We start from the raw sequence: 72089 nt of genomic DNA, 5'->3' as shown, positions 1-72089 counted from the left end.
ACCTGACTGCTTTTTGTCACTTTAGCCTCACAACATGCCACAACATGATTTAGAGACAGATTCTAGCTTTGTCACCGCCATTACTCTCCAGCGTAGGACCCTGGTAGAAGGAGGGGCTCTTCGTGCTCCACCACAGTGAAGTCCCCCTTTGCCTCACGGAGGGCACCAGCACCTCTGCCTCACTTGGGTTCCCAAACACCATACTCCTGTTTCTCTCCTCTCCAGCGGATTCTCCCCTGTGCATTTCGAATGTTCCCTCACCCTCATCTGCCCACAGCACTCCTCCTCTGACTCAGTTATGCTGACCTCCCCTCATTTAACCTCACCTAGCCCCATCCACCCTGGATTCCCCTTGTCCATCTTTGTCTACTGTCATTTGCCCCCATCCACACTCAACCACACTCATCTGCCCATGAGCCTCACCATCCCCCAACCATCCTCCTCAACCCACACATTGTGATCTCTAGTTTTCATACCTACAATACAGTGACAATGTTGACAATAATGATACCTCTCAGACATGCTGCACATTTTAACAAATGTCTTTGAATTGAAGGATTTACAGAAAGTCCCTGTGCCTCCCACATCCCACGCAGGTGGTGGAGACAGGGTCCCTCTACATGGAGTAGGCTGGTGGGAAAAGACCACATGACATGGAAGTAATTTTTTATAAAGCGGGGGTGGGGGTGGGGGATGGGACAGCTCTTCCACCTTACGCCCGAGCTTCCACACTGGAAAGAGAGCTCAAGAACCCGCATTTCCTTTATTTATACGAAAAGGGCTTCAAAAGAATTTCCATGGAATGTTCTTTTGCCAAATAAGGTAGGAGGTAGGCTGTCCAAGCCCAATGGGTAACGCCCAGGTCCAGAGAAAGCAGACTTCTTTGGCCAAGGGAAGGTAGAAGCCATGTGCATCCATCAATCCATCAAGTGGGAGGGGCACAAATCAGCAGGCAATGCCAGACCAACACCTCCTTGGCTCAAGGCTGAGAGAAGGTGCTTAATAGCTCAGGGGTAGCTCCCCACAACCCTGACTTAGATGGTTCCGCTTACTAATTTTTCGACTTTACTTAGATTCAAAAGCAACACATTGTGTCAACTGAGAACCCAGACAACCATTATGTTTTTCACTTCCAATATCATATTCCCTACGTGAACTATCCAACACCTGATTATAAAATAGACTTTGTGTTAGATAATTTTACCCAACTGTAGGTTAACGTAAGTATTCTTGACATGTTTAAAGTAGGTGAGGCTAACCTAGGATGTTTCTTGGGTTAGGTGCATTAGTATATTTTAGCAAATGGTATTTCCATTTTATGATGGAATTATCAGGATATAACCCCATTGAAAGTTAAGGAGTATCTGTATATAGGAATCATAATCCTTTATGTTACTGACAATATCTTCAACATCATTTTACATCATTAGTATTTTAACCCTCCTAAGAATCTTGTAAAAAACGTGAGTTGTTTCACAATTGAAGAAGTGTCATGGCTTGTGAAGGTGAGGATACTCCTAAGCCCAGGGAAAAGGCCCAGGTACACACTGGGATTCCTGCCTGTAATACGGTAATAGATACCATTTTGTGTCACACTGCAGCCTGTCTGCAGCTGAACTGCCTGTGAGGTTCTTCATACACAAGGTGGATCATCCTCACAGTCCCACAAGAAAGGGGTTTTACAAACAAAGACTCCGCACACAGCTCCAGGGACCTCAAAGACCCATCTAACCCACCCAGGGACTGAGAGCTAAAGTCCCCTAACTCTTGAGTTTTTCTTTCCTATCAGAAATAAATTCATTCCCATTCCCATGTTTTCAAAGTCATTTGCATTTTATTTCCATGAACATTTGCATTTTTAAAAGGAAAAAAAAGTACCATTTCAAGGTAAAGAAAATATTTTCCCTTAGAAGAATTGTCTGCAAAACGGTACCAGAATGATTAAAGTTTCCACAGTTCCTCAAGTTACACTTTGTACTTCTAAAGTCATACCTGTTTCGAACACCAAAAAAGAAAATAGGTCAGATATTGAAGTTATCTTCCTTCTGCTGCATTCCCCTCTATTTTATGCCTCTTTCTCCTGCAGAGCACATTTAGCTCCCTTGAGTTAAGGAGGAAGAAATGTGAGATACTCTGTTATGCAAATCACAGGAGGAAAGAGCGAGCTGGAGAAGAGGCAGAATCAGCTATGGGGAAGGTTTTTGAATTATTGAGTTTTAAGGTAAGCAGAAGGATTAAGCAGTGACCTAGTTTGACCTCACCAGCAGATGGAAGATTCTTAAGGAATTGTGTTAGGAAGAAAAAACAGGTAGGAAATGGAACTAGTGTTGACAGAGCAGAAAGCATAGTGGTTAGTGTGTGCATTCTGACTCAGGCTGCCTGCATTTAATGCCCAGCCCCAAGGTCCAACCTTGCCTCAGTTTCCTCATCCCTAAATAATGGATGCCAATAGAAATAGGACTCATCTCAGCAGAAGGGAAGGAGCCAAGGTGTTGATGTGTGCAACTTCTTTCCAACAGACCTGCTGCACCTACTAAATGCAGTACAAATGATACAGAGCCATCCTTCGTGAACCCCATCTTGGGGCTCCTGGCCCACTTCCTGAGCTGGGTGAAATCAGGTTGCTTTTCCTGCAAGATGCAGTTCTCATTCAGTTTGCAGCAACAAAAAGAGATTCCCATAAACTACCCAGGAGATGAAGAACAGGGAAGAGGTGCACACCATGCCACATGGAGACCAGATAGTGTTCAGTAACAGAAAATACGGAGCTGTCAGGTAATAGCTCGTGGCTAAAGGGCTATCGCACTCTTCCCAATCTTGTGCTCCACTGTTAGGACAACAAATGGACTCTGTAGTTGGGTGCTTTCATCAACTGGAAAGAAGACCTCGCTGGCTCAGTGATCTACATAGCACTTGCCAGGTAAAGCCATTACTGAGTCAAGCAACCACACCGGCTCTTGCCAACTTATATACCAGCTGTCAGTGGGCTGAGTGCCCACTCTGATCCACCAACTGAGATCTGGAGGAAAAGACCCTAGAGTCCACTCTCCCGAGTGGGGACAAGCTAAGAGCAGTAGGTTCCCATCTAATACACACAGTTCATTTGTTATACCTTACACAGCCTGGTGAGGTGGGTATTAAGTCCTGGATTTCCAAAGCATTCTTCTAGCCATGCTCTTTTTTTCAAGGATGATTCTGAGCCGTGGACTTTGGTATTTACTAAGGCCCAAGGTCAGATATTTTGCTGAACTGAAACTTGAGAAAACTTAGAATTCTCTGAGGGATTCTAATTTCAATATGTTTTCATTGCACTAAGCCTTAAATATGCAAAGTAATAAATACTTTGTAGAAATGTTTATGGCATTTTGATTTTTTTATTATGTGTTCTTGATATTATTATCACCTTTCCTAATGAAGGATAAACACATATTCATTTACCAGGGAAGTAGGGTTTAGGAAAAATAGGGGAGGGGAGAGCATTTTATAGTTGGGTTTCCCCAAATTAGGCACACATAATATAACCAGAAACTTGGTTTAAAAAACAGCTTTAGTGAGTTATTATTTGCACATCATGAAATTCACTCATTTTAAGTGGATTTGGTAATTTTTAATAAATTTATACAGTTATGCAGCTGTTACCACCATCCAGTGTGACATTTCTCTTACCCCTTAAATATTCCCTTGTGCCTGGAAAGCTTTCAATTTTGATTTTGATTTTAAATCATTTTATTCTCAAATTAAAGAGAAAACTACTATTAATGAAAATGCCATAAATTATGTGGTTTATAAATGACACTTATTTCTCATAATTCTGGAGGCTGTCCAAAATCAAGGCATGGGCAGGTTTGGTATATGATGAAGGCCTAGTCCTCAGAGATGGCAGCTTCTCACCGTATCCTCGGTGGAAGGTCAAGAAGGCTCTCTGGGATCTCATTTAGGAGGGTGCTAATCCCAGTCGGGGGAGCTCCATCTCAATTATACTCCAAAGGCCCCACCTCCTAAAGCCACCACTTTAACATTAGGATTTGAACATATGAATTTGGGAGACATAAACCTTCAGACCATGCCACATACATAGAAATGAGCACATAAATAAATACAAACTGCTCATAGGTCAGATTATTTTTTAATGAGATCATGGCTGTGTTTTCTTCTCTGACCTCTGCCTTTTTCAGGTAAAAAATGGGTTTCAGAGGCCTTTTCATGTCCATCCACTTTTCTCATTCTCTTATAATGTTTTCCTAGTATTTCAGAACATAAACATAGCATAAATCATTTTGCCATTGTTCTCTCTGTTAATGAAAATAGAGGTTGTTTCTAATTTCTTAATCTTAATGCAGCATTAACGTCTATGGCATTCATCGCTACCTCTGCCCACCCATCCATTTGTGCATTCATTTGTCATTGGCTGGCCTATGAGTAAACAAGTATTGAACACTTCTTATGTGCTGAGCATAATTCTCAGTCAGGGTGGGAGACAGACAAAAATCAAATGAATAGATACAGCAGAGTATCACAGATTCTGCGAAGGGGAGGCTGGTCCCTTGTATGCTCAACAGAGAAGGAAGACTGGGGAAACCTATAAAAATTGCACAAGAAGGAACACTTAGGTTGAACCTTGAATTAAGGGTTTGTTCCTGACAAGTGACCAAAGGCAATCCAGACAGAGGAAAGAGGAAGAGGGATGGCCAGGAGGTGGCACGCGATTATGATTTCACATGGTGCAAAGCACAGCTAGCTAGGAGGTTGGAGAGAGACAGGATTGGGACAGCTTTGCAGGGCGTAACAGAATCCGTTTAATAGGTTGTAGCATGGGGTATGCCACGGCATAATTAGTTAGCACAGCCTTTGGACAAGGTGGGAAGAAAAGAACAAAGGGGCTTGGGCAGGAGGAGCCAGGTCCTGGAGCCAGTTGGCAAGGAGCCTCATCTCCCGAAATCATGCTCCGCTCTGCATTGTCCACATCAGACACTGGGATGAGGATGCATTAAAGAGCCAGGGGGGTGCTCTTTCCTATTGTTAGCTTGCCCAGCTAGTGAGCTGATTGTTCCTGGCCTTGCTCTACCCAACACCAAACCTACCATGGAAAGGTCTTCCTGCAACGGAGCTGTGTCTACTGTAACTTCTAGAACAGAAGCCAAGGATGAAGGTTAATTTCTGTGTCAACTTTACAGGTCACAGTGCTTGGATAACTGGTCAAACACCATTCTAGACGTTTCTGTGATGGGTGAGTGCCATTGAGTGAATTTAACAACTAAATTAACTTAAAGCAGATTGTCCTTTGTAATGTGAGTGGTCCTCAACCAGTAAGGTGAAGGCTAACAAAGGATGACCTTCCCCAAGTAAGCACAGAGAAGGAATTCTGCCAGCAGACGGAGTCCCTCTGGGTCTCTAACCTACCAATGAACCCTGCAAATTTCAAACTTTCTGGCCTCTAATTCCTTAAAGTCTCAGTCTCCCTCTCCACACGTACACTGTGTGTATATGTATATGAATGGATACATATGTGTGTGTGAAAATGCATACACACACATACGCACAATCTTTTGTTTCTTTCTCCAGCCGTGACTAACACACTAGGGAAGACACCGTGAGTCTTAGCAGCTCTCTCTGGGACCTAGAAGTAGTCCCAAGACCCTGGGGGGACTGCTTCTTGTGACAGAAGAACATCCAGAGGGCTTTTCCTCTCAAATTCCAGGAACCCTCAGGTTCCCCAGGCCACCAATCTGGAAGAGGGATGGAGAGGAGCTGCAGATTAGATCCCCAGCCAGGCCCAAGTATCCTGAGGTTGCAAGTGATAGACAACAATCCTGGGACATAATCTCTCTCTCTCTCTCTCTCTCTCTCTCTCTCTCTCTCTCTCTCTCTCTCTCTCTCTCTCTCTCTCCATGCAAAGGTCTCTGCTATTGCAGGTGCCTACAGATGTCTTCTCTGAACTCCCACTTTTCACTCTTTCTCTTTCTCCAACCTCTGACACTGGCCTGACCCTGAACAGAATGCTGCTTTTCCCATTTATGTTTAATTTTGTTTTCTTGTCTTTTCTTCAGTTATTTGAACAAGTCACTCAAATCTTAAAAGATGGAGTCCACGTACTGGAATTCTTCCCTTCTAAAGGAAAGTTCATAGTCACACTGATGCTTTTTTAAAATACTGCTTTATCACTTTACAATTTATTAAATAGCACTGGGTTCAGTTAATCTTTTAACCTCTTGTGAAATCTGTAAAGGGAGGATAGTATTATAATTAAGAACAGTGCTCTAATGCCTTATAGACTGTTAAAGACATTAAATCAGAATACGCACTTCAAGTGCTTGGTGACACACCTGGCATTTCATAAATGCTACGTCTTTCCCCTATGTTGTCTCATATGATTATCTTAATGAGCCTTGGTTTCATAAATGAGGAGGAGAAAGCTCAGAAGTAAAGTTTCTTCCTTGGGACCACACAGCTCACAAGCAAAAAGTCAGAACCTGAATTCAGAAGTTCTGACTTCAATGCTGTTATTGCTGTGCACACTCAGCTCATGAAACAAAAGTTTGGCACACTGAGAAAATACCTACATGCAGAAGTTTATGCAGATCAGTGCATAAAAATTGTGTATTGGAGCAGTTTCTAGATGGTGCCAGATAAATAAGAACTGTTGACTGATGATATGCAAAGGGACAATCTGAATCAACAACTCTTGGTCTTGCTAAACTTCTCGTGTAAACTTGAGCAGGACATTAGTGCATCAAATGCTCAGGCAAGTTGAAGGTCCAGTATGCTGTCTCCTTGGCCCTCAGAATTACATCTGTTCCTGTCTCTTCTTCTATGACGCCTTTGGCTGGTTCCTTGCTGCCCCTCGCTCCAGCTCCACTGCCGTGATTGTGTTCTCTGTCCTTCATCACTTCTCATCACAATTGTGTGCTGTGTCCTTGCTGTGTTCTCTGTCTGAAGTGCCCTTGAATCTTCTCTGCTTGGCAAACTATAGTTGCCACATCATCTCCTGGGTGACGCTTCCCCGATTAATTCCTCGGACTCACATTCTTGCACACCACGTCTACAATTATGATGGTCATATTTTTATTTGACCTTTTCTTAGTAGACAGTGACTACAACAGAGGTACTGTAGGTTGATTTTAAACAAGGTATTCAATTTCTTTATGTCCTTCCCCCATGAATTGGCTCATTTTAAGTATCAGCTTGATGGGATTAAGAGATAGCCAGATAGTTGATAAAGTATTCCAGGGTGTTCCTGGAAGAGATTGGCATTTGAATCAGTGAACTGATTCACTCTCACCAATTTAATGGGCTGATTTCTAGACAGATCAAAAATATCGAGGAAAAACTAACTCTCTCTTTCTCCTGGACCTAGGATATTTTTCTTCCCTTGCTCTCAGACATTAGAACTGCACATTTCCTGGTTTTTGCACTCTTGGACTCACACCAGTACCCCTACCTCTAACCTCCCAAACGGTTTCAGGCCTTTGGCCTCAGCCTGAAAATTACACTCTCAGCCCCCAGGTTCCGAGGCCTTAGGACTTGGACTGAACCACATCCCAGTTTCCCTGGGGATCCAGGTTTCAGAAGCCTATTGGACTTCTCAGCTCTGTTATCCCATGAGCCAACTCCCCTAAAAATCCCCTCATGTATCTAATTATCTATATAACGTATTGGTCCCATTTCTTTGGAGAACTCTAACACACACACACACACACACACACACACACACACACACCATTCCAAGCTTTACAATATGATTTAGCAGCCTCTTCTCCTCGAGAGGTAGAATCTATTTCCCTGAACCTGGTGTGTGGGTTAGCCTTGGGCTTGCTTTGTTCAGCAGGATGTGGCAGAAGAGACAGGGTTCTTGCAGGCTCCCGCTCTCTTGGACCCCTGCATCTGCCGTGACAACAGCATGTCTTGGCTGACTGCCGGGAAGGACGCTTCATGGAGTCAAGTTGGAAGAGACCAACGGTCCCAGCACAACCAGCAAAGGCACTCAGCGAGCTCAAGGATCCCTGAGCAGAATTAAATATTTATTGTTCTATGCCCCCAAGGTTTGTAATTGCCTCTTCCGTAGCATTATTGTGGTCCTAGAACATTAAAGAAATGCTTTAGGGAATCATCAAGTTTTATTATTACATTAAATTAACTTATTTATTTTTGCAATGCCGGGGATTGAACCCAGGCCCTTATGCATGCGAGGCAAGTGCTCTACCATCGAGCTACACCCCCAGTCCTTATTTTTATCTGCCACGTTACTGGCATTATTTGCTCATTCATTCATTTATTCCTTTATTCATTACTCTCAAGCAGGTTCGTGTACTATGTACCAGGTGCTATAACAGGCTCAAAGATTTATATGATATATTTTCTGCTTTATCAATAACTGTTCATGAGATGACTTACATATTTATTTTCTCCTTGCCCAACTCTAGAGACAGGACTTTCCTAACAGCTCATAGAGACAATTCTATGTTTGATCTCCCCACAGGTTAAAGTTCTTCCTTTTGTCCATCTTCCAACCCTCCAGCTTTAGTTTGAGCTTCTGTGCTCCTGCTCAGCTGCCCATGAACCTGGGGAATAAAACTCAGCATCCGCCGCATAAAAACTCTTCATAAATTTAAATTCAGTCATTAAGTCAAGGAAACAGTTAAGCCACTTTACCTGAACTGCAGATTTTATTTTGGGATATCTCTGTGGGGAGGGATGTTAGGGATTAATTGAGCTTTCTGGATATCTGCACATGAGCACCGGAGTTTTATATATAGTACCAGAACACCTGATCCCAGCACCTGGAGAGAGAAATTACTCATTTAACCTCCCGAACTCCAATCAGAGATCGGAGGCAGTGAGGCCCTCATGGAGGGTCTGTGGCAGGGAGTTGGGTGTCTGGTCTTGGTGCTCATCTTCCCCTGGCCCCTTGCCCTTCCTCATGGCCACTCACAGGATGCCTGAAACCGCTTGGGGCTGGGCTCTGAAGCACTCACCACTGCGTGCTCCTCCTATCTCAGTGCACCCTGCACCATCTTCTTCTATATGGAAGGGGTTGGTTTTGCAGAATGCTTTAAGTACCACAAACAAAAACCTATTTTTCTTTTTCATTCTTTCTGCCACCGTAGGGTTTTAAAAACCCATCTTCCCTGCAGAGGATCTGATAGGTTCACTTTCTTCTTGGTGCCCTGAAGTCCATGCAAGTCCGTGTTCTGACGCCTCTCAGGACTTCCCTGGCTGTTCCACGTAAATGGGACCACAGCCCCCTCCTGCTCGATCCCCTGCTATCTCTCCATTGCTCTTCTAGTCCTTAGCATCAACTGACCTGTACGTCATTATGCACGAGAGTTTTTCAATCTGTTTTCCCCCATGAGAGCTAGGAATTTTTTGTTTTATTGGGGCTTTTGCCTACTTTTTTTTATTGAAATGGAACCTACATAACACTACACTAGTATAGAGTTCTGTGAGTTTTGACAAATATATGCAGTCACATTATCACCACTACAATTAAGATACAGGACAATTCCAGCACCCAAAAGGATTCCCTGTACCCCTTTGTAGCTGGCTCTGCCCATCCCATTCCAGGTGACCACTGATCTTTTTTTATTTTATTTTTTTGCATCTCTAGCTTTGCCTTTTCCACAATGTCATAAAAATGGACTCTGACGGTATGTGGTCCTTTTGACTTATTTCAATTGTAATATATTTGAGATTCATCCCTGAGTTGGATTCATCAATGGCTTTATTTTTTCTTCTTTTTAATTTATTTTTATGTATTTATTCATTTATTTTGGTACCAGTGATTGAACTCAGGAACACTTAACCACAGAGCCATATCCCCAGCCCTTTTAATATTTTATTTAGAGACACACTCTCCCCAAGTTGCTTAGGGCCTTGCTGTGTTGCTAAGGCTGGCCTTGAACTTGCTGTCCTCATGCCTCAGCCTCCCAAGCCTTTGGGATTACAGGCATGTGCTCTTCTTTTAATGCTAAATTGCACCATGGTCTTTCATAAGTTAGAGGACATTTGCAGTGTTCTCAATTCTGGCCCTTACAAGTAAAGCTGTAGAAAATATTTGTATACATGTGGTTTTGTAAACATAAGCTTTCATCTCTCTTGGGCAAACACCTAGGAGTGAAACCACTAATGTATAGATTAAGCATATGGTTTATTTTATAAGATAATGCCAACCTGCTTTCCAAAAATTTCAGTTCTGTTGCTCATTGTCAGCAGCAATGGGAGTTCCTGTTACTCCACCTCCTGGCCAGCACTTGACGTTATTAATGATGGTCAGCTGTCAGTTCTTGTCTTGTTTTGTTTTGGTTGCTGGTGCAGCCATCGAGGGGTGGTATTTAAAATTCCATTTTCCTAATAACAAATTAGGCTGAGAATATTTTACTGTTTATTTGCCATTTATTTGTGTTCTTGGGTGAGGTCCCTATAAAATTCTTTTGTCAAAATTTAATTGGGGTGTTTATTTCCTTTTTATTATGAATTCTGAGAGTTCTTTAAATCATCTGGCTGCAACTTTTTAATAAGATACAATTTACTAATATTTCCTTCCAGTCTGCAGTTTGCCTTTTATTCTTAATGATTCTTATTAAAAACATGTTTATGATTTTGACAAAGTCAAAATTATCTACATTTTTTATGGATTAGGTTTTGGGGTTATGTCTAATAAATGTCTGCCAAACCTAGGTTATAGGGATTATCTACCAAGGTTTTCTTAAAAGTTACTATAGATTTAGGATTTAATTTTATGAGTAAGGTCCATTTTTGTATATGATGCAAGGTATAGATTGGGGTCCACTGCATGGATGTCCAATCCTTCCATCATCAATTGTTGTAAAGATCAGGAGTTTGTTTCTATTTATTGCTACATCTTATTGCCTGGTATTGTGTCTACAGGGAGTAAGTATCCAATAAATATTTGAAAAACAACAAATTTCATTAATTTTATTTTACTATATGTTTAATTCTAATTTATCTAGAACTTAACATAGTATAAGAATTATGAATTAAATGGATTTGTCAAATTACTTCTGTTATGTTAGTGTCACATATTACTTTAAATCAAGTATTTTTTTGTTAAACCAGACATTACTTAATCTAATTCTTTTATTTGTCACATATTTTATTTACCAAACTTTGAGCCAGGCACCCAGTTGGACACTAAGACAGGAATTCCTTTGTCAATCTGCTGAAGTCTGTGGATTCCTTTCTAAGACTCATGCATTTAAATGCATAAAACTAAAACATAATATTACAAAGGAAACCAATTATATTGAAATTCAGTTTTCAAAATACTTTTAAAAATTATGACACAATAGTACATGCATTTCTTTATTTAAATATCATAATAGAATCTAGCAGAGAATCTAATGACTGCCATAGTGCCCGGGCAGGGATGAGCTTAAGGTATTTTGAGATGTCTGCAACAAGCTGTAATGTGATATAAGAATATCTGAGATTTCTGTGGGTGGCAGAGTCACAGCTACTTCTGATTCTATTGTGGTTTGTTGTCTGTATTCATGATTGAGGCCATGCTAAATTTCTGTTAGAGGTTAGTAAAAATGATGATGTATTCTTTTTCTATTCGAGCCACAAATTTCAACCTCAATGAGAAACTCTCAAGCTGGAGTGATGAGTAAAATGTGGTTTCTGCTCCCAGAGAAACTGCATTCCAGGGAGAGACAGGTGACAAGTGAGCAAGATAGTCGACCAGAGGCCAGATTGTGTAGAATGGACTGAGAGGTCATGGTGGAGAGTCTGCAAAGAGGGGTTCACCTAAGTCAGTCATGGAGGAACATAGGAAGCCCTGTGATCATATGAGAACAAATAATTAATAATAAGATTGTTGTAAAGATCAGGAGTTTGTTTCTGTTTATTGCTACAGATGGGGGAAAGAGAAGAGAAGGAAAGGTGATTACCTCAATGACCAGCAAGATCTCTTTGCCCAAGCCCACTATGAAAAAAAAAAAAAAACACACACAATTAGCTGTATTTAAAAGCTTGGCATTTAGTAAAACTGAAAACATTACTACACACACACACACACACACACACACACACATACTGTTGTCGTCTAGGGCAGATGGTGAAGAAGATAAATTAATTTTTTCCAAATCACAGAAAAGTCTCTTCTTCCTAAAAGGTAGAGGAAGTGTAGCCTGGAGTTTGGGGCCAAAATTTGGTTGCCAGTTCTATTAATGGAGACTTGTCTGGTAACAAAGTCCACATAATGCAATGCGGCGGGGGGGGGGGGGGGTCATCACCAGACAGATCTGAGACTCAGCTGGTCACTTACCTACGCATTTGGGCCAAGTGACACAATCGGATGTGATCCGTCTTTGCCGAGGAGCATGGATTTTATACCACTGCTTTAACTTCTGAAGAGGCGTGAGATGCTGGGGTGAGAATGTTATTGAGATAAAATTTGAGGATTTGAGAAGATAATCAGTGCACTAGCAGAGAAGCCATTTAACTCACCCATGATATCTCATGAGGAAACTGGGATATGTACTTCTATTTAGTCATGGCTCCCTCTTTCTCTTTGGCATAGAAGATAAACCTGCCCATATGCATACATTCTCCTTCCTCCATGTGGTAAGCTACCTGGGGCAGCCTTGACCCTGGAGTTGGGGAAGAGGAGGAAGTTGTTTTCTGGCCTCCCTGGTATGAGTGTGCATCAGTGAAAGTGCATTCCAGGGACAGAAATCACACCAGTTATTTGAAAACAGAGAGTTTAATATAAAGAATTATAAGGTTGTTACCTAGGTAACTGAAAGGATAAAAGACAACTCCAGAGTATCACAGAGGTAGTAACTGCTAGAAACCGCTACCACCCATTGGCCTGAGGATCAGAGAGGAGAGGCTGGTTTATTCCAGCTCAGAATTTGGAGGAGGTGAATGGAGCTAGATTCAGACCTCTGCAGAGGGGGTGCTTCTGGGATAGGAGGCAGAGGTTGCAGGGGTAAGGGGAGATGATGAGGCTGTTCTGAAAGGGTTAAAAATAGCTGCAAACTCCTTCAGCCCCTGCCATAGGAAGGAGCTACCTCTGTCAGGGGGATGGAGTGAGGTTGGGTGGTGCTCACAGGAACAGGGAGATGGAAGCCAATCAGTGGGTCCCTCCTTTATCTCCAGGCCTCCTACTGTCTCTGTAGTGTCCCTTATTGGCAGGTCCTAAAAGGAAGCAGCTAACAGAAATGCAGCCCCAGCCCCAGCATCACAGAGCTGAGTATAAAAGGTGGATTTGGAACTAAGAAACCATAGTGCAATAATGGATATGAGGTGTGTGTGTGAGCAGGCATGGGTGTGCGTGTCTCCATCCCTGTGGTGCTACTGGAGAGTGTGTATGGGAGGTGGGGCTAAAGGGAGGACATTCACCTCCACTTCCTGTCCAGTATTACCTTAATTGAGGCATTTAGTTCTTATGTGATTACTGTGTGTTTTTTTTTTCTCAAATGGTTACAAATGTGAAAAGATAGTATGATTCATTACCCCCATCACAAACCCCAGCAGATTTTTTTCTGCACACTGTTTGCTGAGAAAATAAAATTTTAATATATAAGTAAAATGCCTAATGTGGTTTCCTGGACATGAAAGAAATCAACAAATGCAAGTTCTCTTTTTGCTTCTCACCTTTCTCCCTGTACAATTGATACACTGGATAGAGAAAGTTCTCTCAACAAAATGCTTATTTATATAAATAGAAATTAAATAGTTGATAGTTAATGTTGGCACAGGTTTTCAATTTTTTTCCATTTAATCCTTATAGAAATCTTACAAAGTATGTATTCCCATTTCACAGAAATCAACAGCTACCAAAAGTTGATAAAGGAGCCCAAAGACAAATAGCTGAACTAAGGTCAACAGCTGAGCTACTGTACTTACCTCCATACCAGCATTTCTGAAGTGCAGTTCTTTGACTTTGGATGGAGAAATGTTCCTGGCATTGAGAAATATGCATATTTCTAAATCTTGCCTTAAATCTATGGATTCAGATTCACTGGGATTCTCTAGCACTTTGTATTTTTCACATGCTCCCCAGATAATTGTTAAACGATGAAGTTTGAGACTCACTGTCCTCACCATATGTCTCTCTAATTGGTAATAAAAATGTATTCTGGCAAAAGCCCTTTAATTGATTCCCTGGCGGTTAAGAGACTATTCCTGACATGATGCTTAGCGATTTCAATATCTTTGTAGGTATTAATTGCAGTACTTCTCAAAGTGTGGTCCTGGAACAACAGCATCAAGGTCCCAGGAGAATATGTTGGGATGCAAATGCTTGGACTGCAACAGACATAGGGAAAGTAATGGAGAACTTCAGGAGATACTGATGCCACCAAAATTTGAGAGCGGCACAGTTGCAGATGAACCTTCCGGTAACTCTCCTCTCAATTCCTTGACCTTCCCTCTTGGATGATACCCCATCCACCTCGGCTGCACATGCCCGCAGTCTTACCCTCTTGGACTCTGCCCTCAACAAGAACTGCACCCACTCCATAATCACTATTTCCCCATCCCAGCCTGGATGCACCATTCTGCATTTCCATATGCCCAATACTCCAAGTCCAGCAGCTCTTAAGCCCTATGAGAAGTTCTAATCTTTCAGTCCCACCTCCTTTTCATTCTCCTTCACCCATGCATCGGCCTCCCTAGTTGGGTACCATGGTCCATAAATGCATCCCCTTGCCTATATCCTCAGTTTCCTTACTTCTGTCTTTTCATTGGGTTGTGCCTGTCCAACCTCCAATGCTGGTTATGGCCAGTACACTGCCTATTCTGAGCTTACACCCCTATAGACAAATATACCCAGAGACAGTTATAGCCAGGTTGACAGGTGTCACATTGAATTAAGTCCTTGGACACAACTCTTCAGTATCTACATTCATTCCTTAGATAAGCTCATTCAAATGTCTGTTTTTTTCATTAATGGCATCAACCATTCCCAAATCTCTGTCTCCATTCCAACCCTTCTCACAAATGTTGAGATCCTAGAAAATCCAAAGTCTTCATTTGTATGTCTACTGGGGGAGGGGGGTCTCAAAATTCATATTGCCAAAACCCCAATTCCACTCCTTCCCCAACCTGTTCCTACTCCCAGTGTTCTCCCTGGTGGAAACTGGAAATTACAACCATTCAAGCTAACAGCTATGAGATCATACTTGATTCCTTTATTTTCTCAAATTCTATAATTCAAAGTCCTGTCAGTATTACCTTTGAAATATATTCAAAAGCCGACAACTTGTATCTTCCATCACTCTGATTTTAGTCTATAACACCATCACCTCTCACCTGGGTTATTTTAAATAATATTTTCACCCCCAATAGTACCTTGAATGATCATTTAAAAATGGAAAGTTTGGGGCTGGGGATGTGGCTCAAGTGGTAGCTCGTGTGCCTGGCATGCGTGAGGCCCAGGTTCAATCCTCAGCACCACATACAAACAAAGATGTTGTGTCTGCCGAAAACTAAAAAATAAATATTAAAATTCTCTCTCCTCTCTCTCTCTCTAAAAAAAAAAAAAAAAAAAAAAAAAAAGGAAAGTTTGATCATTTAAACTTTTCTTGGTGTGTGTGTGGGGGGGAGGTTGGGGATTGAACTCAGTGGCACTCAAACACTGAGCCATGTCCCCAGCCCTATTTTGTATTTTACTTAGAGACAGGGTCTCATTGAGTTGCTTAGTGCCTTGCTTTTGCTGAGGCTGGCTTTGAACTCATGATCCTCCTGCTTCAGCCTCCAGAGCTGCTGGGATTACAGGTGTACACCACTGCACCTGGCTTGATCATGTAAATTATTGTTCAGAACTTCCTCTTGACTTCTTCTCATCTCACTCCTGATGGGAGCTAAAGTGACTATGATCACCTGTGAGACTGTGTGATCTGCTTATCTTTCTCTCAAGCTCTCCTTCCTACCTCTCTCCTCTCTCCCTCCTTTCCACTCTGGGTTTTGCCTTTCCTGGAACACGCCAGACCTGCTCTCATCCTGGTGTCCTTGACATCACTCTCCCCACTTCAAGTCTTTATTTAAATGTCATGACATCAGTGAACCTCCATTTCCTTAGGTATGAAATGAGAATAGCAGCACCTTTCACCTCAGGTCAAGTGAAGATTAAATGAGATGATGTTAGCAAGATCCCTCAGGAATGTTGGTCTCAGCCCTGCTGGTAGTGGAGGGGCCTGTGGGGGTCGATCCTGAGGAGGTGTGGGGGTAAAATCATGGTAGACGCATTCATTGGCCATCAACCTAATGGAATCTATGCTTGAAGAGTAGCTGCTGCTACTCTTCAGAAAACATTTAATTTCACTAAACTTTAGTTTTTTCATCTGTGAAAAAAAGAGGGATACTCTATTATTTTAGAGTTATGAGATTCAATCCTGGATCTGGGCATCAGCACATAGTAGGAGGCCTCATGTCAGCTGCTAAAATGACTTGAAACAGAAAGAAGGACTCTCGGATGACTTGGATGTTTCCATGGTTCACAGTTTAGGAGAAGGAAGGGCTCAGAATCAGGCAGGTTCTGGTTCCCTGAACCCTACTTACCATCCTAGGATGTGAGACCAATCCTGACTTGTGTAAGAAGTAGTTTAAGGTTTTAAACCCAGGATTCTAGGACCTTGGTGCCTCACTGAAATAAGAGACGCAGGTCGACCAGGTTCATCAAGTGCACTTGACGATTTCATTTCACGGGATGCCACAGGCTCACTAGGAGGCTGTGACTTAGTTGTAGGACTGTAAAGCACTGTCCCTCCACATTACTAAAGATGTATTTACATCCGCTCCTTTTACCCAGGCTGTGTTTCTGGATTTTTTAAAAAAATTCACCAAGAATATTAAAAGATAAAGAACACAGTTCAAAGAGACCACAAGAAGCAAAACTGAACTCAGTTATGAGTTCAAGAGATCAGGAATGTCAAACAACCATGATCAGTAGGCCAGAGTATCCACTGGAGAAAGTAGGAGGCACGCAGGAATAAATGGGTCATGTAGGCAGAGAGACAGAAATCCCAAGAAAAACCAAAACAGAATGCGAGGGATCAGAGACACAGAACAGAAATGAAGACTGTCTCTGATGATCAGGAGCAGACAGGACCCAGCTGAGCAAAGAAAGCTTCAAAACTTAAAAGCAAAGAGGAAAAAAGACTTGGGGGAAAAAAAAAAAAACAAGACAGACTACTCAGAACTGTGGGAGGAGGAGGAGGAGGAGGAGGAGGAGGAGGAGGAGGAGGAGGAGCAGGAGGAGGAGGAGGAGAATGAAAGAAGAAAAACAATAAATAAAATAAAAGAAAGCAAAGCCTTCTTGCTAGTTCTATCATACTCAAACTACAGAAAATTTTTTAAAAATAAAGTTAAAGAAGCCAGAGGAAAAAGAGACTGCTTTGCCTGGAATGGGAAAAAAAACCATAATTATATCAAATTTCTCCTCAGAACCTTAAGCAAGAAGAGAATGGAGTGTAATAATGTATTCAGGGAAAAAAAAAAAAGACTGACCTAAACTTCTGTACCCTGAAAAATTATTATTGAAAAGTGAAGGAGAAATACTTTCTCAGACAAATGAAAATTGAGAGAATTTGATTCCAGCAGACCTGACTTGCAAGAAATGTTAAAGGAATAAAATAAAATGATAATTAAAAAAAAAAATGTTAGGAATATCTTCAGAGAAAAGAAAAGTGACATGGCAGAAACTTACATTTACATGAAGAAGATCATCCAGGAAAGAATCAATGAATTTAAAATAAAAACTTTCACTCTTCTTTTTCTTAATTGAAGATTTTGCATAAGCTAACTCGTATAAAACAGTTTGTTTAAATTACAGCAACAATGTGTGTGCATGAGTGTGTGCATGAGTGTGTGCCGACCCATGCTTATATATAGGGAAATGAAAGGCAGCCATGATAGGAGGGAAGGAGGGAGGAATTAGCATTCCTTTGTCATTGCAGGGCACTCACATTCTCTGTGAAGTGGTGTGGTATTATTTGAAAGTGGAGTTGAATAGTTGTAAATGTGTTTTACAAACTGTAGGGTAACCATTAATAAAAGTTCAAAATGTTTAAAAAAAGGTATCACTGATATTCTAAGAAAAGAAAATGGAATAGATAATATGCTCAGTTAAGGATTACAAAAGGCAAGAAAAAAAAAAACCATGTCTTAGTCCTTTCATTCTTTTATAACAAATTACAAAAAAAAACTGGGAATTTACTTTAAAAAAAAATAGAAACTGATCTCTCCATTCTGGAGATGAAGAAGTCCAAGATCAAGGCAGCAGCAGGTTTGTGTCTGGTGAGGGCTGCTTCTGCTCCTAGGACAGCACCGGGTGGCTGCATTCTTGGAAGGAGACAACTGATGTATCTACACATGATGGAAGGTATGGAAAGAGCAAACTTGCTCCTTCAAGCACTTTTTTTTTTCAGTGCTAGAGATTGAACCCAGGGCCTCACACATGCTGGGTAATGTTCTACCACCAAGCTACATTCCAAGCCCTCAAGCCTTTTATAATGCACTAATCCATTGGTAAGTGTGGGATATTTAGGAGGGCTCACTTCTTAATACTGCTGCATTGGGAATTAAGTCCCAACAAGAATTTAAGAATTGACACACACATTCAAACCCCAGAAGAGTGGAAGAAAAAAAGTAAGAATAAGGAACAAGGGCAACAAATAGAAAATGTCAACAAATGTGATGAGTACTAATCCTGTCAATAGTCAGCTTGAACATCAATGGTGTAAATGTCAGAGTGGATGAAAAAATGCAATCCAAGTATATGTTGTCAACATGAAACCCACTTTAAATGTAAAGATGTATATAAATTAAAAGTAAATTGATGGAGAAAGATCTACCATGTTAACACTAAATAAAAGAAGCAAGAGTAGCGACATTGATTTTATATAGATCAATTTCAGAGAAGGAAATTTATCATGGATTAAAGAGAAATATTGCTTAACATGTATGTGCCTAACAACAAAACCTGAAAATATGTAAAGCAAAAACTGATTAAATTGCAAGGAGCTATAAATGAATACATCATTGTAACTGGAGATATCAATACCCCTCTATCAGGAATGGACAGATTCAGGTGCAATATCAGTAGTTGCCTAGGTGAACTCAATGCTATTTTCAAGCAATGGAATAAAATATACATCTATCAACTACTGTATCCAATGACAGCTGATACACATTCTTCTCAAGCTCACATGAAACATTCAATAAGATTGACCACATGCTGGGGCCACAAAACAAAATGAATTTAAGACAATAGAAATCATACAATATCTCTCTCAAACCACAGTGGAGTCACATTAGATATCAGTATTAGAAAGACAGCTAAAAAATTCCTGAGTACTTCAAGGGTAAATAACATGTAAGTCAAAGAAGAAGTCTCAAGAAAAAATGTAAAAGTGTTTTTAACTGAAGGAAAATAAAAATATAAGTTATCAAAATTGTTGAGATACATCAAAATCCTTAGATAGAAACGTATACTAAGAAATACATATATTAGGAAGAAGAAAGATTTAAATGCAATTATCTAAGCTTTCACTTTGGGGAAAGCAAAAAGAAGAGCAAATTATATCTAAAGTAAGGAGAAGACAATAAATTATAAAATTAGAGTAAAAGTCAATAAAATTGAAAACAAGGAATCAGTAGAATGAAATCAATAAAACAAAAATCTGGTTCTTTGAAAGAATAAGTAAAACCAATAAGCCCATAGCCAGAATAACTAAGTGGGAAAAAAAAGGAAAAAAAAACTAAATTACTACTATCAAAAAATAAGAGAGAACATCACTAAAGGTCCTGTAGATATTAAAATGATATTAAAGGAATTCTAAGAACAACTGTAGGACCACAGATTTTCTCATTCAGATGAGACTGACCAATTTCTTCAAACCAAATCTGCCAAAATTTATACAAGAAAGATTCAATCTAATAAAGTCTTTATTAATAAAATTGGATCACTAATTAAGAACCTTCCTAAAAGAAAACATGAGGGACAGATAGGTTCCTATATGAATTTACAGAAGAAAAAAACAGGTGTCTTGTTGATGCAGTAGGTAGCAAATCCACCTCATAAAGAAAAAATTATAAAAATTATCTACAATTATATATAATCTTTTTCAGAAGATATAACTACAAGGAATACTTTATAATTAATATTATGAAGCCAGAATTACCTTAATATCAAAGTTAAATGAAAAGAACATTACAATAAAGGAAAACTATAGACTATTATCTCTCATGAACATAGATGCAAAAATACTCAGCATAATTTTACCAAATTGAATCTAACAATGTTTTAAAAAATCATACACTATGACTTCGTGGGGTTTATCCTAGATATGCAAAGTTGGTTTGACATTGGAAAATTAATTACATGAATAGGGTTAAAAGTTATAAGATTGTATCAATAGATGCTGAAAAAATATTTGGCAAAATTCAACATGTATATATTTTAAATTTTTTTCATTAAACTAGGAATGGAGGGGAATTACTTCAATTTGATAATATATACAAAAATAATTAAGGCTAACATCATTATGGGAGCCTACAAACTTTCCCATGGAGATTAGAAATGAAGCAAGGGTGTCTCCTCTCACCACTCTTATTTTACATCATAGTAAAAGTACTAGCTAATGCAATAAGAGAAGAAAAGGAAATAAGTGCTATACTGTTTGAGAAGGAAGAAATACAATTGTCTTTGTTCTCAAATTACATAATTACCTATGTAGAAAATTTGATAGGAAAACAAAAAAAAAAACAAACAAACAAAAACTGATCTTCTGAAACTAATAAATTATTATAGTAAGTTTGCAAGATTCGAGTTTAACATGCAAACTTTGACTTATTATATAACAGCAATAAACAGTAAAATCTGAAATTTAAAAATAATGCTATTTATATTAACATTCCCAAATATAAAATATGTATAAGTTTAATGAAATATTGCAGTATGTATATAAAAATTATAAAATTTTAATGAAAGAAATTAAAGAAGAACCAAGTAAATGAAGAAATATTTCATATTGATAGATAACAAAACTCAATATTGTCAAGATATTAGTTCTTCCCAATTTGACCTACAGAGTCAATACATTTCCAAGCAAAATCAAAGCAAGTTATCATGTGACTATGAATAAAATGATTTCAATTTTATATGCAGTGGCAAAAGACCCAGAATAGCCATCCCAATATTGATGGGGGAGAGCAAATTTACAGAACTGACACTACCTGACCAAGATTTACTATAAAGCCATGGTAATCAAGATACTGTGGCACTGGAAAAAGAATGAAAAAATAAGTTGATGAAACAGAAAAAAGAACCCAGAAACAGACTTTTAAATGAAATATATCACATTATCTTTAACAAAGGAGCAGGGATGAGCATGCAGCTCAGTTGTAGCGCATACACTTACCATGCATGAGATTCTGGGCTTGATTCTAAGAAAGAAAGAGAAGGGGCAGGGAGAGGGGGAGGAAAGGAAAAGAAATCAAGGTACTACAATAAAGAATGATCTTTTAAACAGATGGTGTTGGAACCACTGACCAATCACATGGAAAATAAGAAACCTCAACACAGACCTTATACCTTTCACAAAAATTAACTCCAAACAGATCAAGACCTAAATTTAAAACAAAAGCTATAAAACTCATAGAAGAAAACCAAATTGTATTTGGTTTGGTAATGACTTTTAGATATGACACCAAAGGTACAAATGACAAGAAAGAATTGTTAAACTGGACTTCAGTAAAACTGAAAACTGCAAAAGGCACTGCCAATAGAATAAAAAGACAAGTCACAGACTGGAAGAAAATATCTGCAAAAGACATATCTGATAAAGGACTATTACCTAAAATATATGAAGACCTTTTAAGACACAATAATAAGGAATAAATAACTCAAGCAAAACGTGAGCAAAAGGTCTTAACAGACTTCTCACCAAGAAGATAATACAGATAACGATAAGCATGTGAAAAGATGCTCTACATCACATGTCTTCAGCAAAATGTAAATTAAAACTACAAGAAACTGCATACCTTCTAGAATGCCAAAATTCACAACACTGACACCACCCAATGCTGGTGAGGATGTGATTGCTGGTGACAGTTTCTTGCAAAACTAAACCTATTCTTACTATATGATCTAGCAACTGTGCTCCCAATGTTTACTCAACAAAATTGAAAACTTGCACATAAATGTTTATAGCAACTTTACTCATAATTCCCCAAATTTGGGAGCAACCAAGGTGTCAGATGTCAGTAGAGCAGTGGATAAACTATGGTATATCTGGGTGATAAAATATTACTCAGTGTTCAAAAGAAATAAGCTGTCAACCCATGAAAAGATATAGAAGGACTATAAATGTGTGTTAGTAAGCAAAAGCCGGTCTGAAGAGCATATATATTGTATGATTCCTACTACATGATATTCTGGAAAAGGCAAAACTATGAAGACAGTGAAAAGATCAGTGATTGCCAAGGGATAGTGAAGAAGAAGGGATGAATCTACAGAACACAGAGGATTTGGAATAATTCTCTTTGACTCTGATTGTGGATATGTCATTATACATTTAACCAAACACTCAGAATGCACAACACCAACAGTGAACCCCACAGCACACCATGCGTGTTAGATGGTAATGTATGTCAGCGTAGGTTCCTCAGCTGTAACAAACATGCCCTCTGATGGCGGGTGTTGATCATGGGGAAGGCAGTACGGATGTGGGTGCAAGAAGTATATGGGAAATCTTTTTTTGTACGTTTCCTTCCATTTTGCTGTGAATCTTAAACCCATCTAAAACATAAAGCCTATCTAAACAAAGTAAAACAGACAAAAATACCCACGTGAGCGCCACCCTAAAGCAGTAGAAACCCACTAGGGGAAGAGGGACTGTAGCATTGCTATGATGCTAATGTGCACCTAGGAAGAGAGCCACTCCGGGGCAGGTCCTCCAGAGTATCACTAAGGATGGTTTCCTCACTGTCAACATGAATGTTTCTAGGGGACTTCGAGAAATGCAAATTCTCAAGCCCCACTCCAACCCTCTGCATTAAAAACCGTGGGGTTCCAACAAGCCTGCCTGGTAGCTCTGACACTGTTCCAGGCTTGAGACCTCTTCATGTATAGCAGTGACATGAAGAGAGGGCATGCCTTAAGCGTGTGTAAGGAGCAGCTCTCAGAGAGCCCAGATGTCCACTCAATGTCCACTTCCACCATAGCCTGCCGTGTCTGGGCCTCCATGCTCTCCTGTTTTGATCCTGTTCTCTCGGGCTGCTTTATGAAGTTTTTGAGACACAAGCACCAACTGTTCAGAGAGGGACATCTAGGGAGGGCCTGCCACTGCCTTTGGACACTGTACACAGCACCACCCTGCTTTATTATAACCATCTACCCCTAGAACCTGAGATTCTCAAGGGTAGAGATCATGCCGTCCGACTCCTGGTTGTCCCAGCACCTGGGTTATTTGTTATTGGGTTATTTGTTATTTGACTATCAAGTTTTTCTTTTTCTGAGTTCCTTATATATTCTAGTATTAATCTCTTGTCAGATGTATAGTTTTCAAATATTTTCCCCTATTTTATAGTTTGACTCTTAACTGTATCCTTTATTATACAGAATTTTTTAGTTCGATATAATTGGATTTGTCTATTCTTTGCTTTTATATCCTGTGCTTTGGGAATCTTCTGTTTCATGCCCTTTTTACGAAGGAGAAAGATAGAGACTTAGACAAGTTACCGGAGGCCACATGACAAGCAGGTGGCATAAAGGGAGGTTGAAGTCAAATGTTCACACAGCCTGCTTTAAGTTCTGTACTGTACTGCCATAGGTATTGGAAGAATCGGATTCTGGTCCTGCCTAAGCAATCACTCTCTTGGTCACCTTGTACAAGTCACTATTCTCTGGGCCTCAACTGTGATATTTGCTAAATGACTTTGTCTGACTATATCAATGGTTTTAATCCCTGGGTTCCAAATTCCTGGAAGCCATGGATTTATTATGAGAAATCAATCAACTCATCTACAAATCAAGGACGTCTTGGAACTTACATCTACAGAAAAATTGTGTTTAAATGTGCATAGAGAACATCATGAGTTATTCATTTGTCCAAAAATTCCTGGTCTGAGCTAGACCATCTACGAAGTGCTTGATACACAATGGCAGAAACCCTGTCCCCATGCCGCCCCTCGGGGACTTACCATGAAAACAGGAACAAACATGAATAATTACATAGCACCTGAAGAATGGATGTGCTGAAATCCATGTGGGTAACTGCTGGCCAACATCTGCAGAGGGTGCTATGAAGAAAGTTGCCCCCCTAGGAGCAATGTGGAGGTGTGGGGAGGCTACTTCATGAGACTATGGTCAGGGAAGGCCTCTTTGTAGTAGTGCTGATTAAACTGAGACGTGAAAGATGAAAAGAAGCCAGCTGGCTGACTAGTAGAAATGTTCCCAGCAGGAAAAACAGTGAAAATACCCTGAAGCCATTGAATTTAAACAACTTCATTCCTAAATACTAAAAATAAAAATGCAATAATTTGAGGGTCAGGGATAATTTTTGAAGATTAAAAAGGAGCCCATACATATGTTTTTCAGGATAAGTTATGGTAGCACCTGTAATAAGCAGGCCCCAAATCTCAGTGGCCTAATGCTGAGTTTATTTGGTGTCTCTATCATAATCCCATGTGAGTGAATAGGGGGCTTCTACCCCCAGGAAGTCATTCAGGAACCCAGGTTCCTTCCAGCATGCAGGATCTTTCATCCCAAGACATAACCATTGTCAATCACCTTCACCTGGAAATGATAAACATTTCCTCTCCTCACATTCAATTGGCAAGACACAGCCCCTCTTAGAGCAAAACACCTGGTCAGTATAGGCAGGCACATGATCATAGTATCTAATCCAGGTACCAGGGAGCACAAGAACACTCTGCCTCAACATGTGGTCCGATAGTTTGCAAAAGAAATGCAAAAGGTCAATGAGTATGTGAGAAACGTTTAACAAAATTAGAAATCAGGGAGATGCACACTCTGATAGAAATGACTTTTCTCATTTATAAAGTTTGACACCTTTTTAACGTTAAAAGTAGTGAATCTACTCTTTATTAATGGACAGCTAAATGTCCATTAATAAAGAGTAGATTAAAAAGATTGCAGCACATCCATTCTTCAAGTGCTATGTAATTATTAAAAAAAAATCCTTTGTTCACTGCCATGGAGAGATGGTTGAGATATGTTGTTGAGGAAAGAAAGGAAAACAAGCAACAGAGCAAGAGCATGTGTATATATGGTCTGAGTCCATGTATCATCAAGGACATGCAATGTCAATCACATACATAGGCAGTTTTGGAAAGATGCTCACCAGATTTTAACAGAGGCCCTCTTGGTAGGGAAACTGGGTAGTAAGACAAGGGTGGGAGACACAGAGAAGGAAGGAGACTTTGTTGTGTTTGCTCTCTGCAATTCTGAATCATCAGTAGTTTTTTTTTTTTTTAACATGAATATGTATTATATTTGGAATTAAGGCAGGTGAGAGTTGGGGACAGGGAGAAGGAAAGAAAGGGCAGTCCAGAGTCGAGAACAAGGAGGAGATTCTCACTCTCATGTTCCACTGGCATAAATATAAATTGGCACAATTTTTCTGGAGGGAAATTTGTGAATATATGCATCAAAAGCTTTAAAAACATGAATACCTACACTAGGCATTTAATCTAAGGAAATATTTCATATGCACACCCACAAATTTAGCCCCGAGGAATAAAGAATAGTTTTCAAAGGTTATGGCACATCCATTATCTAGAGTACTATGTAACTGTCCAAAAGAACCATCTCTACATGTCATGGAAGATGTTTGAGATGTATTGTGGGGGGCAAAAAGGAAAGTGAATGAGAGACCAGACAATAACAGCAGAGCACTGGAAATAACAGCAATATCCAAAGTGACCCATCCAAGAGAATCCAGTACTGGTCAGGTATTTAAAGGAACATTACACAGTTTCTGATGACATATAGTTTCCATTAATTGAGTAAGTTTTCCATTAAAATCTCATTCACTTGTGTTTAAATGGAGCTGAATAGATTATGTAAGATATATTTAACACATTTAGTGAAATGTGTTAAATATATCTTACATAATTAAAGATGCATTTGTGTCCATATGTACACATTTATGTATATATACACATATGTGCATATGTATATATAGAGCTAGCTAATCAGATAGATAGATCTCCTTTATTCTACATTAACAAGAGTAAACCAATTTCAAAAAACTAGACAGAGACCAAATATAGCAATAGGTCTCTCATGAGTAATGAAGTGGTAACAGCCATTTGACCTGAGACTGGTTTTCCTAAGACCAGTTTTCTAAATATCTCTTTGTAGTTTGCTGAAAGCATCCCTCTTTCAGATACTTTTTGTTATTTATGAAACATTTCAATTTTAACAAAACTTAATCAGACATACACACATAAGTCGTAACTGCTTTGAAGTTAGAAGGGACTTTTTGTTAAGTGCCAAAAAGATGGGAGGGCACAGAGGACATTCCAAAGATTCAAAAGAGGATTTAATTTCAAACCAAAGGATTGTCCAATGACTCATGAGACAAACTTGTTTTAACCAGACCAGGTTTAGGCAAATTGTTCTATAGAACAATTTATATGCAGTAAACCTGTATTGTTTCCTCCCTCCTTTTTTCAAATTCTTTTTTTCCTACTCTTTTCTTTATTGTGTATTTTCTTAGCTTCTTTCTTTCTCTTTTTCTGTTTGCTTATCTATATCTTCTCATTTTTCTGCAGAGATAAAACTCTTATAATAATAAAGTATATTTAAAATAATAAAAGGAGATTCTCATATTCATTAAAGGTGGGCAAATGTGGACTTGAAGATCCATTCCAACTAGACATCATTGAATGAATTCAACAAGCAAGCTCCACCTAGTACATTCTGAGTGCTAATGTTCAAGTTCAGTGTCATCAGAGCATTGCCAAGAACCTAAAAGTGAATTCCACAAGTGTAGCAAATCCCTGCCCCACTGCAGCCCAAGTCCCTGTTTGGTGGCTGGCCCTGGGGAGTGCTAACTCTGCCCAGAGAATCAATTTGGTTGACAGCATGCTGACTTGTGCGGCTTCTACTATGAATCTGGGAGTCATTATACACCCCTCATTAGCATTGAAAAGCCATCTGTTGGTCATTAGAAAGCAAACATTACATATAATACATTAGGCCCTAAAAACAATTTAATTAACATCAAGGTCTAGTCAAAATCCCCTCAGTAAGGGGGATTCTCAGATAAGGGTAACTCTGCTTCCCCCTTTCTACCTTGAACAGATGAGGAGTTACGTCAGGCTGTTTGGCCAGTCCCAGGCAATCCTGCACGCAGATTCAGCCAGCACAACTCTGAGGTCATTGACCGAATGGCCACTTCTTTTAGGAGTTCATAAAGTTGAATGTTTTCAACTTCTGATAGTTGACAGTTGATAGTTCATTTTGTGATCAGAATAATGTTACTCCTAGATGCCCTGAAAAATGCCCCCATGGAGATAAAACTGTGTATTCTCCCTGGCTCATGCATGATGGGTTTTCACTCTGGGATCTGGTTGGTGTGCTGGAGTTGGAAGAGCTTTGAATTAGGAATAGGAAAACTATATCCCGCTCTGTGCAGCTTCCTCTCTATGTGATCTTGGACAAGTTGTCCAATGTCTCAGAGCCTTTCTCATCCTTTACCAAACAGGTGCTCTCACCAGGACTTTGTGGATTCTGCCTGATGAAAATCTTCAAGTCAGTGTTGGATTTACCACCTGGTCAGTGGGGAACAGCAGAATCAAAATAACCCAGGTTCCACTCAGCTTGCACTAGGCCACCATTCAGAGTGTGAGAACGGGTCTCCATAAGACAGTGGGTACTGGTGTTCTTATTGACAGCTTTCTGGGGACCTTTCCTTGATATCATTTTTCCAGGGGATTTGAGCAAGGTTAATGTGTCCTATCTGATATACTGGCTTCCTACTTTCTCTGGACCCCAGTAACACTAGCCAGCCATCTCTTTCAGGTGTAACTCCATGTGAGGACACTGGGCAGACACAGACTAGACTCAGAATCCCTACCCCAAGTCAGCCATCGGTTTCTTCCTTGGCCCCACACAAAGGTCTTTAATTAACTGAAATCACACTGATTGTGGCTGGTCCTCAGGCCAAACCTCAGGCCCCTCTCAAAGAATTCACTCACTGCCCTGTTCATTTGAAGGAAGTCTTCTGGGCTCCTACTTTGTGCTGGGTGCCCTGTTACCTGCAGAGTACAAAGGCCTAGAACACGGCTCCTTACCTGGGGAATTCAGGGGTTCATGGAGGAACACAGGAAGTTACAACCCAGCTCTGTGACAGTGCAGACAGAGATGACAGCATGTGCTCACTCCTAGGCCTCGCTCTCCACGTGTGGCCCTGATCACTTGGGAGTTTGTTAGAAACTCAGACTCTCAGGCCCCGCAGGACTGAGGGGATCAGGGTCGGCATTTTCAAAAGCTCCAAGGTATCTCGTGTGCACACCTCAGTGAGAGGGGCTCTGCTACAGGAGACTGAAGTAGGGTCCCCAACCTCCCTCCAGAAGGACTGCAGGCTTTATGAAAAGTAATACAGGCAGAGACAGCCCGGCTAGTCTCAGGGAATGTGAAGCAGCCAGACCCTTTACAAGAAGGCTCACCACCTCCCAGGAGCACAGGAGTGAGGCCCACAGGGAAGGCCAATGAGGGAGGGCAGTCCCAGGCACAGCGTGCCCCGTGCAGGTTTACCGCTGGGGTTTCCAGAGGTCTAACTTAGCCTGACATCGCTTCAGTGGGTGTCAGGACAAAGGCAAGTGGGACCAAATGGTGTGCCCTGAAACCTTCCACCCAGCTTCCGTGAGAAGACTTCACCTTTCTGGTTGTCCATGGGGGTTCTCTTAAGTTGGGGTGGGAATTTTCTTAGGTTTTTCCAGTAAACACTCACATCTCAAGGTGGAATCCTACTTAAAAAAAAAAAAAAAAAGAGTTTGAAAGTGTTTGTGGTAGAGAGAAAAATAAGGCTTGATAGAAAGGGGAATCTCGGTTGAAGTCCGGTTCTTTAGTTCACTGGCTTTGTGATCATGAGCAAGTCACAGAAATCCTCTGAGCTTTAGATCTTCATCTGTAAGACTGGGGTCATGTCCAAGGTCCCTAAGATCAACCTCATAGTTGATGATTCACCACAGGGACTCACAGAAATCAAAAGCTGTCATACCCACAGCTATGGTTAGTTAGTGAAAGGGTAAAGATCGAAATCCCCCAAGGAGAAAGGTGCATCGGGCTGCCCTCCCCTCCAGGAGAGGAAAGTGCAAGACTTCAATTGTCCCCTCCCAGGGGAATCTACTGCCAGCACTAACTCCCCCAGAAAAGGTGTGTGACTGCACGTCCAAAGCACTGCCAACCAGGGAAGTCCCCCAGCCGCGGTGTCCAGGGTCTCCATTGAGGTCAGCCACGTGGGCAGAGAGGGTTCATGTGACTGACCTTCATCACTCAGTCTTTAGCACTGCTAGAGGTCAATCCGAGGCAGGTGAGGCCCCAGGAGAACAAAGGAGGGCACCCAGAAGCTATGCTAACTATCTGGTATGATGGGCCCAAGGTTCAGGTGTACGTCACACTCCTACCAAGTAGGGCAGCCTCAGGGCTCCAAGCTTCTCTCTCAGGACTCTGTCAAGGTCCAGTCCTTTCTTATAATGTACAGGGCTGGAATAGACTGAGCCTGCTGAATTGACCCCCTAGGACATATGGGATGCTAACCGCTACCTTGCCAGAAGCAGATACCTGTATTCTGGCACAAAACGGAAGGAAGCTTTTATTATTCTGTGAATAAGAAACACCTTTACCCAGGCCTTTCCTATATGGTTCTACAACTTCATGTGTTTTCCATTCTGTTAGCTTCATCCAGATCTTCCCCACTGGAAAGGACTCTCTGGAAAGCCCTTCAAAGAATGTCTCCATAGGCCCCCAGTAGCACCTTCTCTCTCTCATTCTGGGAGCCATTCACAAGCATCTCTCATGGTTACTTTTTAAAAAAAAAAAAAAAAGAAAGATAATGATATTATTTTTGTAAAAAACAAAATATGCCTATTGTGAACTAAAGCAATGCATAAAAGCACACCCAAAAATACCTTCCAGAACAAAGGAAAACATGATCTCAAATTATCCCACCCCAAACTCACTATCAACTTTGCCCATGAATATTATTCTGCATATTTTTCTATACATAAGTATAGATAGATGGTAGATCAGTAGATGTTTCCTAAAAACAGAATCAAGCTTATAAGCACGAATTTTCACTAAAAGTGCTTCATCATATTTGAATTTGCCCAAAGAAATTAAGATGAAACGGAAGGAACTCTGAAATCTTGAAATAGTTCTTTACCGTGATAGGTATTTCAACACACCTCTGATGTTAGGAAACAAAATTGTGAAGATCATCATTAGAGACTTTAGGAGGTTTTAAACTACAAGTTTCAATTTTACACAGCAGTCACTGACTCCCACACTTCCTGCCACCAACCCTCCCACCGCCTCCTGGTTTTTGGTAGTTAGAGCATCATTTTTATACCATCAAGGTTTGTGGTATTTGCAGCCTGCTTTGCAAGAATGAGTCTCAAAACTCTTGGTATTTAGGTCTGTACTGAAATGGATTCAGTGCTCACTTTGACCACATCCTTCGTCCCTGAGTTCTGTGCTTTACCTCTTAAGTGACCTGATTCCATTTTCATGTCATTTTTTTTGTTTTTCCCAGTGAGAGGTGAAGTGTTTCCTGTGTTATGTAAGACTACCTGCCAGTTGCCCTGTTTTGGAACAACATCTTGGTTAGATCTGCTATTCTTGACTCATGTGTCCTTCCAGAAAATGTAGACCTCAGTCTATTACCCTCACTCATCAAACACTGCCACGTTCAGGCTTCTTGTCTCCTGCCTCTGTGGCTGACTCCTCCTGATGACTGTCGAGCTCATTCTTTTTCCTAGAAGCCCAGCAACTGTGGACAAGCATACTCCCTTCATTGCATGCCCTCTCTTCAAAACAATTCTATGCAGAGCACGTCTCCTAATCTGCAGCATCATGGTTTTCTTAGTTCATTGTATCTTTGAATGATTTTCTCTTTTATTTTTTTGTGTTCTCTACTTCAAGGGCTTCAATTAGGAATGGATAACTTTATGTCTTTAAGTCAGAACTCTTCTCAGAATTCTAGAACTGAATTCCAGCCACCTCCTTGTACCTCCACCTGGATTAAGAGTTCCACTATGTCCAAAGCCGGTCTCTGGCTCCCATCACAAAATTGCTCCTATTTGGGGTCTTAAAATCTTATAAATGGAAACTTCATCCTCCCAGATTCCTGGGCAAAAACCTTGGATTATCCTTGGCTCATCTTTTGCTTCCATTCCCCTTCTCTGATCCTTCTGCAAGTCCTATTATCTCTTCCTTCAAAATATCCATCCAAATCATGACCTCTCTGTTTGATTACACTTTTTCTTTTTTTTGCTGCTCTAACAGAAGAACACAGATAGGGTAATTTATAAACAATAGAAACTTAATAGAGGTCACCATTCTGGAGACTGGGAAGTCCAAGAGTATGGTACTGGCATCTTATGGCCTTCGTGGTACACCATGACATGGCAAGGAATGTCACAAGGCCAGGGGGAGATGGGAGCAAGACACCATGCACTGGAGAGAGCTCACTTTTCTAACAACCCTCTCCATGCTAACTAACCCATCTCCCTAGCGGCACCAGTACACGCTCAAGGGTGGACCCTCATGACCTAACCGCTATTAAAGGCCCCTCTTAATACCGCGGTGGTGATTAAACTTCAGCAGGGCTTTAGGAGAAGACACAGGGACCACGCGTTCCCTGCTCTACCGCCATCATCTTGTGCTTCAACTACAGTCCAGTCTCAACAAATCAGCCACCATGGCCTGTCCCTCTTCTGCCTAAAGCATGCTATGGAATCCCCTGGTGGCCTAGGAGTTGGGGGAAATGTGGCTCTTTGCACTTCTCAGGCCCCATCTCCTCAACCCTCCCCATTGCTGACTGCTCCAGTCCCACCAGTCCCCTGCGAGCTATGGATCCAGGGCCTTTGCGTTTGTGTTCCCTTTTCTAGAACTCTCCCCCTGCCTGTCCGCAGGACCAGCTCCCTCGCTTTCTTGTTGCTCACCTCCAGGTCACCCACGGAACCTTCTGTGTGGTTCACTATTAACAGCAGGCAGCGCCTCAGACCCCAGGATTCCTCCTTGTTCCTCCTTAGCATTCATCACCATCTAACCCACCGGCCTGTTTATTTGTCGGTCTGTAAACTCGCCGACGACTGTGTCACAGAGATGTGCTCCATAATATTTGTTAAATAAATTGAATGATTATTAGATTTACTTTCTTCTGCCCTCCTTATCTCTGAGCATCTCTCTGCTTACTTTCTTTGTTCTTTTTAATCTGCCTTCACTGTGCTGTTTTTAAGCCTTTTCACATTTTCAGTAATTGAATTTTCAGCAATGTCTCTTCCCTTCTTTACTTATTTAATTTTGTCTTTTAGTTCTGTAATGAAAGTATTTTACTCCAACATTTTTCTTCCCTAGAGCTGCAATGTCCCTTTGCATTGTGTTTGACTGCTTTTCTCTCTCCTCCCCGAGCGAGCGAGCGCTTGTTTTTATTGAATTCACACCCTTACCAGGTTGCACAACAACTGCAAGCCCTTGTGGGGAGTTGCCTTCTGTTCCTTGGGTTATGTTCTCTTCTAGATTGGATTCTCCGTCTATATTCTGCATGACATTTTCTTTCTATAGTTTATTTGTATGGTTTTCCTACTCCTTCCCCCATCTTTTGTTTTCCTTTTTCTTTTTTTATAATCTGGATCTTACTCATCAGCTCTGGACAGAACTTTCCTTTGCTCTGATGGTTTTGATAGTGACTTTTAAGCATACTTCTTCTTTTTTTTTTTTTTCCTCAAAGGATACCTTGGAGGGTGGCCATTATGTGTTCTTTTGCTTCTTCCTTTCAGGAACCTGAGATCTTGGCTGGGGATGAGCAGAGGTAACAGATGTGCACCAGATGCAGCACTATTAGAACTCCTAGTATCTGCTCTTCCTTCTGAGAGTGTGTAAAACGTCCTGCCCCAGCGTCCACCCACAGGGTAGGCAGGAGAAAGGAAGCTTCCAGCAGGGGAGAAGGATGCAGCAGGTCCCACAGCACCCATCCAGCCCAGAGCCCCAGGGTCTACACTTCATCAGAGGTCCCTGCTCTGCTGAACCTCTTGAATTTCTGGGTGTCAAAGTTTCACTCTAGAAAGTCTTTTCCATTAATTCTCAATTAAAAGAAGCAAAGGGTAAGATGACGTTTGCTTCCCCTCAGATTTGGATGAGTGTGTGAAAATCATACTGTTGCAAGGGTTCCCACAAAAAAATACCATAGATGGGTGGATTCAACTACAAAAAAAAATGTATTTGCTAGCATTGTGGAGGCCTAGAAGTCCAAGATCAAGATGCCAACTGCATGGATTCCTAGAGGCCTCTCTCCTTGGCTTCAGATGGCCACCTTCTCACACTGCCTGTCCTCCCTCACATGGCCTTTCCTCTGAGCTCACATCCCTGATGACACCTCCTCTTCTAAGAAGAGTCCCTCTTAGATTAAGAATCCCACCCTAAAAGCTTCATTTTAACCTAATCGTCTCTTTAATGATTTCATCTCCAAATGCAGTCACATTCTGAGGTCCCAGTGCCAGGGCTTCAACATACAAATGGTCAGGGGTGTTAGCAATTCAGTCCATTAGAAAGTTGACTTCCCGGTTATAGCTAGTGGACTGAATGTCCAGTTAGTCATGTCTCCATGGTCCTCTCTCCATCTGGCTGCACTCCTGGGTTTCTTTCTTTTTTCTTGGACTCCTGTCATTGGGCTGTGGCTAAATCATTTTGACTATTTGTCCATTTTGTTGGGTTCAGAGGGAGGTTTGGTGTTTTGAGTTCTGACTCAACAGAGGTTTGTTTTTTGCTACAAATCTGTCTTGAGCATGGCCTGAGGATCAGGGAATGTGCTGTTGGCCCAGGTACTGTGCCATGGCGTGGAAAATATGAGCCTATGCAGGTCCCCGTTGCCCACGCCCCTGCCTGCCCTCTCCAACCTGACCATGACCAGTTGGGGGGGAACATCCTCATATCCTTTCCTTTAATCTGCCTCAGTGCTCAGCCCCGTTCTTTGCTGAAATTCTGAATGTTCAATTCAAATCATTTAGAAAAAGGAGTGTTGTGAGAATTCTAAGACACGGTCATGATGTTATTTGTTCTTGGCCCCAAAGAAAAAACCTGCCCTTTGTTTTCTTCTGATTTCAAGAAAAGGTAAAGAAAGAGAGAGAGGAAAGGAAGAGAGAAAGAAAGACACATCTGGCCACGTTTTAGCTCTGAACATTTTGCATAATCAGTGAGAAACCCTTTGTTAGCAGGCCAGATGGCCCTTTCTCAAGAGAAAGAACTTCATCCAGAGCTGCCTTGTAGGTGTGGTTAGTGGTGGCTATTAGTTCCTAGCAAGCAAGTTCTGTCCCTTTCACAAGTGTCTCAGAACCCGTCTTTAAATGATGTCCACAGACACTGAAGGACACATCCAGCCCCCATAGTGCCCAGACCAATAATGATGGGAGGCATGGGGCCCGCCCCCCATAGTCAAATGCACCTGGAACTATGAAGTCAGTCACCTACAGGACCAGGCCTCACTCATTTTTCAGGGAGTGCCGACCTGCACAGAATACAGAGTCCAGGTTTCACAACTCTGGAATAACTCTTGATACATGACCGTTTCTTAGGGAGATCTAGGCCACTTGAATGCTCACAGGGCAGAGTGTACACTCATCGCACGTGCTCAGCCGTTCATATTTCTCTTCTGGGTGACTGCAACTTCCCCCAAAGCTGACCTCCTGCCACTAAGTCCTTTCCTCCCTGAGTCAGCCCTGATCCTGCAGCTGTAGTCCTCCCCGGGGAAGGAAATTCTCATTTCTGCCTCTCAAGACCTGGAAGCCCTTTCACTCTTTCATAGGCACTTTGCTTGGCACAGACCCTGCTGTTTGTAGCTTAGTAAAAGGTGATTGGGTCGTTGGTGACACCACCCTGATAAGTGATTAAGTAGTTCTCATGGGACCGCAGTTAGTTTTCCTGCGAAGGTTGCTATAAAAGAGTAAAACCAGTACACTATAGTACACCACTATAGCCTCCTTTCTCACCATGTGATCCTTCTTATACACACTCACCTGGAGGGGACCCACCGTTATATGATGCACCCAGGAAGGCCCTCACCAGAACTCACATGATGCTGTTTGGGTTTTCACCCTCTAACACTGTGAGCTAAATAATCTCTTTTTAAAAATAAAGTACCTAGCCTCACTTACTTTGTTATACCAACAGCAAACAGACTGAAACATCACCCCTGTTCCATGGGACATGATTTTCCTTCTGCAGGTTACACTCTAACCTCCACTTCTAAAATTGCTCAGCTCCTCTAGGAAGCCTTCCCCTGCCCTCTTTCTATGCCTAGGTCTGCTTCATGTGCTCTCCTTCTCTGCCTTTATAGATCTCTGGGTTTATACCTATCTCAGCACTAAGAGGAATCTCCATTCCTCTCTAGACTGGTGTTCTGGTTTTTGAAATGGCAGCTGAACAGTAAAGAAAGAAGTATGTAGCTTAAAGTTCCAGACACAGAACCTGTATTCTAATATACAAGATATTATCTGAAATAATCTTTCATCTAATAAGAGAGTGGTTTCACTATAAGTGATTCCAGCAATATTTTTAAATGCCTTCCATATCCATGAACACAGGACTTTGGAGGGAGCCCATTGCATGATTGAGCATGCCTAATTAAAACCTGAAGCAAACAATTTCTATCTTAATTATGTAACTTAATTAGTTTGTGTGCACTAGTTACAGATTTTTGCAGGTAAGGGACACAACTCTTTACCAGTTGGCTAAAATCTGCATTGATATGAGCTTGAACTTTGTCCTTTATAGAAATCCAGGCAAAAATGATTTCTTCCACATTACTTTTCAAAGACTAGAAGTTTACTTTTATGTCCTGTCTTTGCCTTTTGCTCCCTAGATATCTCTTTGGGTCCCTTTGACTACTGTGAGTGAAATGTGGTCTATAAATACTTATTCATTCTGGATGCCAGCCTCTGTGGGTTGGTTGATTGGTTCTTTTACTATACAGATCCATCATAGTTGACAAAGAATTACCAAATTCTGTCAATACTGTAAGGGACTCAGATTTTATACTCTTTGCAAGTTAACAAGTTACCTGCTAATATTTCAGGGCTGCTGGCAGAAGACAATCGTGCTGGGTCAGAAACAAGAGCAACACAGCAAAAACAATGGCTGATGGGTCACTTTCTTGTGCCAATTCCCAAGTTCCAATTCAAAGAAATGTGGTAAGGAGCAGGTAACACCTGCACACAAGTGAGTTGTATTATTCAAGAGAAACCGTGAATTTAAGAAACCCCATCTTTTATTATAGTTTACAAGTAAGCCTACCCCAACTTGTCTCTGAAGGCCTATATTATCGTTATCTTCCAAGGTGGTTTCCCATACAAACTTGCTCAAAAACAGAACAGAAAAGGTTATCAATGTCTCCACTTGCAAGATGACCGGAATGTGAGAGCTAAATAAACGATTTCCCAATACCCACTATAGACACTAGCATTCAGGAAATAAAATAGTTCTATGGCCGTGAGTGGAACATAGAACACAGATAAATTAGAAAAGGCACGGGCGCCAGGAAACAACATCGTCTTCATCATCTTCAGGTTCATGGAGCAAAAAAACCTGAAGCTCAAGAAAGCTGTAGCTTTGAATGATGGAGGACAACAGCCAGTGGACATGCACTTGATCATTAATTATTTATGAGCATTTCCCTTCCTCCCTTGAAATGTGTATTTAGTGAAACAGGGTCAGACCCATGGAATTCCCATAGGAGTGAATTCTGGGTCCCATGTGGCCAGTGGCATTTTTATTTATTACTCTAATTATGCTTATTGTATCCAGCCCACAAGATGAAGCAAAGGGCATGTGTCTGTGACAAATGGGATTATTATGGAAATTGCCAGTGACTTTTTGTGACCATAACAGTATCGAGCCAGCTAAATCCCAGGAAGAATAGTTATGAAATTATGACAAAATTTTTGGCAGAATTTTCAGGTTCATTGAATTAGTTCTATTCCTCTGAGTCTGAGAGGAGTTTTGGTTTTATTCATTTATTCATTCAACAAATAGATTTTGAACAGTGTGAGGCACTAGTGAAGGTGCTGACACCTTGAATAGAGTCATGAAAGTGACAAAACTCCTGCCTGAATGCATGGAGTCCACGTCCTGATGCAGAATCCCAAACAGAAACCAAATGTGAAAATAGCCAAATAATGTCAGATGGGGTGGACTGGAGAGTAAGTCAGCAAGATGGCAGAGTAGGATTTTCCAGCACATGTCCCATAACAAAAACATAAATTTGAACAACCACCCATGCATAAAATAGCAGAGGAATCTAGGCAGTGAGAGGTTACTTCACCTGAGTGTAGCACAGAGATAAGAAGACAAACATTACAGTGGGCAGGAAGGAGCATGGTACATCACACTCTCCATTCCTTCCTCTCCCCCTGTCCATGTAGCTCAATGTGAAAAGAGATATCTTCCATGTGGGGGAAAGAGAGCAAAGCGAGTGCCCACCTTCATGGAAAATACTCATGGACCCAGGCAACCGGCCGGCCCACATATAACCAGATCCAAGGAAAGCACCTGAGAACCCAGGCTCCAGACTCATTCCAGCCCCTGGATCTTAGGCACCAGGACGGTATCCCTAGACCCATGTTCTAGGCCTACCCCTGTGGACATAGCCTCCAGGTTCACCCCCAGTGGACCCCAACACTAGGCTAGCTCCTGGGGACCTGTGGACCAGGATCCAGGCCCAACTCCATGAACTCAGGCATCAGGCCAACCCACTTGAGAACTATAGAAGGAAGCCCTCCCACAGACCCTGCCAGAGTCTGTGAGGGCTGACTGGTGAGGAACTTCACCTGTTAAAATTTGTAAAGACAGGAAAAGAGGGATGTTTACTCCTTCAAATGTGCATACACCAACACAGGTTGCAAGGATCATGAATAGAGAGGGAAATAAGGTGCCATCAAAGGAACAAAATAAAGCACCAGTAGCTGAACTCTAGAAAAATGGAGATTTATGAAATAGGTAACAGATCATTAAAATCAATGGTCTTAAAGAAGCTCAGTACGCTATAGAAAACACAGGTCAACAACAAAATGAAATCAGAAAAACAATGTATGCACACAGTTAAAATTTTGATAAAAAGTTAGAAACCATAAAAAGGAACCAAGCAGACATTCTGGTGTTGAAAAAAAACAATGACTAAATTGAAAAATTCCATAGATAGCTTCAAGAGAAGACTCAATCAAGCAAAAAAAAGAAAGAAAAAGAAAAAAAAAAAGTATTAGCAAGTTCAAAGGCAGATTAGAAATTATCCAGTTAGAAATTTTTTAAAAAATGAAAAGGAGTAAAGGCAGTCTACGGGACTTATAGAACACCATCAATCCAACCCTTGTGTTAAGTGAAATATGCCAGACACAGAAAGATAGATACTGCAAGATCTCCATTTTCTGTGGAATCTAAAAAAGTCTAACTCATCGGAGCAAATTGTAGAATGGTGTTACTCAAGGACTGGGGGTGGGCAAAGTAGGGAGATGGTGACCATAGGGTACAAAGTTTCATTTTGCTGGATGAATAAGTTCTAGGGATCTATGTACAGCCTGAGGACTATAGCGAATATACTGAAATGTGCACTTGAAATTTGCTAAGAGAGTTGATCTTAAAATGTTTTTACCATCCTCAAAAGAATGTTAGCTACACAAGGTGATTGATGTGTTAATTAGCTAGATTATGGCAATCATTTCAAAATGTGTATGCTTATAAAAATATCACATTGTATTTTAAAATGTCTATAATTTTTCTTGGTCAATTGCACCTGAGCAAAGCTGGGAATGAAAAAATGGAACAAGGTATAGGGAAGATGGCTTGGGAAGTAAGCCTGCGTGTCAGGGAAAGACTCTTCTGAAAGAAGACCTGAAAACCTTGAGGAAGCTGGCCCTGCCTGCAAAGAAAACCAGCACATGATTGCAATGACCTGGGCTTTTCTGGGAAAAATCAAGATCACTGAGGCTAAAGTGTAAGAAACAGGGAAAACATGGCTGTAGATAGGAACTTTGTTTTTATTTGAGGTGATGTGCCTTAAACATTGGAAAACTGAGCTCTTGCCCTTGTTAGAAGAGAAAACTTTATCCTTTGTCTGTATATTCATACTCACTAAAGAATTTGAAATGTGGAAACCATCACATTAAGATTTGGGAGTGTTTTATAAAACCCTTTACATCACCAAGGTTAAAACTTTTCATTGGTTTCCCCATCAATTATCATGTAAATACAAGCACCTGGGTATTTCAGGCAAACCTGGTCCAAGCTGTACCATTGAAACCCAGGATCCAGCAATGATGAGGTTCCATAGGCCCTACAGCAGCTTCCCTCCTAGGCTTTCCCTCCTATAACACCTGTACTGAAATACCTTGGCTGCTTCTTCTCCCGATTGTCATCCATGAATCCTTCAAGACTGAGCTTTGACATCACTGCCCTGGGAAACCTGCCTTAACAGACATTCAGGGTATGAACCCCTAGTCTATCTACTTCTCTCTTACATCTTTGCACTCTCAACTGCAATTATTCATGTATTGCTTACTCAAATTATATTTGACACTTCTCTCCCTGAAGTGGGTAAATCTCACATTTCTTTCTTATATTTTTAATTGTTAACATGGCATGCTCCCCAGTGAGTGCCCAATACCAATTTTAGCAGAATGGATAAATATGTGAATGGATATGCTACATCTGAATACTGTCTCTATTAGCAAGAGGCATTTGAGTGGTCCTCTGGATCACTGTGGCAGCTGCTCTAATCATATTGAAAACAGTTACTTTGAAGCTGCTCAGAGTATAATTCAATAAATTATCTTAAATCTATCTACAATGCACCAATGGATCACATTTCAAAAAGCTCATAACATTCTATCCTCTACAAATCTCGGTAGCCTTGGAAGTAGTCTTCTTCGCTCAGTTTTTGTCCTAAGAATTGAGCCCACTATTTGTGATTCCATGAATGGTTTTGTATTTTGTGGTCTGAGATACCCACTTAACAGGAGTTAGAAGACCCTGAAACCCCTAGAGAAATATAATCCTTCAGCATAATTGTTTTGGGGTTGCATAGAGAGAACTTGAAGTTTGGGTGACTTTATATGTGTTCAAATGGAAACTCAAAATCTTTGGCCAGTCTAGCTCATAATAGAGTGTGTTTCATGGCTACATGGATTGGCCCTGCATTACTGCTACTCAAACCTTACAATATTTTTTAAAAAACTTTGGATCCTCTTAGAAGCAGAGACCAAGACAAGAATTTGAGTGAGTTAATAATTTGAGATATACCAGAAACCCCTATTAGTGGGCAGGGAAGAAAATACAAGGAAGAGAGGCAGTTCGTAAAGGGCGTGCTGCTAAATCAGCTACCCTGGTGGGTGACTGGAGCTTCATGCCAGGGGAATGATACAAAACACACTCCTCACAAACATTCTACTCAAGAAATGGGGGACCCAGTGCACATATGGCCACAACCAAGAGCTATTCATGAGGGTTGCTTGAGGGTTGTTGATCTCCAACTACTTCATGGTGCCACTCACTTCAACAGCTGTAGCTGAGAGGATAAGAGAAATGGTCCCAGACACAGAAATATAGACTCTGGTCGGCAAGTTTGGGGATATGAATGGGACACTGCCGGAGTCTGTCTCTGAACAATGTGCAGGTTCATGCAGAGCTCACACCTCAAAGAGCTCTCCTACTGAACAGATAAGGAATGCCCAGCACCTTCAACTCTACTTGACAATGAACTCAGACAGGACGCAGCATTCAAGTTATGCAGAAAGCCGCAGCACCAAATAAACAAGAGCATTCCCCAGAGTGAGTCTAAAAAGCAGGCACCCGGAGTTTTACAGAGTGCATCAAAAACATATAGCTAAATCGAAAGAAAAAATAAATTGGTAGAGATTCTGCTTAAAGTGAGTGGTGATTAGTCACAGAAGTAAGGCTAAGGGGAAAATCAGTGGGACAAGATGTGTGTGGGACACATGCATGGAGATCAACTGAAGGAGAAGGAAAGTCAAGAAAGAGAATCCACGCCAGGTCTGAAAAGATGTTCCGTGGTCCGGCTGAGTCAGGGTTACCCCTGGTCCCTCACTGAGAAGCTCTTGTGTATCATTTGGGCTTAAACCCCCAAAGTATGGCACTTGGTATGCTGGAGAATCTGAACTGAAAACATCACAAGGCCTCAGAGAAGTCTGAGGATCAAGGCCTTCCCCTGCCCACCATCTCCTGCTTCTCCTTCTCCCCTGAATGAATCATGGAAACTAGAATTTCTCTTCCCCAAGGCAGGTCATGGGAACTAGAACCCTTTTTCCCCCCAAGCCAGCCTTTAAAAATCAGAATTATTACTCTAACTTCCTCCATCTCTCTCTCAGAACTGGTCATAAATAAATTCTCTGATCTACCCCTGTCCGATCGTAGGTCATAATAACCTATTTCCCAAGGAGTCTTGCCCTGGGCCTGGGAGGAATTAGGTGCAACAACTGAAACATCAAAAAAATCAGAACCAACAGGCTTTGCCAGATGCACTCACCATCTCTGTTTTTACCTGATGTTTAGGCCTTCTTTCTCAAGACTCCATGCTACATAAAACTATGATTCAATTATATTTGTCGGGTCTTTTTCTCTTGCTAACCTGTTGCTTCGTATGGAGAGTTGGCTGGGACCTCTCTGGTGAGGGTCCACCCCTCCAATATTGATACTGGAACATCATAGTACACCAGGCTGGTGTAGTATTTCTGTCTCATCACCATATTGCGTCTCTTTCCACAGTGAAGGACTAATCTTGTTCAACTAATCCTTTTGTCATTTTTATAAAATCCTGGAGTAAAGAACTATTCAGGTACTGTTCTATTCAGATATCAGGCCTGGAAGAAGAATACTAGGTGATTTTTTGCTAGGTCAAGAGTCTAGCACCCAGAAGGTACAAACCATGAAAGCACCCTCTATGTATACACACACACACACACACACACACACACACACACACACATACACACAGATTTCTGCTGGGTATGCTGGCTTCACATCACAAAACATCTCCTGAACAGCAGGAATTTTAATTAAGTCAGGAGAAATCTAATTTGGCCTAAATTGGCTTGCAACAAAAGGTGTTAAGAGGAGCAGAAATTGTTCTTCAATATGGATGCTTGTGGAGGGGACCAGTTCCATCCATGGACAACTGTAATGAAAAGTGATGTTAAAACTAAGAAGCCTACTGAAGATGCTGGAAAGTCTGAAGGGCTGATCTGTGATATTCTGATTATGGAAGGAAATTGATTATCAACAGCTCGTTCTGAAACTAATTTCACCTGAAGGTACACCAAATATTGGAAGTTGACCCCTGATCACCCTCAATGGAAACCTGAATATAAACCACTATTATTTGAATAGACAAGATATCACCTTCCTTCTCTATTTCAACCAGTTGACATTACTAGAATGAGAAGGGATCCTTAGACAGCAGGAAACAAAGAATAATCAAGCAGAAACCATCAGGTCCCCAAAACGGAGAGACTGGGGAGGGCACCAACAATAAAACTCCTGAAGCTGTGTACCATGGTCTTTAGGCTGGGTAAAGAAGAAAGGGAACCACTGACTACGCATGGTGAGCTGGGTGGCAAAGGAAGCCCAGGTAGTAGAGCAGTTGTGATGTAAAGCATGGTAAGGAAGGGAGTGAGCTGCAAGGAGGGAGATTCAGGTCACTGTGGGAGGCTTCCATCTCATAAGGGGAGGATTAGGGGCAATAACTGTGGGTGTAGGTGGTCAACGGAGAGGAAGTCTCAGGATCGTGGAAGTCACAGAGAAAAATGAAGTTGGAGGACTGGCTGTTTGGTGGCTTATCTACACAGATGCTGCCCATGATAATTGAAGGAACTGGGGTGGAGAGGAAAATAGCTAAGCAAATTCCAAAGTCTTCAGTGCAGGAGGGGAGAGGGTCAGGAGTTAAGCAAACAGGGCAATGGGAAGGAAAAGAACGGTGATGAAAGTCATTATCCTCAAAGGAAGTGGGCTTTTGTGACCAGAGCAGGGGTGAGCAATGGTCTGCAAGCAAAGAGGAGAACTTCTCCACGCTTGGGTCCTCCTGAGTGCTGAAGTGTGGGAGCAAACTCAGCAGCCAGAGAGGAAACCAGTGTTCTCTTAGGTCCAGCTGCTATTTAGGTCAAATGACGCTCCCCAATTGTGTCCTACACAATGATAGCTCCCTTGAAAATTCAAGATGAGCAACCAAGGAATGTAAAACAAAGTTTTTCTGATCATACAAGCTTGAGTTATACTGCATGATAGACTCTGCCCCCAGCATCATATTACAAACAGAAACATTAGAGAAACGCTATGCAGTAGAAATAGGTCTTACCCTAAATGTTGTGTGTGTGTGTGTGTGTGTGTGTGTGTGTGTGTTGGCCACTGCAACATTGGGATAGATACCTAATAACACATCACAAAAATGATGCTTAGAGTGCATTAAAAAAAAAAAAGGTTGAGTTTAGATATAAGAAGGAAGAGTCCGGTGTGGTGGCACACGCTTGTAATCCCAAATTCAAGACCAGCCTCAGCAACTTAGTGAGGCCTTCAAAAACTTAGTAAGACCCTCTCTCAAAATAAAAAGGGCTGGAGATATAGTTTCATGGTAAACTGTCTCTGGGTTAAATCCCCAATACCCACCTGCACCAAAAAAAATGTAAGAAGGAATTAACTGGTCTCAATGAAAAGACAGGAAGGTTGAAAATAGGAAAATACAGCTTGGCCTGGCTGGTTTTGAACTCCAGCTCAGAATCTTCAGGGCTTTACAACTTTGGATCAACTGCTTCACCTATTCCGTGTCTCAGTTTACTTCTTTGTGGGAGCCGGAGCAGAAGGATGCAGAGACTGATATCCTAGGATGGTAGTAAAGACTACATTCAGGAACACAGGGATGCTTAGAAAAGTACCTGGCGTGTGATGTGTGTCCCCCACATAAGAGCTGTTATTTGCAATGCAAGGAGAGTTCCAAGTGACACTGTTTTCCCAGCAGCAAGGGTTGCTAGGGGCAATCATACCAGCTCCGCAGGATGAGCGTAGGCAGGCAACTCTCAGATGGAGCTGAGCTGGGTAGAAACACGGATCCCAAAGGCACCCCTCCAGAAATGTGATTAAATGTCCTCCCTGGCTGCATAGCCTGGGCCTCTCAGTGCCACCATCTCACGCCCATGTTATGTGTGCTACGTAAGACAAGGCGAATGCTTTCTAATGCTTATTATTTAAATCTCCTTTGAAGTGGAGTTTTCATACATGCTCTTCATTCATGGATCAAGGTCTTAAATACTGTGAAGTTTTCATACAGGTTCTTGGCCCATTCATGTATGAAGGTCTTCAATGATTTTCCATCTGCGTGGAAGTCTAGGTGGCCCTCCTGCCTCTCTCTCTCTGTGTGACTAAGAGCTGGCTCCTTTCAGCCCACTTGAGTTAATGACCTTCTCATCGAGAACATTAAGAGGCATAATCAATTCATTTTTTAATAAGGATAATGGGTGAGAAATACAGCAGCTTCTCTGGTCAGAGAATCTGTCTTTAGGCCTTACAACCCTTTCCTCCCTGTTCACCTAATACCTTTCCCCCAAGACTCCAATCCTCTGTTTTTAGCTGTCAGTTTTGAATTGGGAATATTGTACTGTGTCTATGTCTCAACCCTAAAAAGACAGAACAAGCTTTTCCTGCTCTGGGAAAGTGAAGGAAAGCAAGTGGGAAAGAATGTTCTAGGCCATCATAGAGGTCTCCTTCCCCTTCAGAGGTGCCCCCCGGAGGAGATGCTGGGGCTGCTAGCATATTGCTCAGGGCCCAGCCTGAGAAAGCTGGAGAACCACGTGGGATTCAAAAGGAGTCCGGGCTCATGTCCGCACCATGAAGGACTTTACCACTTAGCAAACCGTGCCATCCACCTGGCTTTGCCTGCTACAACCCTGCCTCCCAGGGCAGTCCTATGTTGGTAAGGCAATCCCTGGTCTTGGTGTTTCTGAATATATCAAACCATCTGAAAGGGAATCACTTGTGCCTTAAAAAATATTCAGGGTATCATAGACTGCATTAAAATAGCTGGGGGGAAAAGGAGCTCTTGTTTAACTCTTGTTTGAATTAATGAAACGTATTATGAACTTCTTGTCACATTAGGGACCTTCTTCCTGGGTGCTCCCAGGTGGAGCAGCCTTCCCCACGGTACCAGCCACTGTGCTTGCCTTTGAGATGGGAGCGGGAGGGAGTCACCATGAGAGGAAGAGGGTGTGGGAGGATTGGGGTAGAGAGTGGAGGACAAGGAAGAAGGTTTGCAGGCTGCAGGAGAGAAGGGGTTTCCTTCCCCAGCAAGGCCTATGCCTGCTACTCCTACGGCCAAAGACAGAATAACCAGAGAAAAACACAACAAACTTGTTTAATAAAAGTTCAACATGATGTGCGAAGCTTCAGAATTAAGGCCCAACGTCTCAGGGGAAACTTTTTATGGATGGTGGACGTGCAGAACCACAATTGGGGGACAAACGATGTGACTCGATGGCAACAAGCTGGGGGGCTTAGCAAGGCCTGCTCCTTCAGATTCTCCTTGGCCTCTGTGTATGACAGGCAAGCCATCTTCACACAAGGTCTTCAGGGGACAGGGAGGGACAGGGAGGGACAGGGTCAGTCAGTGACTTCTGTGCCTCTGCCTTTTTCTCAGTTACCTTCAGCTTTAAGTACTCAGTGTGCCGAGGGCCCTTACCTAGGGGTATCATGTTCTGAGCCCTGATGAGACCCATTCCCAGACTTGCAGAAGTGACTCTTCAGTCCATTTCTCCCTTTATTACACATAAGGCCAAGTTGGCCCTTTTGGTCCTACACCTCTACCCCAAGGGTAATATGTATTTTTAAATCTGATCCTCTTTGTCAGTTTTTCTCAGAGAACCCTCCACCCTGTCTCACCACGCAACACTTGAGGATGAAAGGCCCCAAACCATGGAGACCTCATCCCACTTTAAAAGATAACTTAACGGTATTCATATCCATTTTTCTCTATTGGCTCTTCACCCCCATTCTGCAATCAAATCTCTATTTTTGTAAATGAGTTATTGGAGGGTCACTGGGATCAAAGTGACATGGGACTAAGATGTTTTAATCTCCTGAGCCTCTGAGGAGGACTCCATTCCAGTTCTTCCAATCCCGAGGCTCCTGTCGCTCTGCGTGTAGGATGGAGACAGAAGGGACTTCAGCCAGAGCAGTGCAGCTCAGTTCCGTGATATCTGCAGGATGCAGTAATGTCATGTTGCCAAAAGGCTGCTGAACTTGAAGTTTGGGAACCACAGCATGACCCCAGGCTGGGAGGATGAGAATATCATACTGTTTCCTCTCCACAAAGGCACTATCAAGACAAAACATCTTGTCTTCATCATCACTGAAATCAGAATATATTTGAGCTTTTGTACTTTTGAAGCTGCTAGAGACAAAAGTGTTTTAAGACATGGACCCACTAAGGAGCTGTCAGCTTAGCTGATAATGAACACATTTCTAAAATGTTAATATGTGCACTAAAAATTGGCAAGTGCCCTAAGACTAACGTCCACTCTAACAGGTCCTTCTAGAAGTTATCACTCAAACATGGGCTCTTCAGAATTTCTAAAATGCAAGTGGGCTATGACAGGGATTATCCAGGGCAATACAGAGACTGTCATTCACATGCAAAAGTACACTGTGGATCTCTGACTAATAAACTCAGAATAGGAAGGATAGTTTAATGATATCCACCTCCACTGTGCTAAGAGTTGTATATGAATTGTCCTACTTGATTCTCACCTTAACACCATTATCATTTACCACCCCAGAATTGGAATACAGATTTGGGGTGTCTCTATGTATGTCCTTAAATTCAAACATACCACTTTGCTGCTTGAATAAGCTCAAGTTTATTTCTGCTCCTTCCTGGTCTCCACATAGACAAACATACATAGTTGTCTCAGGTTGAAAGACTGAAAGGCACAGATGTTGCTTGGGTAAATTAAATTGGGTTTGTTTATTTAAAAGATTCAGAAAAATAAAAGTTAATAAACTCAGGATTCTCAAATGACAGACTCCCCAGGAGAGACCACAGTGATCGTAAAGCCCTCCTGGATGTCCCCAAATGTGCCAGTTGAGTATTCCCTCAGAACCTCTGGATGCCCAAGCGTCTCTCTCTGAAGACTGGTCTTGAGATACAGGAACAGTGCTGGTCTGGATGCTGCCACAGACTCCCCTCCCAGGGCAGATTGAATTTATTAATCTCAAAATCATACAACAGGCAGCGCAGTTCTGCATGCTCAGAAAAAAGAGCTGGGCTGCTCTAAAGGGGCTTAGATGCTTAGGTGGAGTCAGAGGCTGAGGAAGCCAAAGCCAAGCAGGACTTTCATCATTGCCAACACACTTGAATTCTACTGGCAAGAAAGAAGTAGGAAACAGGGTTACGTTTCAAATTTCAAAAATTTTTTTGCTGAGCAAAATGGGGTCAAGTGCTATGGTGTTCAAAATGCACAACATTGTGGTTTTTCCTCTCTTTTTAAAGAACACTTGTGGTTGAGAATAAAAGAGAAAAGATCATATCTTAAATCTCTTTAGTGACAGTTGCTCAAATGCCATCAGAATACACTTAACTCCATCTGTCCTTTCATCGTGTCTCCCCTAAGAGGAGTAATGCTATTTTAATTATAATTCAATCATACCAGTTGAGCACCATCTTATTGGAATGAGATGGAAATGAAAGACAATCATCTCAAATAAGTTTAACAACAATTTCCACTGCTTAAGAACCTGAGCAAAGCTATGGAGAAAGAGACGAGAATAACCAAAAATGGCCAGGCTAAAATTTAAAGAACTTCACTTTGCTAAAAGACTTATAAAATTTGGACCTTAAAGTTATGTACATATTATGTACACTTACCAAGAGAAGAAAATGTTTCTTTGTTGCTGTTTTTTTCTTTAATGTTATAACTTTTTTCTTCTTATAACCACATTTGCTTATTATCTAAAATTTAGAAAAAAATGGAAGAGATAAAGGAAGTAATAAATATCATCTCTTATTCTGCCCTCACTGGGAGATCTTCTTCTGACTCCTTTATACACATATTTACTCATTTATATTTGTCTATATATCCACACAGATACATACACACACATACACACACACACACACACACACACACACACACACACACATCTACATGAACACAAACTCTGTGTTTTAAATAAAAACTCTGTGTTTTAAAATTCTTACGAATGCATGCTCATGGCACGCTTATGGCACAGCTGTCCATCAGGTCCCCTCTGCTTTCAAGACCATGATATGATTTACCACCCTGTCCTTTGCGTTTTGATGTGGACTTTGGCTTTGGCAAATAAAAGGTGAGCTAAGGTGACATGTCACTTTGGAGTGGAAGCACTCTGATTCCCCGTAGTGACTATCTGATCTGCTGTCTTCCTACAGTGACATGAAGGTGTCATAGTGGTAAATATCTTGAAAAGCCAAGCCACAGAAGAGAGCTGCCACTGACAGTCACCTGGTTCCTTACGGGTCACCATGTGAGTCACTGAGAACTTGGGTTCTGGAACTTCACTTGTTCTGACACTTGATTATACCTCCACCTAGTTTATTCGGACCAGTACAATCTTTAGCATTGTTCTGACCTTCAATATCCTGCAAAGTTATTAAATGACTGAATTACACTGTATTACGTGAATTTAATATGATTTATTCAACCAGCCTTTTAGTGTTGAATACATAAATTGTTCCAAATTTGCAAGCTCATATAAACAATATAGTAAGGAATATGTTTTTAGTTAAACTTTTGCTCATATTTATGATTATTTCCTTAGGGTTTAATCATAGAAAGGGAAGTCATCATTCAAAAGATTCACAAAACCATAAGTTTTCTGATGTTACAGTGACAAATTACCTTCAAAAGGGTTGTTGACAGCATTGTCAATAGCGTAAAGAATAGGTGATCTCTCTATATATCTGTCTGTCAGTCTATTTTTGCCAAACTTAAACGTAAAGATGGTGCTGCATGTCTTTGATTGTAATTTCATGAATTAAGTCTGTCTTCATATTTGTATGCTATTTGTATTTCTTTTTTATGAATTATCTTTTCAATGTTTTCTTATTGATTTTTAAGATCCCTCCATTTGTTAATTATGCAATTACTGATGTTAGTGAAAGAAAGATGCATTCATTAAAAGCTACGCTTTGTGATACACACTGTGCATATTTTTCCTAACCATTAATTTGGCTGGAAAAGACCACTGCTATTGATGTTTCTAATGTACAGATGTGCTGGGTGCTTTGTTTTACAAGGTACCAAATTCATTAATATTTTTCTTTATGGTTTTTCCTTCTAATGTATATTATAAATATTTTCTTGGGCTGGGGATGTGGCTCAAGTGGTAGCGCGCTCGCCTGGCATGCGTGTGGCCCAGGTTCGATCCTCAGCACCACATACAAACAAAGATGTGTCCGCCGAGAACTAAAAAATAAATATTAAAAAATTCTCTCTCTCTCTCTCTCTCTCTCTCTCTCTCTCTCTCTCTCTCTCCTCTCTCACTCTCTCTTAAAAAAAATAAATAAATATTTTCTTAATCCTCAAATATGTAAATACTCACATATTATCTTATAATACTTTATGATTTTGTTTTTACATTTAAATCTTTTCCCTATATGCTATGTAAGTTTTATATGATTTAAAGTGCATATCTAATTTCCCATCAGATGGGTATTCTCCTAATCATTTATTGAATAATCCTTCCTTTTTTAAAATTTTAATTTGTTATATATGACAACAGAATGTATTATAATTCATATTACACATATAGAGCACAATTTGTTATACCTTTGGTTGTACACAATGTAGAGTCACATCCTTTGTGTCTTCATACATGTACTTAGGGTAATGATGACCATTGCATTCCACTGTCTTTCCTACCCCTATGTCCTCTCCCTTCCCCTCCCTCCCCCTTTCCCCATCTAGAGTTCATTTAATCCTCCCATCCCCCTGCCCAACAGCATATTATGAATCAACATCCTTAAATGAGAGCTATCCCACTCCTCGGTCTATGCCCAAAGGACTTAAAAACAGCATACTACAGGGACACAGACACATCAATGTTTATAGCAGCACAATTCACAATAGCTAAACAGTGGAACCAACCTAGATGCCCTTCAGTAGATGAATGGATAAAGAAAATGCGGCATATATACACAATAGAATTTTATTCAACATTAAAAAGAATAAAATCATGGCATTTGCAGGTAAATGGATAGAGCTGGAGAATATAATGCTAAGTGAAATTAGCCAACCCCCCCCCCAAAAATGCTGAAGGCTTTCTTTTTATATAAATTTTAAAACTATATTATCCATATATCAAGTTTTCAAAAATACTTGAGCGTGAACTTAAATTTTTTTCTACTGAACAATCTATCTACACCTAAATCAGAACCAGGAAGCTTTAATTATTTTATCTTTCTACTCTTTGATAACTTGTATCTTGCTATTGTTTTTTTTAAATATTTTCTTGTCCATAGTTCAGTATTTTTCATGTTGAACTTTAAAAAATTCTACTTAAATGTTCATCTTTTGCAGGAACACTCTTCAAGTTTTATTTAATATCCTTTCCTTCATTAAGCCATTCAACAAATATTTATTGAGCACTTACTGTGGGCCAGGAATTATACTAGGTATTGGGGGTATAACACAGAACAAACAGAATTCCTTGTCCTGGTGGACCTTATGTTCTAGTGAGATAAACAGAAACTCAATGAACAGAATAGATTAAGTGCAATGAAGAACTTTGTATTTGCACTGGAGCCTAGTGGAAAGATTACATTGAGGATTTCTGATTCTGGCAAAAAAATACTTATGCATTCCATTCAGTTGCCCCAGACATTTACTGGGAGCAGTTCCAGTCTGTGGTGGGGGTGTTAGAGCCAGAGATGCCCCTGTTGGCAGCTGCATGTCCTCTTTAAGGAGGAGCTGAGTGGCCCTCACCTTGCATGGCTGTGGCAAAGGCTAAAGTGTCGAACTTTCAAACAGGTCGATTTCAAAGTTCAGTACCTATAACTTGTACATTTCTTATCTATTTATAATTGTTCTCTAACATTGTCTGATATGAGGGGAGTGGGATATTTTTCCAGACCATTGCAAAATTAATTAACCTACATTTTGGAGATGTACTGTCCAACCTGCCACTTGGCCAAATCCTTAGCAATCTGTTTGCTCCTCAGATTGAGAATTTTATATCACCAAGGACGTCATCAGACAGTCTCATCTTTTCAGATAAGCCCGCTCATTTCTTTTTCTTATCTTTTCACCAGAGCAGGTTTGAAATACAGAGGTGACTGGATATGTTCAAGCCTGTGGGAACCCTTCAGTGTTGCCATCCAGGTTTGAACTAGATGTTCTATACTAAGACAGAAGGAAAAAAAAAAAATTCCAAATCGGTTTCCTCAGAAAATCTAAATCACCAAAATTCACTTAGTAAATTGATCTAGGAATGTCTTCCCACGTCTGGCTGCAGAATTGTGTGCCCATACTTTTCCTAGCATTTCTGCTGGTGCTTTTACTTGTTCGTGTCTCCATTAGACTTGCAAGAAAAATTTTTCCCTTACGAGTCTTTTCAAGGAACCAGTTCTTAGAAGTGTTATCATTTTTGCATCTTATTCTTTTCTAATTTATTAATTCCCACTTTTATCTCCAGAATTCCTTGATTCATTCTTGTCTTAATTTTATTTTCCCCATGCTTTTAAAGAAGAAAATAGTGAGAGCTGTTGGTGTCTTCTCTTATCACATTGCTAATCCTCATCTAATAAGCACATACCACAGGCTGCATAGAGGTCGTGGCCAATGACACAGATTCTGGCAGGGTACCAGTTGACTGCGTTCACCTCTTGGCTCTGCCTTTGCCATCCATGGGACTTAGGCAAGCAGTTTCCACATCTGTAAAATGAGGATTATTATTATAATAAAACATCTCATAGGGTTAGCGTGAAGATTACTTGAGCTAATATTTGTAAAGCTTTTGAAGCAGGGCTTGGCACACAGTAACTGCTATGTAATACATGAATAAATTACATTTATGCCGTACTTTATCCTTTACAAAGCATTTCACATTAATTTTCTCCCTTAGTTATCATGACAACCCCATGAGGCAAACAATCCTCATCCCTACTTTATGTAAGATAAACCTGTTACTCCAACAAGTTGATTTAAATTTGTGAGTCAAAGAGCCAGATTTTAGGATTCTGTCTTCAGTGCATGGCCCAAAGAACCTCTTTTATTTGGGGATCATGGCGGACCAACCCAAATAGGGAAGTACATAGTTGGCTCAGCTTTAAGTGTTGGCAACAGTCTCGGCCTTTGAGTCCCTCTCCTGGGCTGTAAACAATTCATGACTGGTCTCGTCAACTTTCCAGAAGAGTTCTGGAACTTCCTGCCTCTTAGCCAGGTACAGGCAACCCCCAGAATCAAGGAGTGGAGCAAGACCTGATCTAAGTGCTACAGACATAGGTTCCAGCTGCACTCTTGCCCCCATTTGATTCAGTGAGTCTAAGCTAAGCCCCTGCCCTGTTGTTTCAGTTTTCTCAAATATGAAATAGGGAAATCAATTCTGTTTAACTTCTTTCATAAGGCCACCACAAGATTCAAAGTATGCTGATGTCAATGAGACACTCTGAAAGTTTATAAAATGTTCCACACGTGCAAGATCTTACACATGTAACAGATACCTATGTGGCCACTTCCTACGCTTACACAACCAGACATGAAAAGCAGATGTGGAAGCAGCTCTCAACCTTCACACCTGGCTCCAGAGTACTCTACCCAGGAAGCTTCCTCCAGCTCTCCCTCCTACCAAAAGGATCCTCGTCATCTTTGCATAGGAGGGAAAAAAGAATCCTATACCTATCGCCAAACAATCTAATTTCCAATTAGCCTCTCCTCAATGGTGAACCGTGGGTAACAGAACACAACATAATTTTCCATGGCACACCCAAAACTAAAAAGGAAAAAAGGGGACTGAGCACCTCCCTTGACATTTAGCTCTTCACTAATGGTGTGAGAGTGTGAGCCACCTGGGGAAAATAATCAAACCTCGGAGACTAAGCCAATTCTGTCCATGGCACCAGAACTGTTTCCATAAACGTGTTTCTCCACAGTCCCAGACTCTTCCTCTGAAATATTTTAACACTTTAAACTTATTGTATTTAAGGTTCTTTTCTCCAACACTAACTGAATCTGTTTGTTAACTCAGTAATCTTTTCTTGATGAATAGCTACTTTGATTTTCCTAAAATTTATAAAACAAAAATTGGAAGGAGTTGTGTAAAGTCCAGCCACAATCCTGGTGGGTGCTTGTAGGAAGCAGATCTCTCCTGTTCCCTCCTGTTTATTCCAAACAAAATCCCCTTCAAGCTCAAGGAGAGGTGGGCAGTTAGATGAGAGAGACCTTTCCCCATTTGCAAATAAGAGAGAAAGAGACAGGGAGAGATTTTATGAGAGCGGACAGACTTCAACCTCATGAGCCATGTTCTTTCTTCACTTTGTGTATGTGGGAAGGATGGCACAGGGGTAGGGGACAAAGAAATCAATGTTCAAGGCATGTGCAAGAGAGGACCCTGGCTGAAGAGGCCATTGGAGGAGAGGGGAACCAATGGTCTGTGGCCACCATTGCTTGCCAGCCCTGTCTATTAAGTCAGAAATGACCCCCAAGCAAAAGAACTGTCTTTCCAAAGCTTTTGTGAACATGGACTGTTCTTGGCCAAATTTGGTGAATGTCTTTAAGGAGGAAGGCTGTTGTCAATCCTGGATGCTCTGCCCTCCCCTGACCACCCTGGGGCAGTGTGCAGAGTCGAAGGCCACCAACAGGTAGAAGGGAATCAGTGATTATTGGACATCTATTGCTTGTCAGATACTTGTTAATCAGCACACACACACACACACACACACGCACCCGTACAAACACAGATACAATTTCATTGAAACCTTTAGAAAATTAGTTTCATGAGGGCAAAAATTATTGCCTGTTTTTGTCCACTATCCCAGTACCTTGACACATGGCAGGTCCAAAAGAAATGTTTGTAAAATGAATGAATAAGTCTTTCCAACTCGATGGGGATAGGAAAATGATCCATTTTGTTGTGCGATGAGGCAGCTAAGTTTCAGAGATTCGAAGGAGCAGGTGAGCTGGGTTCAAACCAAGGTGTGTCTTGACTTCATAGTAGGTGCCTTCCAGGACACAGTGCAGTCCTCACGTAACAAATTGGAACGTCTACGGAGGGATGTGAAGACAGGGACTTAGACACATCCCACCAAGAATCAGGGACTGAAGCACAAGTCTGAGAAGATGAGCATCTCTGACACACTCAGGCTGCTCCTGCTTTCTGGACTTCTGTTCTCCACCAGAGAGAGGCAGGGATTAGACCAAGGGCGAATAGCTGACACAGGAACCACTGCTCCGCATACGGCTCCTATGACAGGCAGTCCTCATCCATCATGGTGCTTGCTCCCTTTGAACTTGGACACCGCTTCATAAATATTCTCCACAGCACTCCATGCAAACACACCCATTGATTAAACTTGGCGTGCATGCTCACGGCTCTTTGACTTCTCGAGACTAGATCATCCCTGAGGTCCCTCAAATTTATTTTTGCCCATAAATTCATCACTGCTTTTATCTTGCTCTGTCTATTAACATACAATGTACCACAAGCAAATAAAAGTCCCCATGCTCCCTTGGACGCCATGGCATCAAAACAAGGGAATCTTTGGATTTACCCTCATAGAATCCTCCATTGAAACTGCCTTCCAGATAGAAAATGTTCTAACTACAAATCATCTCAATATTTTTGACAAAAAGATTGAGACAATACCTCTCCCACAGATTGCATCCCCACAGCAAGCTTCTAAAGTCAAAAGTTGGGACAGGTCTTAGATTTGAAGTATTGGCCTCATGGACTGGCTTGTAGTCAACGGTTTTTTTGAGTTACACCTACAGAGAAGATTGCCATGAAATAAGATGACACTTTGAAAATAACATTATCTAAGCCACATCTTGTCTGGATTTTGGCCAAGCTTAAAAAAATAAGGTGTTGGTGTTTTTGTTTGTTTGTTTGTTTGTTTAAATGCTAGCCTCACAGCTGGATATCTGGCTTTTAACAGTTTAACAGGAGTAAGAGAGAAGATTTTATGTTGATTTTTCTAGAGCTAACTTTTTAATAACACAATTAACCTTTGGTATATCATAAAATATTTCACCAATGACATAAAAGTATAAAACTCAAATCTCTGGTTTAGAAACTCTAACATTTGTTGTTCTAGCAGGGTCATTGGTTATACGCAACAGAAATCAAGTCAGATTGACTTAAATAGGAGGGAAATTATAGAAGAGTGTTGAGACGGATCATGGACTGAAGGCGTGGGCTCAGGAGATAGCAAAGAAGTCTGACTACAGCCGAGATTCTGCTCCCTCCACCCCTCCACACTGCCATGAACAATGCCTCACTGTCCCTAACTCTGAATCATTCTCTCCTAATTCAAAGTCCTAGGCAGAAGCTGCCTGTTAGTCACATTCAAGTGCTGGTGCAGGATCTAGCCATTAGGGAGGGAAGATAGAAAATACGTGTTCCCAACTTAGGTTCTGCTAAAATAGACAAGTATTTAGGAACTGGGCGACCAAAGCCTGTTAACTAAAGCCTGTTACAATAAAATACACAAATGAATACAAAGTGAATATATCAGTGAAATACCTCTATCACAAATGATTCTAACTTATTGGAGTCATTTTCTTTCAGGCAATGCACTGTATATAATACATAATAAACTGTTATATATTAAGCACTTCCAGGCAATGTTCTATGTATAATATACAATATAAATCATCTACATCATCTCATTTAATTTCTCATAAGACCCCCCATGAGACAAGTATTACCCTGTTAGGGTCAAGGAAAGAGTAACTCACTCAGGGTCACACAGCTAGCAAACACCAGGGCCAGAATTTTAAGTGAAGCCTTCCTAAAGTGAGACCAAGGTGCCCTAACCACTACACCACACGTCTCTCCATGAGCATCGCAGCCACAGCCTGGTTCAGGATTTGTGCTTACAAGGCATGTGATGAGCGTTTATTCTGGCATTTCCTCTTCCCAAATATTCCATGAGTATTGAGTACATCTGAGCCACCATCAAAAGCATCATGGGCCAGATTTAAACGTGAATAAAGCACATGTCAGTCACCAATTATGACAAAAAAAAAACATGCAAAGGACATATGCAGGATACATCACATCCTGCAGATTCCTCAAGGGCAAGAACTGCGTCTCTCTGGATCACCCCGCATTCTCACTACGTAGCACACTAACTGACTCTTGTACGGTCACAGCAAATTTTTAATGGATGGATAAAAATAACATTTATTAAGCACTTAAAATGAGGTGAGGGCTCTTCCAAGCCTTTCATAAAGTGAGTGGTATTCCTGACTCCATCATGCACCTTGCCTGGGATCACATGGGAAGAAGGGGCACAGCTGGTATGCAAACCCTGGCAGACTGCACCTCACTTGGGACAAAGGCTTCAGCTTGAAGTGGATCCAGATGGCAAGCTGCCTGTAGCGATTTGGGGCTTCACATTTGCACCTCTTAACTCCCACAAGAAAGAGGCATCCTTTCAGCAGTTCTGTTGAGAAGGATGAAACTTCCCAGAATTTTCCTACAGAACTCCCTGTCCACACACATTCTTCTGCATCTAGTTGGTCATATGCCCATTTCTAAACCGTTTCATACAGTCAAAGTGAAGTCCATGAGCTTTGGCCAAAGTGGCTAGTAAAATCAGATCAGGGAGGTATCAAGAGGGAGGGCAGGGTTACACGGAGTAGGGTCAGGCCCTGCATATGGAGGTTAGTTCAGATTCCCGTGGAGTATGCAGGCTAGTAGGAGATGATTAGATGCCTGAAAATAAGTTGAGGTGCAATTGCCCTCCCTTATCCCTTGGGGATATGTTGCAAGACCCCCAGTGGATGCTTACAACCACAGATGCACCAAACACTTCAGATATGTTTTTCCTATACAGATGTATGGATGATCAAGTTTAATTTATAAATTAGGCCTACTAAAAGATTAATAATAATAACTAATAGTAAAATAGAACAATTATAAAAATATACTAAAAAAATGGTGTAACTCTGATCTCTTTTTCTCTAAAAGTATCCTATTATACCTATTCACCTTTCTTGTGACGTGAGATAATACAATTCCTATGAGATATAATGAAGTGAAGTGAGAGACATAGACACTGTGACCCATCATCAGGCTACTAGCTAAGGGTTATTTATACACAACCACTGCAATATCACAGCAATGGATCTGACTACCATGACAGCTACTGAGTAACAAATAGGAAAGTAGCATATACAGGGTGGATACACCGGACTGCAGTGTGCCTTCCCCGCCCTTACCCTTGGGACCAGACACAACATCTGAGAAGCAGGCAGAGTCTTTGAATACAGGTAGAAAGGGAGAAGCAAGTGAAACTTAATATGATACATTTCCTGGACTTCCTCAATTTATTCTTCCCCACCCTTTTTATCATTACCATTATATCTTCATTGACATAATTGTTTTCTTGGTCTGTTTTCCCCTTTAAAAATATAAGCTGGGGGGGGGGGGACAAGGACCAGGCTTCTTGCGTGGCCCCCACACCCTCCACAGTGTCCCAAGGGATTGATAAATATCTGTTGAATGAATGCAACCTCTAAGATTTAAAGCTGCCTAAAAACTGTGCACACTATTTTTTTCCATCATATCTATTTCCTTCATCAAGGAAATAATATTGCTTATAGGAAGGGAGAAGAAACCTGGGCACTAAGCCAGACATCTTTTCACAGCTTCAGTTGCTGGAAAGAGGCAAACCCCAAGTCACATGACTTTGTATTTAGAATATTAATTTTCCCTAGGTCATGCAGAAATAGCAATACTTTCCTTAATGAAACGCTCTTGTACTAATTTCTATTTGTATGCAAAAGACGTCATGGGTCTAACACATTGAGACGGTCTCCCCGACCCCGCAGCACAACCCGTATCTGCCTAGCAGAAGGCGGCGAAAGCTTCTGATTTATTACACATAAACAAAATGAATAAGATAACATTTTATTAGTTAGAAACCATTATAAAAACAGCAATAAAATGAGGCAGTACAAATGGAAGATGCCCTTATCAATAAATCCTGGGAAGTTTAGGGCCCTGGTGCATGTTGTAATAATAAAAAAGATAATTAAAAGGATCAAATTACAGAACTGTATCATTTGATCAAAAAGCAGCCTTAAAACAATAGGAAACATCGGGGCAGTGATGGTCTGCGCATCCTTAACCTTTTTGAAAAGGAAAGACATCCGTTTGAGATCCGAGTTGTTTTGAGCTAATGTGGGAAGAATCCATCTTTAGGTTGTGTCGCCTTTGAAACATGCAAATCCAGGCAAGAAATGGTTTCCTTTCAAATCAGTGTCTTTTAAAGTCTTTTTTCCTGGTGGTGAGCAGGGAATGGCTTTATTAAATTAGCCATGTCCATCCTATCAATTATGATTGACATTATAACTAACAATGGTAGGTGAGACAGACAGTTGGGTTACTTTTTCTGTAAGAGACTCTTGGTTTTTCTTCCCTTGGACTGAGAATCTTCATTTCATCCTGGAAAATCCTTATGACACATTGCAAATACTTTTTTTATACAAAGGCATCTCGGGGAAACAGAGACCTGGGAGGGTTTTCATTTCCCAGAGAGCTGTAGTCAGTTTTTAGAAAGTAAATTGTGTTCCCTACCCTCCCCCGAACTCCCTCCAGGTCAATGTCTCCCCTCCCCCATCCTGGTCAGTTTAATATGAGTCACTGCCTGAGCTTTGTTGTATGGAATAACATTTTCTCCTGGGAGTCAGTTCATGCAAAACACTCCCCGCTGAGAGAGTGGAAATTTACCCATAAGACATTCTTCCAGCAGCAAGACCCTGGGAGAAACCTGATCAGAATGTTTAAAGACTTGACTGGCTCAGAACCTTAACTCCCCCAAAATTTCTCAGAGAAAAAAAAAATAATAGACCACATATTTAAGGTTTATGATACCTGGCGACAACAGACCCAGTGAGATATGGTCTAATTTGGAAAGAAAACTGAAAATGAGTAGATTATTTCTGATATTTTGTCTGCCACTCTGTTTTCCACAGTGATTTCTCTTCTCTGTGTTCCCCCTTCCCATTTTGGTTTATAGTCTCTGCAGTCGTTCGATTGATCAATGTATGAACTTTCTTTTAAACAACTGCCACACACTCAATACTTTACGTTATGCCAAGTAGCTATGATTTTGCAACATTTTTATAAACTCAGATGTGTTTTTCTGTACTGTGACAATCGATTTGCCACTAAAATAATACATTTGTTCATAAATGGTATAAATCACAAAAAGCTTAGTTGGGAGTTCCTTATAAAAAGTTTTAAAATAATCTCATCTTTGTAACACAAATAGAATTCATAATATAACATTAATGTAATTAAGAATATAATATTAACATAAGTATATAAAAGTAACAATGTAATATAATATACAGAATGTACATATACATATATAAACACACCCACATATATGCCTATACATATATACATATGATATTTTGAAAGAGTAAAAATCAGCGATCATAAAAGCCATGGAATTGGGAATCCAGCTCAATAATTTCGTTTCTCCCTCATCTCAAATGGTGATGCGAAAAGTTGGGAGGGATATAATTTCACCCAAGGCAGCTCCCATCTTAGGTTCTAAACAGCTGGCAAGAAGCAGTCGACTTGAAAGGACATCAAAAGATATCTGCTAGATGGCCAGGTAGCAGAGGTCTGATGGTACCTGGGCTAGATATTGTGCCTTTTTTTTTTCTTTATTGAGAACATTGTTATCCAGGTTTTCAAAAGTACATTCATAATACACTTTACTAAATAGTATGTACAGTTGCACAATGTATGCCTGTATAGAAACCCTGTTAAAATTTTCAAAGTTTGCAAACTGGAAGAATAAGTGAGTGGTTCATTTAATTTATTTTAATCAGTTATATCAGGAAAATGCAATTCTATTGAAGGGAAACCTTTGCAGAAGCAGAGAGCAATTATGTTTTGCGTGCGGAGTACTCTTTTTAAAAAAGACCATGTGTGCAGCATAAAAAAAGCTTGGTAATGTCAATCATCTTGATTTCAAATTCCTTCAGTGCAGTCCTTAAACAGTGCAAAAATTATAGAAAGCAAAAGCTATTTCTCTCAAGATTCTGTGCAGCTGTTTTTGAAATTCTTGAACATTCGTGATACCAATGTGTTTCTAATGGTACCGGTTTTTAGAGGTAAAAATTACTATGTTAAAGCTCTTGATCTTATTTTAAATAGATATTCTCACATCCTATCTTCTAGAGAATAATTCACCAAAGAGGCCCCTTGAGTGAGCTAAACTTTCACTAAGTTTAGCAATAGGATTTCCCCCACTCATTAACATCACGTTATGCAAAAAAGTAGTTGAGAATTTGAGAAGTAGATGGTAATGGTGCAAAATGGCAGGCTACTTCAAGGGAACATGGTAAATAGTTGAAGATGTTGGTGGAAGGTATGTAAGAAAATTTTTGCAGCGAATAACACATTTCCAAAGACAGATCTAAAATGCTGTCTAGAGAGAGCAGGGATCTCCCTACCACAACCATCCTACCATCTTTTCATGGCTTTGGGAAGATTTAAAAAGAAGTCAGTGCATTTCACAAGTAAAAACAATCAGGTTTTCTTTCCACATAATGTAAGTAAACCAACTTGGAGCTCAATATTGAGTTGCAATCACTTAAGATATGGTAACACAAAACCTGTCCAGGTATGATTAACAAAGACCTTTGATTAAAATATGGTAAGATAGATAGCATGTGACAGGTAAATCCCTCCAGTTGATTGCACAAGCTCTCATTGTCACATATATTCTTAGATTTGGGTCATTTTCTGGCCTGTAGCTTGGGAACTTGTGAAGATTTCATTATTATTAGAAATTCAACCAGCAGGTTGAAACTTTGAACAAATACTTCAAGTCACCTGGAAAAAATGAATCACCTAAAAGTACCATGTCAGTTTCACAACCCGACAGCCCCCAGCTTAGAAAGGTACTGAATACCAAAAGGTCGTTGGTAAGCTGAAAATTTTAGTATTCAGAAAGCATCTTCAATTTTGTTTATTATGAGTGGTTTCCTAAGTTAGCAAAACAAAGCCTAGTTAACTCATAACAACCCAGATGAGGGTGTTAATTATAAAGCATCATTGTCATAAAGACATCTTTTGACCACTTATGATATCTGCAATTGGAGAGAAATATTTTTTAACTCCAACTTTTAGGTGAGACTACTTCACTGTGAGCAGATCCTCCCACCCTAATTGCCAAAGTGGAGACAAATCACTTGAACATCAGAAAGACCAGCCCATACACATGAATACCAAGACTTTGTTAACTCTTGACAACTCAGAGAGGCATTTTTCTGGTGGTATTCATTAGATCACTTTGAATCAGGTAGAAAATGATTGTATATCTGGCCAATCAATCGTCAGCTGAATGACCATGGGCCACCCACTGTCTCTGTGCCTCAGAGGGTTGTGGAATAAGTGAGATTAATTTTCTGCAGTAGATTTTGTTCTTTGCCTCACCAATCTCTATTCCTCTTTCAGATGTGGTCCTGATCTTCACTGGAGAATATTCTCCCTCCACTTAGCTCTCATCTACATGGAATTGGGCCGGGGGGCGGGTTGGGGGGGCGGTCACTCTATCCCAACCTTGGGGTGGAGCACATCGCCTGAGCCTGCCAATCAGAATTGGCTTCAGGGTGACTGCCTCGATATTGGGCCACCTACCTGAGCTGGTCCAATAAGAGTGGATCTCAGAATGTTTTTTCCTGGGAATTCTAGGACAGAAGTGCTTTTCTCTACAGGGTCTAAATCTGGAAGGACATGGTTTAAGAGCACCTGGAAGACATCATCATTTACTTTTGTGATTCTAGTAGTTCTCAATAGGGGGGACATTTGGTAATATCTGGGAACATTTTTCATTATTATGATTCAGAGCAGTGGCCTTCTCTTCCCACCTAATGGATAGGGAATGGGTTGCTTCTAAACATCCTGTAATGCACAGGATGGATCCCCATAACAAAGAACGTTCCATCCCAAAATGTCAGTGCTGAGGTTCAGAAACTATGCTTTAATTGCAGGGTTATATCTAGGAACATCAAGTATAGTTGGAGTATAGGAATCCCAGTTATGGGGAGGATCCCAGTTGAGGCAGGTAGATCACAAGTTCCAGGCCAGCATGGACAATTTAGGGAGATCCTACCTCCAGATCAAAAACTAGGGATGTAACTCAGAGGTACAGCACCCCTGGGTTCAATCCCAGTACTGTTAGTAAAGGAGAAGGAGGATGAGAGGGATAGGGAGAAGAACAGGAAGATGGAGGGAGAGAGAAGAAGAGGGGAGAGAAGAGAGAGAGGGAAGAGAGAAAATGACTACTGAAGAAAAAAGAAAAATTGACTGTAGGTGACATTGTTTGAATCCTGGATAAAATCACAATTTATTTTATTTTATTTTTTGTCATGCACGCCCCAAAATATCTTAACTTAGTAGATGTGGGACATAATGTAGGTACTTCATGAGTGGTTATTTTCATTAAAAGTTACCACTCACATGAGATTCAGATCCACCAGTGCTCAAGGGCCAGATGCTATCTACAAAAGGGTTACATATTTGTGCACCCCACGACACACATTTGTGCCCTCAGCTGTGTTCTTACTGCATTCCACATTGCTGACTTTTACTGAGAAAACACATAGACTCAGAAAATTGTGCCATTTTGTCCAGAGTTTGCAATTTCCTCTGGTTAACCCATGCATCTGACAGACTGAAAAATGAAAGAAAGAGAAAGAAACGGGGCCAAGATTTCTGCAAAAATCACCGAGCCTTTCTTTTTAAAGTGACTACCAGTTTGTCCATGTAACCCAGAATGATGCTTTGAAAAATTGCTTTATGAAATAACATGTAGGAGTGAAACGATCTCCTTTATAGTCCCTGTTTTGTCTTCAGTTTTTGTTCATTTAGATTATATGATGGAAGGGGGTGGTATCCTAAATTTATTGACAAAAGTTAGATTTTTTTTCTTTGTTTTTAATGCTGCCCGTTTCCCCCAGAGGTGGTTAAAACACACAGACACAGACACACACACACACACACACACACACACACATTGACCATTGGATCAACTCAAAGTAATTATCACGTTTCTTGATTTCCCAACTCTTCAGCTTTAAAGAAATAAGTTTCACAGGATTTTCACTCTTAACATTTGTGCATTTTCATTCCTTCGTATGATATGAATATATTATACCAAGATATATAATATAAATGAGACCATTATTCAAGATGAGAATCTTCTCTACTAACAGCATCACTATTTGTAGCATATAAGGCTAAATAAATGTCTCCCATGAGTGACTAAATGCAAAATAAAAAGTAACCACTCAACTTTAATAGTTTAAAAAATGCTATTAAACATAATGGCTTCTTGACATTCAAGTAGCACTATGTTTTAAGTGATCTTCATTTTTTTTAAGAACTACTTTATTTTCATTTTAAATATTGATGGCAAATCAAGTTCTCCAGAGTAAGGAACCATAGGAGGAAGCTTCCCTAAGAAAAATAAATTACTGCAGACTCTGAAGTTCCAAGGTGTGATATTTTTTTTTGTTTTTGTTTGGGTTTGTTTTTGTTTTCTCCGGAGGCTATGTAACATCATATAAATGAACAACTTGAAAAACTGACAGAACACTCTTATTTCTCAAGATTTTCTTCAATACCTGCTGGTTTGTGCTGTGGACCACATCTGCTCCTTCCTCACTTTGACCTTGAGGGGGCGCTCTAATATCCATCAAGGAAACAGGAAGAGCAAGATGGCTCAGTGGGTCCACCCCAGAACAAAGTGCTCACGACAGGGATGAGGCAAGAAAAGGAGGGAGACAGGGATGGGAAGTCCTGAAGGGTGCAGTGACCTCTTTGTTTCCTTATTCCTCACAGGAGACCAGCCCTTGAGTCAAGCTCTGAGGAAAAAGACATCTTCAGGGAGGTGGCAGGTATACCAAGCCTGATTTTAGCCTAGAATTACGTGAAGGAGCTTTAAGGTCTGTCTCTTACCCCACTCCAATCCATCAGGATAAAAGGAGAAACTCCTGGCTAGGAACAGTGTGTCTGGCTGGCATTCCCTATTTGTATCACAAGAACAAATGATATGGTGATACACGTGGATCAGCCAGGACTCAGGGTGAGCAGAGACGTGAGCCAAGCTCTGAGATGAGCAGCACCTTCAGTGGATGATAGACTGGGAACGTCCCATCTCTGTCTTCCAGACCCTCAGCTCTCTGAGGGCAGGGCCTGGGTCTGTCCCACTACCTGCGAGAGCACCTGTCACATGGCAGGCGTGAATCCTTATCAACCACTTATTGAAGGAAAACACAGTGAAACCAATACCTATGTAAAGACCTTCAGCAAGCAAGTCCTGTCACCTTCCCGGATATCTCCTACCCCAGAGAATATAAAGGATGAAACAAATTATTTCTCTGGTCCCATGTAGCCCTACAAATTCATAAAGCATGTCCTCTATGATGTAAGCCCTAAGTTTGCAGATACCTATCCAGCCAACCACCTGTTCCTTATATATATATCATTTGATTCCATTTTGGAAAAATTAAATATATGATGTTATATCCCAGATTAAGTGTCTCTGTCTTGGTCAAAATGAATATCAAGGCCCACCCCATATCATCTCCAGAGAGTCCCCCATTCTGGCTGCTATCCAATTGGGATATTTTCTTCCTAGGGTGATCAACAGCATTATTTATCCTGAGTGCTCAAAGATTTCATCCTTGAATTACGCGGAACAGTCATATTTGATATTCTGCAATAGGAAGAAATTATCAAATTCTATTTATTCCATAGAGCATAATCCCCTTCGACAGGCATGTTAGCAGAGCCATATGAATACTGATTTTGGCGTAAGGTCTGTGAAGGCCTAAGCTCAAGAGGACACTTGACCTCACTGAACTCTAGTATCCTGCCTGACACGGAAATACTTCTTGTCTCATTGACCTGTGAAGATACAATGAAATACATGTGAATGTCTGTCTACAGGTAACAGAAAAACTCTTATTGTTTAAGCTCTTCATTTGCTCTGACATGGAAATAATGATTTCAGGGGTTAAAAAAGTAAATAATAAGCTCTGTTTGGAAAATGAGAAATTGAAAGACCTAAAAAGGAGACTGAATTTAGGAGTTGGAAAATTTAAAATACCTTTTCTGTTTATCAAATATATAATCTTGAGCGAATCACTCTATTTCTCAGAATCTACCATCCTCTTTTGTAAAATAAGATGAATCATGAGTTCCTAGGAAGCACTCAACAAATTCTGAAGCATTATTCAAATATTCAGTGCCAATACCATCATTTCAGTAGACAAAGTCGTTCAAGATCACACTAATGACACTAATAACAGCAGCTTAGAAAACGGGCCTGGACAGATGGGAAGCAGCAGCTAAAGATATGCCAGGCTGATGTTCTGGAACTGGAGAGACAATGGTCATTTCTAAAAGTTTAGTGGCTTTTTTGACCATTAGGAAGCAAAGAAAGCAGAATTCAAATTGCAACCAGTTGCAAACACTTCCAGCGATCCCAGCAGCCGGGACCAGATGAGGTGGAAACTTGACCTACTTACATTGTACCATATTCAGAATTACTTCTTGAGATGCAACCATCACCCTCATAGACTTTACTAGAAGCTTTTTTCCTGGGATTCCCATGCATTGTATGTCCATACATGAGATTAGGAAAATCACATCCAAAGACAAGAGACAATGCTGCAAAGCAGAAAAATTCATTGGTGAGCTTCTTTAAACCGTGACAGTGAAAGGCATAATGGAGGAGAACACGCTCTTGTGTCCACCCTGAGTGTTTCAAAGGCCACCCCTGACGTCAGTTAGGATATATTCTTTGGAGATGTTAATATTGCCCCAGAGTTTCCAAGAATCCACAAATCACTATTCACAAAACCAGTCCCCACCGTTTTTGACAAATACTGACAATCCTCAGCAAACCAGAGAGAGATGTGAAGTACTTTTTCAGGGATGAATGACAAGTTGGGAGGAGTTGATAGTCCTCTGGTAGGGTGGGCAATGGAGGGCCAAAAACCCTAGCCAGTGATTAATCTCCAGGAAATGCCCAGGGCCAAGGTCATTATTGCTTTTATAATCTAAAAACAAAAGGAAAAATAAAGAAGGCACAGAGCGCTCTCTCGCGCTCTCTCTCTCTCTCTCTCTCTCTCTTTTATGGGTGATACAGTTTCATTTGGCACATATTGAGCATTTCTAGAGATTTAATTAAGCACTCAGATTGCTTGAGTGGTCTCAATATTCAGTGCCTTTTATAGAGTTCTTTAATGACTATGCATAGAATTATTCTGGATACTTTATGGACCATAGCAAGTGAAGCTTTATGTCTTTCCCAAGAATACAGTGAGCCTTCTACCACCACTCCAGCTAAAACAAAGGCTGTCATTGCTGTGGTTTATTGTCATTGTTGTTTTGGGGTGGGGGATTTTAGAATCATGTCTAGAAAAGTGTAACCTAAAAATTAGAGAAAGTTAATTTACTGAAACCAAAAAGCATTTGGCTTTGCCTTTTGCCAGTTGGTTCCAATGAAATTCCAGTGATTCCTTACAAGACAGTGCAAGGGTCCAGTAAATAAGGAGAGGCAGCACACCCATACTGCCTTTGCTGATTTGCTTTAATTTCTAGGTCATAAATATATAAAGAATACTTCAGAACCAAGGAAATAGCTTTGAACAGAGTCTGTAAGATTGTATACACACACAGCAGCATAGCCCAATAATTAAGGGGACTGGGATCTTGGGCAAATTACTTAACCTCTCTGTGTCTCAGTCTCTCCAACTCTAAAATGGGGTTGACATGGCTCTTTCCTCCTAGGCTGTTGTACAGAGTAAGTGAAATCACTTAGAACAAAGTCCAGCATGGTGCACAATATGGCATGTGCGTTAGCTATCATCATCGCATTCTTGTGCTCAGAAGACAATATGCAACCAAATAAATCCATAAACCAGATGTTTATAAATAGTGATAAGTGGTGTCCAAAAAAAATGCAGTGTAATTGGAGTGGGATAGACTTATTAGGAAATTCTTCTCTGAGAAGTAGCATTTGTGCTTAGCCTGGAATTATTAAGGTCTTTCATAATGCAAACTGGGCGGGGTCGGGGGAGCATTCCAGAGAGAGGGAATGCCAAGTGCAAAGTCTGTATGCCAAGTGCATACCTTTAGGAATATGCCTAGCCAGGCCTGTACAGCTATGTGACTGGAAGAAGTTTAGATATGAACATTTTTAACTAATAAGCAATTTGGATTTTGTTTTAAATGCAATAATAACCATTGTAATAGGGGGCCAGGGAGGATGTTGGATAATTGTTTTTGTGTTTTAAAGCAGGCTCTGGGGGCTTTGAGAAGGAAAAAAGAAGGTTGGGAGGGGCAGAGGAGGAAGGAGAGGAGTGTTCCTCTTGCGGATTGTGTAATACCAGCCAATTCACCCTTGTTTCCTCAAGGAGCTCAGCTGAGCGCCTGCTGTGTGAGGGCCTGCATTGGGCAGGTGTGTGAGTCTACCTGAGCTACTGTAAAAAATACCACGAGGTGGGAAACGACATTTATTTCTCAGTTGTGGAGGCTGGAAGTCCAAGATCAAGGGTCCGGCAGTTTGGGTGTCTGGTGAGAGTCTTCTCTGTACAGCCCAGCGTCTCACTGCGGGGAAGTATCCTCAGCTCTTGGGGCCTCTTTTGTAAAAGTGCTAACCACACACCCCAGGGCTGCCCACTCATGACTTCATCACCTCCCCAAAGGCCCAGCCTCCTGCCGCCATCACCTTGGGGATTTGACTACAGGCAGGGGTGCTCAACCTCTCAGAACACAGCGTTGGGAACAATACAAAGAAGATACACTGGGCCGCTGCACTACAAGGGCTTAGATCCATGGTGACACTGACAAGGAAGAGTGATGAGGAGTTTACAAGTCCTGCCAAGGCAGGCCCCCAGGATTCCCATGGATTCCCCACAGAAAATGGTCAAACCTCCCTGAGAGAGAAGAGGTAGCAAAGGCTTCAAAAAAATGAGACCAGAAGCAAACTTTAAAATGCAAACAGGTGGAGATGGGAATGTTCATGAGAACAGGAATATGGAAGAGTGACTCTACCTGTTGATCTGGGCCAAGGCGACCTGGACTGTGTGATCAAAGGCTCATCTGGAAAGGGCACAGGTGAGATCTGGAAGGGTCTTCGGTACCCACTAAGTAGCATGTTCTCCATCCTGCCAGCCTACAATGTGCACTGGGAGTGAGTGAGGGGAATTGTGCTAGGGAGACTGTTCATGGCAGTCAGCATGATGAATTAGAATGGGAAAGACTGGTGGAAGAGAGGAAGAGCTCATGAAAGTCCTAACAAAGATCAGGCATGGTGGTACACACCTGTAATCCCTACAACTCAGGAGGCGGAGGCAGGAGGATTGAAAGTATGAGGCCAGCCCCAGCAACTTAGTGAGACCCTAAGCAATTTAGTGAGACCCTCTCTCAAAATAAAAATAAATAAATAAAAAGGGCCAGGGATGTGGCTCAATGATTAAGCACCCCTAGGTCCAATCCCCAGTGAAAGAAAGAAAGAGAGAGAGAGAGAGAGAGAGAGAGAGAGAGAGAGAGAGAGAGAAAGAAAGAAAGAAAGAAAGAAAGAAAGAAAGAAAGAAAGAAAGAAAGAGAACTGAGGCTGAGTGAAGAGAATCAGTGGGCTTAATCTCCAACTAGATGTGCAAGGAATCTCATCAGATCTGCACAAGGAACAGAAGGATGGATTAAGGAATGGATGGTTATCTCCAAGGTTCATCACCTGAATAACTGGGTATTATTTGGATCACCTGATCTGCAGTTACCAAGCCTTGTAAAAATCATGGAAAAGTTAGCAATGACCCTTCTAGGAGATAGATAAGGATAAATGAAAGAGAGAAGACGGCTGCTCCTTGTCTTCTTTTGAGGTTCTGGAGGGGTCCGTATTCACAGCAGAAGCATTTTAGGTGGACAGCTGGTTCTGGAAGCTGGGACACACTGTGCAGAGTCAGGAGAATCTCTTCAGCTAGACAGGACAGCTCCAGGACCTCCCTCCCTCAGCCCCCCTGATTTCCTGTGTTGGAGGCAAAGGCTCCTTTTCCTATGTGGGAAGAATGGTGGTGGCCAGCAGCCTCTTCTAGGACTCATCAAAAACCCAGAAAAGAAGCAGAGAATCCTAGCCAAAAAAAAGGGGGGTGGGGGGTGGGGGATGAGAGTGATGACCAAGCCCTCCCTACACAGGAGGACCTCGAGTGCCACCGTCTTATCTTTGTTCTGGTAGGAAGAGGACTCAAAATAAAGACCTCCCACTTAAACTCCCAAACAATAACCTCACTCCTGAAATTGAGGCTCAGCAAAATGCCTCCGAACCTGACCTGTCCATAACAGTATGGCCAACGGTACATACTGTTCTGACCCCAGGGTATCCCCTGGAGTCACAGGGGGTAGGACAACAGGTTAAGAGAAATGGCTCAGGGAGAGAAGTGAGTCTTGTTTAACTAACAACAAATAACATGAGCAAGTTTCGAGGGGAAAGCTTCAGCTTCAGTCAATAAACATGGCAAATAGTGTTAAGTGGTTCAAAATAAAATAAAATGGTTTAATGTGAGAGGAAAGGTGGTAATGTGATGTAACCATCTTGATTTTAATGTAACCGTCTGTGCAGGGAGTGGGTTGTCCTGCCTGATCTTTAAGTTTTGGGGATTCTGAATTTTCATGATTCCAAGGGGCTTCATATTTTACTTGATACGAAATTCTCAGCCTTTCCAGAGAAATCTCATCACATATAAAATTCCATCTATAATTTCTCTTTTTTCTGTACAATTTCTTTATTAAAATTCTTCTTTTATTTGTTTTAATTAGTTACACATGACAGTACAATGACCTTGACATATCATACATTTGAATCAGATGGGATATACTTTCTCATTTTTCTGAGTATACAGGTTGCAGAATCACATTGGTCATGCAGTCACATATATACCACAGTAATAATAATGTCTGTTTCATTCTACTATCCTTCCTATCTCCCTCCCAACACTTCTTTCTACCTAATCTGGAGTAACGCTATTCTTTTTTTTTCTCACATCTTCATACATGTATTTTGTATAACAACGAGGAAATTTCTCCTCTGCTCGGCCTTTATGAACATGGCTATGTATGTACAGTTATGTGACCATGGAATTTAGGTTTGAGCATTTCTAACGTATGAAGATGACTTCTGGCATTTGGAAAGAACCTCAATATATTTCCAGGCTCTAATTATAAAGTGCTCCAATCTTCTAAACAATCAAGGTGAGAAATTGTGGACGAGCAATGCTTTGTAGGACCCCCCAACACACACACGTATGGGAACACACTTAGCTCAGTGTCTTGCAGAAATACATGCTTCACCTACATGTGTCAGTAATAAAAGAATGGGCCACTCTTTCTTTGCTTCCAGATTTCTGCTTGAACTTCTCTTTTTTTTTTTTTTTTTTTTTTTTTTTTTTTTTAGAGTGAGAGGGGAGAGAGAGAGGGAGGGAGGAGAGAGAATTTTTAATATTTATTTTTTAATTCTTGGCGGACACAACATCTTTGTTGCTATGTGGTGCTGAGGATCGAACCCGGGCCGCACGCATGCCAGGCGAGCTCGCTACCGCTTGAGCCACATCCCCAGCCCTTGAACTTCTCTTAAATGCTTATTCCATTCCGTCTGGTAATAAAATGAGTAATTAATAGAGCCTTGTAATTAATAGATCATAAAGTACAGGTCTATGCAGAAATGATCTTTGCTCCTTCACAGCACCTGGTAGCATAACAGACTGTGAGAAAATCCTTCTTCAGCAAATTAGAAGCTGGTCCTCCTGGGTTTGCCGGGAACCACATGAGGTGAGGCAGCTGGACACTGAGGGACACCATGGTCTGCACTCATCACTGGGCCTCTCTGGAAAGCTCTTCCCCTGTGCTTGTCTGAGTCTCAGATGGGAACTGGAGCTAGGGATGGCTGCTGACCAAACCCCCATTTGCTATTCTTGGTGAGGAAAGGGGAAAAGAGTGTGAACGTTGTTGTCTTTATCATTAAGCAGCTTTGGCCAGAGCAGGGGCAGCCACATTTTATATGAGAGGTTCCAGGTTTCTCTCTTCCTATGAGAGACATGACACAGCATTAAAACCCAAAGACTGGCATTCAGTCTTTAGTCCTGCTCTTCCATTAAGTGACCTTGGAAAAGTCACCCCTCCCTTGCACACGCATCCCAGGCCCCGGTCTGGGGTTGAGCTTCTCTAGAATGAGGGTCAAACTCATTCAGAGGTTCTCCCCATTAGCCTTCCTCCTCACCTCCAAGATAGCCTAGGGCTCCCAGGAAGGGGACTTGGGTCCGCCAGGGCCACAGCATCCCTCTTGCCTTCAGGCACACGGGTCAAAGCCCTTGCTTGCATAGCTGCACCCCATGTCAAAGGGCCTCCCTGAGCACATTATTATTGTAAGTAGAAGACCAAAAGTGGGAAGCCGTTACATTTCCAGCTTTTAATGCTCCAGAGTGTGGACATTCCAGAAGGTTCAGCGGCAGCACATTCTGAAGGAGCGAGGATCTGCAGGGAGCCTGGGTGTCAGCGCTACGTAGATGTTTAAACAGACCCACTCATTGCTCTTGATTCA

This window comes from Urocitellus parryii, chromosome 10 (genome assembly GCF_045843805.1).
Source record: "Urocitellus parryii isolate mUroPar1 chromosome 10, mUroPar1.hap1, whole genome shotgun sequence".
Classification (NCBI taxonomy): domain Eukaryota; kingdom Metazoa; phylum Chordata; class Mammalia; order Rodentia; family Sciuridae; genus Urocitellus; species Urocitellus parryii.
This window is presented reverse-complemented; position numbering follows the sequence as displayed.